Below are 72,089 nucleotides of genomic sequence, written 5' to 3' on the forward strand. Positions count from 1 at the left end.
TGTGTGACCCTGGACAAATCACTTACCTCTGTTTGCCTCAGTTTTCTCATCTGCACAGTGAGCTGGAAGAGAAAATGGCAAACCCTTACAGTATCTTTGCCAAGGAAACTCCAAATGGAGTCACGATGAGTGGGTCACAAGTGAAAAAATGACTGAATAACATGAAGAAATATGCAAGGCTCTATTCTAAATGGCCCTGGCTATGTCCATTAAGCCCTGAGCTTCACTTTCTTCATCTGCAAAATGGGTATAAGAATAGCATTTACCTCACAGAGATTTTGTGAGTACCAAATGGAAGTATATATGCAACAGTTATTTGCAAACTTTAAAACCCAATATTAGCAATTATTTTTATTTTATTATAAAACAAAAGCAGTAAAGTAGGAAAAGGGCCAGATTTTCCAGTCAGAGGATTCTAGATCTAGTGCTATCATGACTTTAGAGATTATCTAATTCAAGCTCCTTATTTGACAAATGAAGGAAGTGATTTGTACATACACACACACACACACACAGCTAGTGTCAGTCAAGTAGAATTCAAATCCAGACTCAGTTTCTATTTAAGAAACCAATGGAGTGTCTATTTCTTCTCTCTCTCATCATAATAAGCAGCTTTACATAGTTGAAGGAGCATTGGGGCACCATGGATATTGTATTGGATATGGAGCTAGGATATGATCATTACAAAGCATGGCTCAGATGTATGACCCTGGATAAGCCACTTAACCTCAATGGGTCTTAGTTTCCCCTTCTATAAAATGAAGAGGTTTGTACTCCATGACCTTTCTAGCTCTAATCTATGATCCTATTATGTCTCAAGTCCCTTCTAGCTCTACTGTTCTGTGTTCTATGAAAATGCAGTCCCTTTCCCCTAAAGTGATATTCATTTGCAAATATTTAAGTGGTATACAAATGTCAGTTGATTGTATATTAATTGAAAAGGAAAGGAGGAAGAGGCATCTTTCCTCTTTCCTCTCAGCAATACCTAATGCCTGGTCCAAGGCCTCATGAGAAATAGAGTCCAAGCTCTCTGCCAATCAATGCCACACTCTGGGTTCAAATTTTCATGGGAGGTCCTTCTGCCAAGTATTCCTGATCCAGGCAGGGGCACCTCAAGTTTTGTCAAAGCTCCTATTTAGTTCTTATTTTACTTTGGTTTCTAACAACTGTGGCCCTTACTGGGTTTGGAAGGATCTTGTTTGTTTTCTTGACAAAAAGACTTGTGAGCCTTCATTGCCTGGAAACATAATCCAATTGACTTTTTCAAACTGGTCTTTTCTCTCCTTTTTAGAGGAATTCAATTTATCCTGATGACAGTGAGTGCAAGCTATGGCCCATGGTAGCCCTCAACTCCTCCCAACCCAGGTTTATTTATGTCTTGGAGACTTAACAATAATTAATGCTCTCATTTGGATCATGCTTACCCCCAAACAAAGGTTCCTTTGGGAAGCTCTGGATTTTGCTTCCTTCAGAGTATTTGAGGATGTATATGGAATGTGGGTCTGAGTTCTGTAGGAAGAAGACTGGAAATCACATCAAAATGGTCCCTGGAGTTGGAGCTTCTTTGGTGAAGATTATACCTACTTTGGCTTAGAGGTTCACCCTGCTTTCTCTATCCCAAAAGGTTCTTATCCTAAAGTACAAGGACCAAGAAGAGGTTTGTGGATAGATTTCAGGGGGCTCATGGACTTTAAAAAAAACTATTTTGATAGCTATTTTATTTTATTTTATTTGTAGCTATATGTGAGTCTGAAAAGGGGTCCACAGACTTCACTAGATTCCCAAAGGTGTCCATGATATGCAAAGGTTAAAAACCTCTACTCTACACTCATTCATCAGCCCTTGTCTACACAACCTAGTTAGGACACCACAATAGACAACTAGGTTGATATAGAAGAAAGAGTTCAGAACCAGGAGTCAGGAAGATCTGAGTTCAAACCTTGACTTAGACACTTGCTAGTTGTGTAACCTTGGGCAAGTCATTTACCCTGTCAGTCTGTTTCCAACTATAAAATGAGCATGATGTGGGGATGAAATGAAACAATATTTGTAAAGCATTTTGGAAACCTTAAAGTGCTCTATAAATGCTAGTTATCATTATTACTATCATCAATCCTGCCTTAACTCAAGAAGCTTTAGGCTAACATCCAGTGAATGCCTCCACTGCTGCTGCTGCTGCTGCTGCTGCTGCTCTAACTCACACCTGTCTCTCTGTCTTTCTCTGTCTCTGTTTTTCTCTCTCTTACCCTTCCTCTCTCCCATCTTCTCTTCATTCCTCTCTTTTCCCTCTTCTCTCTGACTCTCTCTGCCTTATCTCTCTCCCCCAAATATCTCTTGTCTCTTTTCTCTCTCTGTCTCTCCCTTGCTCTACCTTTCTATATATGTCTTTATCTCCCTCTTGGTCTTTCTTCATCCTTCCTTCCCTCTTTATCTCCGTCTCTCTTCTCTCGTCTTTCTCCCTCTTAAGCTGTTTCTATCCTCCTGCCTCTATTTCTGTATCTCTATCTCTCTCTCTCTCTCTCTCTCTCTCTCTCTCTCTCTCTCTCTCTCTCTCTCTTTTCTCTGCTCCCCCATCTCCCTGTCTATCTGTCTTTCTGACTCCCAGAATCTGAACTCTCCTCCTGTCTATAACTTCACCTTGGGTTCGTGATCCCAAGAGAACAACAAATCCAGGTTGGTTAATCAATTTGTCCAGGGTCCCACAGGTAGTTGGGATCAAAGGTGGGATTTCAACCCAGGCTCTCTGATTCCAGAGCAAGTGGGTTTTCCTCCACTGTACCAAAATGCCTCTTTTAAATCAATATGAAATGTTAAATAGGGGTGGGGGATAAGAGGACACAATATGCTCACTTTTTAGGTTTAGACTTCTCTTCCATCCATGTGGCAAGTGATGTGCTGCCTGAATCACAAGAAACAGAAGTCCTGAATGTCGACTCCCTGATGTTGATCGAAGGGGAAAGCTATCATTTATTAATGGGCATAGAGGGAGGCTGGAAGAAAACAAAGCCATTTGTTTTTCAGTGAATTGACTCAATGCTCACAGTCTCAGAGATCCAGCAGGAACTATCTAAATTCTTGAAACTGTAAACTGATGTGGTTCAAAACAAGCATTTGCCCCCCAAGGCTTATGTGGACCTATTTATTTGCCTCTCTGCAACCCCCATCCTCATTCCTGGATATAGTACTGAGAATCTGGTTAGCCACTGCAGTCAGAGAAGCAATGTAATTCCTCTCTGGCACTTGTATTTTGACCAAAGCTTAAAGCATCCTCAGTTTCACTGGTGTGGATCGTTCTTCCTCCACCACCCCCATAAAGATCACCAACCTCTAAATTTGAAGGATTTGCCATGGTCTGAAAATTCATCACCCTGCAACCACCGAAATAATGAGCCTCTCTGAATTTAGCTGGACCACTCTTTATTCATGCATTCATTTAACAAGCATTTATGAACCACTTAAGATACGACAGTCACAGAAATAGATGCTGGGTATATAAAGATAAAAACAAAATAGCCCCTCTCCTTAAGTAGCCTGAGTTGAATGAGGAGGAAACAATATGGTAAAGGACTCTCAGATAGCAGATTTTTGCAGGTCCCATGCTTTCCAGCTTGGTAATATCTGGTTCTGCCAACATAATCTTTGAGAGCCTCCAAGAACCATTGAGTCATTGGAAGACTTGAGTGGTGTATGTTTTGGGAGGGAAAAAAACCTCTAGAAGCCACAGATCAATTAGAAATAAAATCTCATGTGTATTGGGTGGTTATCATTAGCCAAAAATTGTCATCCAGTGAGCATTTCATTCTCTGAAGCTATAGACACATACTTCAAGGATTCGTGACTTAATAGGTTTCTCCATCTGTCAAGTGATGGGAGTTGAACTATATAATCACTAAAGCTGCTTCCAGACTTCAACCCTACAAAAGTTAGATGAGCTTCATTTGCTAAGAGAATCCCAAACTCTACCTGAGCCTCCTAGAATTAAAAAAAATGACATTAAATGAAAAGTCTTCCATTGAATCCAGATGACAAGAGAGCTCATAGGCTTGGGGAATATATATCCTGAGGAATGGGATAACTGAGAGTCTTCTGGAGGATAAGCAATCTTATGGGGTGAAGTGCCAGCACAGAGGAAAGTAAGAACAAATGGGAAGGAAGGAGATGTCACTTAGAAGAGAGTCTGAGTTCACCAAGGGCCTGGGGCAGGTTATATAGGTGGCACAGGAGATCAGAACACTGGGATCAGAACATAGCCTCTGGAAAAGCCCCACAGCAAAGACATCTATCTAAGTATCATGGCAATATGGATCAAAAATAAGGAGCCAGAAGAATCAGAGTGGAGGCAGAATCACCAATGTCAGCCTTCTCAGTGCAGGAAATTTGCCTGCATCCTCTCAGATGGAAATCATCCCAGGATCCTAGATTCAGAGCTGAAATGACACTAGATGTCATGTTATCCAGGTCCCCTATTTTACAGATGAGGAAACTGAGGCCCATAGAAGCTAAATGACTTATACCAAAATCAGTTAGGAAGCAGCAGAGCCAGTATTCAAAGCTACTTCAGCTTTGGAGGAAGTTTGGTAGAATGGAACAAATACTGACTCAGGAGTTAAAAGACCAGAGTTCAAATCTAAACTTTAAAAGTTCTATGAGTGACCTTGAAAAAGGCACTTTATCCTCATGGGACCTCATCTGTAAAATGAGGTTCTTGAATGAGATGACCTCTGAAGTCTCTCTCCACTCAAGACCTACTATCTTGAGTCCCTCTTGTCACACCAAATCCAGTATTAGTCCCACTGGCCCCTGCCACTTGATCTAAACACATCCCATTCTCATCTCTGTTCTGAAAAGACTATGTTCAACTCAGAGCAGACAATGCAATAACAACATCTGGACAGAACCTCAAAAACAGTCAGTTATCAATATGTTTTGTTTACATGAATCTGTCAGAACTTATAGAAAGCCTCCCAAACTTAAGATTGCAATTTTCATGTGGCTTATTTTGGAATCCCAGAGACACATCTGTCTAGGCAGCCCTTCCTAACTGGTCTGACCTTGGGCAAGTTTCTGCCCCTTTCTCAGGCTTAGTTTCCTCATATGTATAAGTAAAGATTGGACCTGGTAGTTGCCAAGGTCCCTTCCAACTCATATGTCCTCTGATCCTGTGATCTCTGAAGTTTCAGTTGTTGGAAATACACTAGAAGAAACAGGCTGCAAAGGGACTGCTTTATCAGAGGGAACAAGCAGGCTGCAAATTGCTATTTTGGGTTACCTGGACACAAGGTATAATGTGATTCCTATTTGAGGCTGAGTAGAATATTGATATAAAATCTGTGACCTTGCCTGCCTTCTTATTCTGGAGTAGGAAAACCCTAGGGAGAGAGAAAGAAAAGCATCTGCAGCATACATACCATTTCAAGGAAGCAATAAGCATCTTGAGCCTGTACTGCCTTTCCCTGAATACCAACAGGAGTATGTAATATTGTGTTCAGTTTTGCAAGTGGGGTGGTTTAAAATTCAAAACAATCAGGAAGCAGACATCACCAACCATATCTCCAAGAGATGCCCAGAGAACTTAAAGCCCTACACAGTGTGACTCCCACCTCCCACACCATCTTGTTTCATATTGCAATTTGATCTGGACCAACTGTTCTACTAGCTGATGCCCATATACTCTATGTCTTTGCATAGGGGTGGCATCCATCATTGAATTGGGGGGGGGTATCTATCCCAAGCATGTGAGGACCTCCCCTGGCAGAATGGGTGGATGAGAAAAATTCCAATTCCAATGGCCATGAAGGCAGCTGAAATAGGTGTTCTGGAGCACTTAGACCTTGGTCAGACATTGAAGACACCAAGGTCATCCACTGCATCCTGGGTCATCACCAGTCATATTGACTTTTGTCTCACTGCTGAACATGGATAACACTGGAAGAGAGTGAGGCTAACTTTGTTCAACTCTAATTCAACTCAATCCAATTCATGTGCAAGTCAAGACATTACCCTGGTAATGGCATTGATGCCCTTCAAAAATGAAGAATGGATAATAAGGCCAACAATGACACCCTCCATTCCTGGAATTCATTCCCTCTTCATCTCAGCCTCTTAGAGAATCTATCTCAAGAGATGGCTTAAACACCACCAGCCACAGAGGATCATTCAGTTGTTAGTGTTCTCTTTCTCTTGAAATTCCTTTCTATTTTGTGTTTATTTTTAACTTATTTATCTATTTATTTGTTGAATAAATAGACTAGCCCATCTGACTCGTGGGCTAGAAATGTTTCATTTTTGTCTTTGTATTCTCTGGGCTTATGCATAATGGCTGTCAATCAATCAATTAATAAGCATTTATTAAGTACCTACTCTGTGCCAGGCATTATGTTAAGTGCTGAGAATACAAAAAAAAAGAGGCAAAAGACAGTCCCTGCCTTCACACATAGTAGGGACTTAGTAAATATTACATGCTTGATTGATTTAAAGAGCATTACTAGTCAATGTCACTATAAATATCTGTCATCATCCCTGATGGAATGGAATGTGACCAGTGTGATGCTGAAATCCACAAAGCACTGGACTAGGAGTTAGAATCCTGCCTCAGACACTTGCTTAAGCTGTGTGACCTTGGAGAAGTCGTTTATTTCTCTGGATCTCGGATTTTCCATTTCTATAATAAAAGTCTTGAACTAGATGATCACAATGTTCTATCCCAGACCTAATTCTGTGATTCTATGATCCTTAAAAGGAAGATCAGTTCTTATTGTCATCTATGCCCCCCACCACGTATTTGAGAATAATGATTTAGTAAATATTCACTAAATTATATATGTTGGCTGATCAATTTAAATTGTGTTATACTCTCACCTCAACATTCTCTGTGATGAGGTATAGGAACTCAGTATGATCCCTCACTATGTATCGCTTGGCAAGTCACTCAACTAGACCTCAGTTTCCTTACCTGTAAAATAATTATACTTGTAGTCCCTATCTCCCAAAGCTGTTCAGAAGTGGGTACTTTGGAAATGTTCAAATGCTACAGAAATCACTATTACAGGATCACTATTATCAGCCAAAGATCTTCAGGAAATAAAGTTAACTAGCAAACCCCACTCTTCCTTACCTCTAAGGCATTGCCACTGACCTTGGAGGACACATTTGAGATAATGACAATGGAATCATTATGATCTTAGTTCTAGAGCTGGAATGGAACTCAGAAGCCCCCTAATCCAACCTACTCATATTTACAGATAAAGAAACTGAGACCCAAAGGAGCTAAACAACTTGTCCAAGGTTGCACAATTGGTCAATGAGAGAGAAGGAATTTTAATCCATTTTGGAGCAGATTCTAAGGGACATCACTTATAAGGCCCCATAAGAAATATAGCTTTGACACTTTCATAATTGTTTTAGTTGATTCTAAAAACAGCTCGAACACCAGAAGCCATCAAGGAAAGGTGATAGACAGATGACTTCATTTTCCCTAAGGATGTAGGTAGAAGAGCTAAGAAGAGATAAAACATTTTGCATAATAATTCTCTTCTTTGACATCAGAAGGCATTTTATCCAACTTCCCAACTTCTTTTCATTGGTAGGGAAAGGGAAAGGGAAGGAGAGGTTATAAGCATTTATATAGTTTCTACTATGTGCCAAGCACTTTATAAATATGAAGATTGTTCAATCTCCCTTGTGAGGTAAATGCTATTATTATCCCCATTTTATATTTGAGCAAACTGAATCATACAAATTAAGAGGCTTTCTCAATGTCACAGAGCTAATCAATGTCTAAGGCTCAATTTGAACTCAGATCTTCATGACTCCAGGCCCAGAATTCTATCCTCTGTTAACTGTAGCTGCCTCCTAGCTAGTGGGTACTGATGGGTGTGAAACATTACATACAATGTCAGTGTTTCAGAGTATGTTGGATAAAGTTTTCTTAATTATTTTTGTTATAAGCCTGAACTCCCTAGGAAGGAGAAGAGAATGAATGAATGCAATGTTTTAAGAAATGGGAGTGATGTGAGACTTTTTATTTTATTAAATTTTTCTTCTTCCTGAAAAATTCATCAGTTGACCAAGTACTGCTTTGGGACATCAGGAGATATGTCCTGCTATTAGCTGCATCACCCTAAGCAAACCATCCTATCTGTCAGAGCCTCAGCTCCCCTAACTCTAAAATAGAGATGATAATCCTATTGCCTCTGCCCTTTGGAGGTGGTTGTCAGAAGCGAATTTTGTAAAAATTGACACATGCTAGAAATTCCAGTTACTCTTCTCCTTTCTGCAACAGCTAGTCCTATAGGCTCTTGCCTGTTTCTCTCTCCAAAATACAGAGAAGGGACTTTCATACTAAAATGATGGTTTTTCATGCACTGGTTTTCTGGAAACTAAAAATAGGAGAATGATAGAATTCCAAGAGGGCTCCCATAAGAAACGAGATCCCCAAAGGGAGAAGGTACTAGTTGAAACTACAGAACTTTTCTATTTCAGTTGCTCTCTTTTAAAAGGGAGAGTGGGGTATAAAAGGGGGGCGGGAGAGAGAAATGAACATTACTTCTTTTGCAAGCACTAACATCCCCTTGTTCTGTTCTTGTAACTACCTCCCATTGATTTTTCTACAAATAACCTTCATGAGTACAATTAAGGAGGTTGTCAGGCCTTCACGCATCTCTTTCTGTTTAAGTTTTATAGGCTTGCCTAAGAAATGATGCTTCTTCAGGCATGAGTGCAGCTGGACAGCTCCAGATGCTAATGCCTTTGTTTTTGGTTTTTTCTCTTGTTTTCTAAAGAAGTTAATGACAACATTCCAGGAGTTCTTTCATATTTGCAGAATCTTTTCCAAGTGGAGAGGATGGGGCTGCCTGCTTAGAAATAATTGCTCCTCTTTTTCTTCTCCCTTTTCTGTAGTAAACAAAGACCCACAAAAGTCATGTAGTCAGACTCAGGTTTCATGTCAGTATTTCACCTCTAAGAAACATAATGCTCTGATGGAAAAAGGAAATGAGAAAGAGACTTTGTTTCTTTCCTTGTATCTCTTCAGAGAACAGCTGTTCAGACAAACTAAGCCCATCCAAATAGGCGACTGCATGAGAAAGTTACTGTTTAAGAAGTCAGTCCTGAAGTCAGGCAATATCTCTAGCTTAATTGTGATTCTGAGATAAGGTGTGTAAAGTGATTTGCAAACCTTCAAGAACTACATAAATGCTAGATATTAGTAGTAGTACCAGCAACAAAATAATTCTGCATCATTACAAAGTCAAAAAGGTATGGTGGGTCTCTCTTGCCTTAAGAATTAATGGTTCTGTTTAATTGCAGCAGCAACATTGCCTTCAAGTTTTCATTACAACTCCAAGGTATTTTAGCTTCACTAAGGGTTGTATAATTCCTTGGTTTAGTCTTTAAAGTCCTCCACATCTGGCTTCAGCCTATCTTTCTAGACTGACTATACATTACTTCTCCCTTACACACTCTACATCCCAGCCTACTTATATTTTGCCAATAGAAAAGTAAGGTGGGGATTTTTTCAATAGACATTATTTCATCTTTTGACTTTGTATTTCTACCTCTGGGTCAGAGTAGACACTTCATAAGTGCTTAGTGACTCTCATTTATGATAGTCTATCCCCATGCCATCGCAAAAGTTGTGCCCTATGCCTGAAATGTATTCCCTCTTTGCCTCAGTTCATCTAGTGATTTTCTGCACCCATTATTAGACTATAAGCCCTAATTGGCTTGTCCAACAAGCTAAAACAATGACAGTGAGGAAAGTAGGCTCAATTTTGAGTCAGAAGACCTGAGTTTGTATCCCAGCCCTATTCCTTACAATCTGTGGGACACTGGGACACTAGTGGAGTGGTGGACTTGTAATGAGGAAAACCTGAGATTGACTCTTCCCTCAATCACTTCTTGGATGTGTGACTGATGATGAATGTGTCACTTAACTACTCTCTGCCTCAGTTTCCCTTATTTTCGAGAGTCACAAAGGCATTCCAGGTCAATGGAACCAACCTGTCACCATGGCTAAGCTATCTAACCCATCAACTCTTCCCAACTACATCCTTTCCTCTCCCTTTCTGTTTGCTCTTTTTATGTTTATTCACTACTCTAAGAATGTTCCTTTCCATATCCCCACTCCATTTTATTTATTAGCCCCCCCAAAAAAAAAACCTTGAGATATCTGAAAAATTTAAGAGCCAAAGATGCTCCTTTATCAAGGAAAAAAAGAATACTTTCTGAGTGAAATTGGGCTTAATTACAAACCAGTGCCATTACCCTCTAAAGTCCTTGAAAGTAACCAGAAGGACCATTCAAATCTGTACAAAAGGTCCCTCCTCCCTCTTAAGACTTCTCTAATTAAGCCTGCTTTATTTCAAGTACTCAAATTGAAGGTAAATTTTAAAAGCATCTTTTTAAACGTTACTACTTTTCTGTTTTGTTTAATTACAGCAGCAACATTTTCTACAAGTTTTCATTGCAATGCTACAATGTTTCTGTGACAGTATGGGTTAAATCAGATCTTGTGAACTAGCCTGGAGACTTAAATATCATTTTTAGATTTTTCTCTGAAAAAGAAGCCCTGGATTTCAAACAATGAATTTGTAAAGACCTCCCTAAGGCTTTGCCTGATCCTGTCAATGACTGGAAACATTTCTCACCCCCCACTGTCATCAAATCACTTTGTAGCCACTTTGTTTCCCATATTATCTTTACCTCTACATGTTCAAGTATTGGTGAAAAACAGTGAAAAGGGCATAAAACATGGTTCAAATGCTGGTTCTGCCACATTTTTCCCAAAAAGTAATCGAAAAAATGAAAGTGTTTGGACTAAATGGAATTTGAGTTCCCTTATAACTCTAAATCAAAAGTCCTCTATTATTTTCCCTAATAGAATCGAAGCTCCTACTATGCAGAAATTATTTTGCACCATGCCTAACATAGTGACTAATACATACTGTAAGTGCTTAATAAATGCTTTATGAGCAATAGATTTTTACTAATAAATTTTCATAATGCTGTCCCTTTTGGGGCTGAGACCAGCCCATATTCCATCACTCAAATATCCCATATGTACCCATCCCACCAAACTTTTAATTATGTCCTAATGATAATAGTTGACACATGTAGGACTTCATCCAATATTCAAAGTGCTCCCATTGGAACCTCACAAAATCTTGTGTTATGTACGTCCTAGCTGTGTGATTCTGGGAAAGTCACTTAACCCTCTTTACCTGGCCCTTGGCTTTCTATTTTAGAGTTGTTACTAAGACAGAAAGTAAGGGTTAAAAAAAAACCAAACATGTCATTAACTCTGGAATTGTTAGATTAGAGGATTGGAGAGTGACTTGTCACGAGTGTAAGATTTAAATTAATATGCAATAACTCCAAGTATTATATTTTATAAGTTTATTAATAATTATTTGAGGTAGAAAGAAAATAAACTAAAAGAAATAGAAGTTCAAACCTGATTAACTAACAAAAATAAACCCATGTGAGTAAATTCTCCTGCCTGCCCAAAGCCCGCTTCCACAGCTGCAATCCAGGGGAGAGAGTGAGAGGTGGGGCTACATAAAACTTATATCCTCCCTACATTGGCATGTAATGTGAAAAGGAACATGGAATTCTAGGAGAGAGAGAGTCCTGGGGAGCAGATTCTAATTACACATGAATAATATAGGTGGTAAAAGAGGTAGATTTGAATCTAGGTCTTCCTGACTCCAGGCCTAGCATTCAATCTGTTCAAAACAGTATCCTCTTCTTCTCCATTTGAAGCCCTAATTTTTTCCCTAAAGGCCCACAAGACTTTTTGAAGCCCTTAATAAAGCACCCTTGAAAAGCCTGTAAACTCTTTGTCTGCCTCTGAATCTAAGCTCTGGAAGGATATCCATAAATCCTCCTCCTATCAGAAATGCACAATTAAAAATGAGACAGTATGTAGCCTTTTAAAGGCATGCTATTTTAAGACATTTGCAGGAGCTAGAGTACCATTTTGACACATAATACCTAAACTATCTGAAAAATAATTTTTGGTGTAGTTCTATGTTAATTAGCCACTGCACCAAAGTCAAATGATTCTTCATGGCTCTATTGAGAAGAAAATTACATTCCTGAGAATCACCTACCAGCCATCGAGCCTGATGATAATGCCCCACACATCAGAAGTGACAGCCCTATTTTCCTTCTACTATTGTGGAGAGGTAAAAGGGCTTTTCAAAAACATTGCATTTACCAAGTGAATAGCATACACTTGAGCAAAGCTGTCTTCAGTCTTGGCCATTTTCCTTAACAAAAACATAGCCTTTAGCTGCCCCTGGCTCATGCAGATAACGGCTCCTGAGCAGGTACTGCTTTTGATCTCCAGGATATAGTCATCTTCAGGCAACATGGATTTCCTGACTGTCACCACTTATTTATTAGGTGACCCTTCCTTGGTCCTTGGGAGTCCCCTGGGCTGTCAGGGCACTTTGGAAGTCAACTACTGTCACAAAAGGCTCTGCCAGAATAGCAGCCTTTGGGGGATCAGCTGACAGGGCCATGGCTCAGGCCAGGACATGAAACAAGAAATGTGGACTTACGGCTTCTGGCTGGAGCTGTGGCATGAGCCCTAGAACTGGCATCAGGAGATATCTGGGTCTGGATGCTGCCTCTGATGCTCACCAGCTGTCTGACCCTGAATGGATAAGTTACTTAGTCTCTCTGAACATTACTCTCCTCAGTCGTAAAATGAGGACACCCAAACATATCCCAGGGCTGCATAAGAACACCAGGAAAATATGTGGTACCATGGAAAATATATTGGATTTGAAATCAGATATTTGCTCTGATTACCCTTACCTGTATGGCTTTGCTTATTGTTGCTCAGTTGTTTCAGTCATGTCTGTCTCTTCATAACCCCATTTGGGGTTTTCTTGGCTGGGACACTAGAGTGGTTTGTCATTTCCTTCTTCAGCTCATTTTACAGAAGAATTGAGGCAGACTCGCCCAGGGACTCATAGCTAGTAAGTGTTTTGAGGCAGGAATTGAGTTCAAGTCTTCCTAGCTCCAGCCCTGTTACTCTATCCACTGAACTACTAGCTGCCTATGATTCAAGATATGTCACTAGCTTCTCTAGGCTCCAACTTCTTCATCTATAAAAGGAGAGAGAGTGAGCTCTATTATCTCTGAAATCTCTTCCAACTCTAAATCTATGAGCCCATGGAATCACTGTCTTAACTTCAATATCCTCACATGCAAAGTGAGGAGGCTGGTTGATTTCTAAGGTTCTTTCCACCTCTACATCTGTATTCCTAGCAGAGATTTGACTTTGAGGAGCCATTGCTAGGATCATAGGCACTGGATACAGTGCCATTCCCTATTCTTTACCCAAGCATGAAGTTCAAAGGATCCTAGGGATCCTACATGTAATTGAGGTAATTAACCTACCCTTTCTCACACTCATTGGCTCATTAAATCCCCAATCCTAGCAACTCAGGGAAGGTGAAGAATGGCTTCTGCCTTGAGTTATGGCTCATACCTAGGACCTCCCCCCCAAAATAGAGGTAAGATATATAGGAGGACTGGTGGTCAGAGAGGGATACTTTTGTTTGGAAAGTTATAGTAATTATTAGTGAAACCATAAGGAAATAGATCAACACACCCTTACAGGGAGCCATGACAGAGTTGATTTCAAAAATGGCTCAAGAACTAGAAAGGGAAAGACAGAGGTGTGTATGTGGCATAAGACAAAGGCATGGCCCCAAAGCAAAGTGAAGCATGCATGCCATGTCTGGAGCCAGTAGTGAAGATGTAGCAGACAAATGAGATAATCAATCACCATTCTATTCAGTAGAGGCTCTGAGGCAGGAGTTCCAGGAGTGAAAGGGTTAAGTCCTGTAAAAATTAATCTCAATAATTAAAATACTATATTTTAAGAGATTTATTAATGATCATTAGAAGTAAGGAATAAAAAGGTAACAAAATAAAACCAAGTGCCCATGGCTAATCTATGTGTTCAAAAAATGCACTCCACCACAGTCACAACCCAGGAAGCCAAGAGGCTAAGACCACCAACCGCACTGAATATATCCTTGTCTACAGGAAGTACATAAGGACAGGAAGTCAGTGGGCTCCTGGGAAATGTAGTTTTTAGGGTAACAGATTTCCAATTACATAGTCCTCAGAGCTTGGAGGATGATTCAAAGACTAAGTAGAAATAAGAATATGCCATCTTTTCCCCTGACCTATTAGTAGCTCATCTTGTCAATCTAAGGCATGAGCATTGTACTCACTGCCCACCATACTAGGGTTAATGAGACATGATCTAGTAGAGAAAGAATGGAGTCTTTGATCAAAAGATGAAATCTCTCTGAGTGGCTTTGGATACCATAAAACATGGTATTATAAGACCTCAGAGTCTATCTAGTCCTACCTGGGGCCTGGGCAAGCATCCCATTTTGAGCATCCTTGTCAAGGAAGCCTCTAGCTTTTTCCTCAATGGGAGAATGCACTAGTTCCCAAGATAGCCCTATCTACTCTTCAATGACTTTCTTAGAACATTTCCTAATTTCAAACCTCAACCACGCTCTCTGTGATTTCAACCCATTTTTTTCCCTAGCTCCGAGTTCTGAGGCCAAGTCAAACACATCAAATCTTGTTTTTCCATGATGGTCCTTCAAATATCATAATCTCTCCACCAAGTCTTCTCTCTTGGGAGTCTCCAGTTTCTTCAATTCATATGGCATGAACTCGAGTCTACTCACCTTCCTGCTCTCCCTCTGAATGTTCTCTTGCTCATTCATGTGCTTTCTAAAATGTGGTGGTACCCCAAAATAAAAAGGAGTTGCCAAATTTTATTGCTGTAAACTTTCTCATATGCAATGAAGAGATAGTCCAAGTATATTAGGGGACTAGTCAATGAGAGCTCAAACCTGGTAGTGTGAACAGAGGACTCACCTGGATGTCAGGGGAGCCTGCTTCCAGACACATAAAGGGAGGACTCTGGATTATTCACAAGCATTCTAAGACAATTTCCTGTTCACTTACTGTTACATCCTTTAATAATAGAAGAGTTATCTATAGCCATGGGAAAATGGATTCCTTGTAGTACTGAATTTTAAGCATCATCTGTCATGTAAAGCCCTACTACTGGACAATTTACCCCAGGGATAGGAAACTGAGTTCAGACATGAATAAACAGATGACATTTTAAGGCCAACTTTTCTAGATAAATCATCATGGCTCAGAACTCTCCAATCAGTCTAGTTCTTGACCATGAAATTCTTCTAGGGAAACACAGATGTCACATGAGTTCCTGACTTCCCCTTCAGCAGTGTAGCTATCAGGACCACAACAACAATGCCAGAAAAGTCAGGGAGGGGGTAAGAGGGATCCCAGACTAAAGCTGTTGCTACAGATTTCTGAGAGTCTTCCCTGCCTACAATGTTCTGATAGGACAACCACACTGAAACTCTCACAGGTCAAGCTAATTTGACCAAGATACCCTAGCAACTGAGGCAGTAAAATCTGGCTTAAATCATTTACTGGATGTGAATTAAGTCCCCCATACTCATCAGTTAATCAATAAGCATCGATTAAGGAAATTACCATGTGCTAAGTGCTGGAAAGAAAGACAGAAATTAGACAGTTCCTGTCCTCAAGAAAATTTCAGTCTCTCTGAGAGGAAAACATACACACAAGGAAAACATAGTGAATACACTTGAATGAGTTTGGGAGGAAGGCACTGGCAGTTGAGGGAATCAGGAAAGGCTTCATGTAGAAGGTGGTATTTGAAGAGAATCCTGAAGGAAACCAGCCATTAGGGCTTAGAATTAGGAAGATTCATCTTTATGAGTTAAATCTGGCATCAGAAACTAGCTTTGTGACCCTGGACAAGTCACTTCATACTGCTTGCCTCAATTTCCTCATCTATAAAATGAGCTAAAGAAGGAAACAGCAAACCACTCTGGTATCTTTGCTAAGAAATCCCCAAATGTGGTCATGATGAGTCAGACATGACTAAAAAATGACTGAAAAACAATGAGAGAAAATGAGGGGTATCAGGGCAGAACTTTAAGGGCTGCCCACAGTTAATGAGTATCCTATGGGTGATGAGCCCTCAAAAGAGACAGAGAAGGCTGGTTCATCTTGAATACATGACCCTAGGGGCACACCTCTATCCCCATCGACTTCTTCACACATTCCAGCATAATGATGGAAAATATTCATAGGAATTTACAAATAGGCATTGTAATGGCTTGGCCACCCATTTTCCCAAGGTAATCTCTGCAAGGTCCTCCCATATAATTTGGCAAGAGAAGAACTAGACTTGAGAAAATTACTCACAGTCTCCCATTTCTTCTCAGAGAAGCTGACTTAAGCCCCTCCAGGCGCCAAAGCTGAAGTACCACTGCAGATAAAGCACATCAAACACAAACTGTAGGTCTATTCAGACTTACTGGAAAAGTCTGAATTTTAAATTCATCCACTCAAAGAAGACAAAGTCCTTTAATATCTGGGTATTTACAGAGGGCAGTTGTGTTTCTCTACAGAGAAACACCCTCAAGATGACAGGAGAGTGTCAGGAAGTGAAGGAAAGGAGATGATTTTCATATAAACCTCAACAACACAATATCAGATTTAAAAAAATAAATCTGCCTGGAGTACTACAGGTCACTGAGGATTGTGTGTAAACGAGCCAAGAGGAACTAGGTCTAATTAACAGGGAGAGCATGGGCAACAAGACTCTGAAAAAGTCGAAGGACCCTTAAGGCAACAATCAATGACCAGTGGTGGCAGCAAGAGTCCTCCTGAGGGTCAGGTTGAGAAGAAAAATTGTTCTTTGATTGACAGCAGCTCTCCCTTGTGGCCTGTCTGGATGAATGAAAGGAACCAGAAGGGCCAGGAAAGGGGCAGAGAAAATGATTAGGAAAAACCCATTCATCTCAGGGGTTAGGACTTGCATAGACATTTCTACAAATAAATGGTTATACAAACACCTGAAAATCTAGGCTCAAGAATCCCCAGGCTGCTTAATTTCAGAATCATAGACCAGTTTCTAGGACTTGCCCACCAGGGTCACAGCAGCCCTAATTCCAAATGTTTCCTCCCCCAAGGACTCTTTTGGCAGCTGACTAAGACCCTCTAACTCTTGTCCCCCTTTCTCATCACTCTCTCTCTCTCTGTCTTTCTCTCTGCCTTTGTCTCCAACTATCCATCTATCTATCTATCCATCTCTTTATCTATCTATCTATCTATCATTTATCTCTCTGTCTGTCTGTCTGTCTGTCTGTCTTTACACTTAAACTTGAATTAATCACCTCTCAGAGACCTTTGGCTAGAATGTTTTACCACCTCTGTGAGGAGATAAGCTATTAGGCCGGATCATGACAATGAAGAGTAAATGGCCCTAGGATCAGTTCTACTGTCCCTAATTTTGTTAATCTTAGGCAACTCACCTTACCTCCATGGGGCCTCAGTTTCCTTGGCAGCAAAAATCATGCAGGTGGACAAGAGTCAGAATGCTTTAATTAAAAGTATGTTGGACTTGAAGTCACAGAGACTAGGTTTGGGCACTGGCTTTGCAACTTATTATCTGTGTGACCTTGAGAAAGTCATTTCCCCTTTGTGAGCCCCACATTCCTCCTATGCTAAAAGACAGGGTCAGACCAGATGATCTCTGAGGCCCTTTCCAGTTCCAAACTCTCCAGTTCTATATTAGCAGACTGGGAAGTGGTCACAGAATTCCTGAAATATCTCTTCCTAGCTTCTTCCCTTCCATTCTTTGAGTGCCTGGGTTAGGGACTTGAGAGCTACAGATATACCAAGCTCCAAAACCATGTCAAAGGCATCTTTTCTCTCTTGGGCCAAAGCAAACATAGAGGCTTAACAATGGTTTGATCATGATGACATCTAATGACATTAATGACTTCCATTTCTATACCACTTGAGGTAGGAAGTAGAAGTATTACTCTGCCCATGAGTTGGCTGAGAGAGAGATGAAAAGATCAAACTAGCAGCCTCAGCTGCTATCTGATCTTACTTCTGGGGGCCCTTTTCTCATTGGTAAGATTTTCCATTGTGGAAAAGGCCTCAGACCAACCATCCTTGACTCTCCAAACTTGGGCACTACATCCCTGCCTTCTACCTCATCCTACTCCCATTTTTATCCCAGTTTTTATTTTATCACCTTGGCCCCATTCCAATGTAAGCTTCTTGAGGGCAGGGAGTGTCTCTCTTTTTGCTTGTTCCTCTATTCCCAGTACTTAGCACAGTACTAGGCACAGAGTAAAGGTTTAATAAATGCAGGCCATTGACTAAGACAATGGGCAAGTCACTTAACTTATTGAGCCTCAGTTTCCTTATTTGTAAAAATGGAGGTCATTCTTATAGTACTTAATTCATATGATGACTGGATGAATGATGCATATAACATAACTCTTTACAAACTTTAAAGTACTACATAAATTTCACTCATCACTTTTATAATCCTTGCTTGGCAAAATGAGAAGGCTAAAGTTAGGTGGGTTTCTCCCTCCCAGTGACATGGCCTAGGAATTTCCAGCCAAGCTTTGATAAGCCACAATTGAAAAGTTTTCCAAGTGAGACAGAAAAACACTGACCAAATGGAACTGAAGTCCTTGTCCTCTTAGCTATTTTAGAGCCAGTGATCTTCTTCCTTAAGCCATGGTTTTCCATATGTGGTGAGTCGGGATTTTAGTGAGCCGCTACATAGTTCAGTGGATAGAGCTTCACCTTCTTGAATTCAAATTTGACCTCAGACACTTCGTAGCTGGGTGACCCTGGGCAAGTTACTTAACCATATTTGCCTCAGTTTCTTCATCTATAAAATGAACTGGAGAAGAAAATGGCAAACCATTCCAGTACCTTTGCTAAGAAAACCCCAAAAGGGGTCACAAAGAGTCAGACACAATGAAACAACAGAGTTCTCCATCTGTCTCCTTTTCTTGTGCTTGTCAAGCTAGAGAAATTGCCACTACTGCAAAGGCTTATACGGAGAAGAAACCTCCTTCCCAAGGGAAATCTTGGTAGCTTGGAACAGAACAATGGTGGGAAAACACCTGATTAACTTGCTATAACCAAACCAATTTTGCATTAATATTTTCCACTTCTTAATAAATGTTGGAGGGGATGTGGCAAAGTTGGGACATTAATGCATTGCTGGTGGAGTTGTGAATTAATCCAACTGTTCTGAAGGGCAATTTGGAACTATGCCCAAAGGGCGATAAAAGACTGTCTGCCCTTTGATCCAGCTATAGTACTGCTGGGTTTGTACCCCAAAGAGATAATAAGGAAAAAGACTTGTACAAGAATATTCATAGCTGTGCTCTTTGTGGTAGCAAAAAATTGGAAAACGAGGGGATGCCCTTCCATTGGGGAATGGCTGAACAAATTGTGGTATATGTTGGTGATGGAATACTATTGTGCTCAAAGGAATAATAAACTGGAGGGATTCCATGTGAACTTGCAGGACCTCCAGGAATTGATGCAGAATGAAAGGAGCAGAACCAGGAGAACATTGTACACAGAGACTGATACACTGTGGTTCAATCGAATGTAATGGACTTCTTTATTAGTGACAATTCAATGATCCAGGGCAATTTTGAGGGACTTGTGAGAAAGAATGCTATCCACATTCAAAGAAAGAACTCTAGGAGTAGAAACACAGAAGAAAGACAACTGTTTGATCACATGGGTTGATGGGGATATGGTTAGGGATGAAGACTCTAAATGATCACCCTGGTGCAAATATCAATAATATGGAAATAGGTCTTGATCAACGATAAATGTAAAACCCAGTGGAATTGAGCATCAGCTACCAGGGGGAGGGGTGAAGAGAAGGGGAGGGAAAGAACATGAATCATGTAACCATGGAAAATATTCTTAATTAATTAATTAGAATTTTTCAATTCAAAAAAAATAAAATAAACTGCCTATTCATGGTAATATATATATATATATATATATACATATATATTCCCACTTACCAGACTATTCTAAAATCCATAATTGGCCAAAAGCCTCAGAGCATACCTCCTTCTCTTAGCTAATTTCGTATCCCCCTCTCATTTGCGTTAATGCCCAAAGACTATAACCTTCATCTTGCTATGCTCGGCCATTTGGAAGAGATCTTTAATGGCACTAAGACTCCTCATCTGTATTTGATTGTTCCTCCCCTTACAACTTCAAGTAATACAAAACAATGTTTTGGCTACATCAGAAATGTAGAATTACTGAATCAGTTCTTTGACAATTCATTCAGTACTTGAAATCAACAAGACATTGTGAGAGTTTCTGCCAATCCAAAGACAAAAAATCTGTATTGTTTTGTTGATTGTCTAAACTTAAGAAAGTGATGAAGAAAATGTGAGTAATACAGATTAAACTGAAAAATATGTTTGAGTCCTTTCATTTTCTGAGTACACATTTCAGAAGAGGCCACTAGTAACTAAAGAAGTGTTTCCAGTTTTTCCAATGTGAGCCACTTTCAACAAGAAAAAAGAAATGTGTTAAGGGCAGCTATATAACACAATGGAAAGAGCACTAGGCCTGGAGTAGAAAAGACCTGGGTTCGAATATGACCTTAGCCACTTCCTAGCTATGTGACCTTGGGCAAGTCACATTTAACTCCAATTGTCCAGCCCTTAATGTTTTTTTTTTCCCCCTTAAAATCAATATTGATACTAAGATGGAAGGAAGGAAGGAAGGAAGAAAGAAAAGAAGGAAGGAAGGAAGAAAGGAAGGAAGGAAGGAAGGAAGGAAGGAAGGAAGGAAGGAAGGAAGGAAGGAAGGAAGGAAGGAAGGAAGGAAGGAAGGAAGGAAGGAAGGAAGGAAGGAAGAAGGAAGGAAGGAAGGAAGGAAGGAAGGAAGGAAGGGAGAAAGAAAAAGAAAACTAATTCACCTTTCATCACAGTACTAAAATATTAGAATTCATTGAATGCCTACTATATGCTCAATCCTGTTCTAGATTTGTTCTGGGTACCACCTGAGACTTAATCAGCAATTTGATTTTTTATACAAGGCAACACAATTTTTAACAATTGTTTTCTGACATTTTGCAGTCCATGCTCTCACTCTCCCTTCCAACTGCCTCTTCCCAAGATGGAAGGTAATATAATATAGATTGTACATGTCTTATCATACAATACATATTTCTGTGTTTTTCATGTTGTAAAAGAAGATGAATATCACTCACAATTGGGAAATAATTCACGGGGAAAATAAAGATGAGCTTTAATCTGCATTCAGACTCCATCAGTTCCTTCTATAGCAGGGAATATCCTTTTCTATCATGAGTCCCTTGCAGTTGTCCAGGATCCTCATACTGCTGATAATAGTTTAGTCATTCACAAATGATCATGATATTTTATTGCTGTCACTATATACAGTGTGGTCCTGGTTTTGCTCACTTCTCTTTACATCACTTCATATAAGTCTTTTCAGGGTTTTTTGTCTGTTATTTCTTGTAGCCCAGTAGTATTCCATTACAATCATACACCACAATTTGTTCAGCCATTTCCCAACTGACAGGCATCCTCCAGTTTCCAGTTCTTTCCTACCACAAACAGAGATGCTATAAGTGCAAGTAGGTCCTTTTCCTCTATCTCTGAGCCTCTTGGGATACAGACTTAGTAATAGTATTGCTGAGTCAAAGGGTAAATTTTTGTAACTTGGTTAAAAGGTAAAGAAGGTTAATTCAACTGAGGTGTGGCACAGGGCAAGGGAGGAACAAGGCCTACCCAGAATTTTAGGGGCCATCTACTTCAATCTTTGAAGGGAGCTAAGTGGCTCAGGGTACAAAGCACTGAGCCAAGATTCAAAAAGACCTGAGTTCAAATCCAACCTCAAACACTCACTAGCTGTGTGATGTTGGACAAGTCACTTAATCTCTATTTGCCTTAATTCATTGGAAAAGGAAATGGCACACCACTCTAGTATCTTTGTCAAGAAATCCCCATTGGTATCAGTAATAGTCAGACACAGCTGAACTACTACTATATCCTTTGCATTTTACAAATGGGGATACCAAGACCTAGAGGAATTGAGAGACAAATGGTCACTTGAGTATTAGAATCAGAAATTGAATTCAAGTCATCTAACTCCTGTGATTTGTTCCCCTGCATGGTACTTTCAGTTAGAATAGGTCTCTGAAGTCACCTAATACAAAACATCCCCGAATTATTTTTCAGATGTGGAAACTGAGGCCCAAAAGGCAAAATGATTTGCTCAATGTCAAACAGCTAAATGTAATGGAATAACCAGGACTAGAAGTCATGTCTTATAAGATCCTAGGATTTCAAGCTGGCAGAAATCTTCAGGATATTCTAATTTAGGCTTTTCAATTTGCTTAGTGGGAAAAAAAACTGAAGGAAAGTGATTTGCATAGTAAAATTATTACTTGAACCCAGGTCTTCCAACTCCAAATCCAGTCATCCTGCCACTATAATCAAATTGATCAAGTACCTTCCCAGTGCCCATTAGATGCATGGGACTGCACTACCCAAAAAAGACAATGACCTCTGTCTTTATGTAGCTTCCATTCTCCTGGGGGATAGAATATGCATATCAGTGAGTCTAGAGCAAAGTAAATCAAGGAAGAAGAAGGATTCTCCTAAAGCAGAGGGATGATGCTAAAATGCCTTCTTCCCCCACAATAAGTTCTGTAACAAAGGATCCTATCATATGCATTATGCCTGGACAGCATCTCTTTCTATGTAGATCTTTTCCTGATTTTCCACCTGATGCATTATTCGAGGAAATGATAATCTTATCCACATTTTACAGAAGAGTAAACTGAAGCTGAGAAGGGTTAAATGACTTATCTGAGATCACCCAGTTAGTTCATATCTGAGGCAGAATTCAAGTCTTCCTGACTCCAAGTTGAACATTCTCTCCACTATACCACTGCCCTACCTATATTGTCTTTTTTCCCATTAATACAGAAGTACCAATGATATAGTTCTATGGACTCAAAAGAGCTTCCTTCAGAGGGCTTGAATTCTAAATGAGAGCAATCCACTTCTATCTAAGTTTCAACTGAATCATCTTTTTCATGAGAGATTATATGGTATAATGGAAAGATAATGAATTTTGAAGTTAGATGTCCTGGGTTCAAATCTGATCTCTTTTTCTTACTACCTACATGACCTTGGGCAAGTTTCTTAACATTTCTGCACCTTACTTCCTTCATCTATTAAAGAACAGTTTGAGTCAGACATGCAGGGTGGTACATTCCTATAATATCAGCTACCCAGAAGACTGAGGCTAAAGGATCTTTTGAGCTCAGGAGTTTTGAGCTGCAATGGGCTAAGCCAATGAATGTCTCCATTAATGTCAGGATTAATATGGTGAATCTCGGGGGGGGGGGGGGGGCGGGCGGGGGCTGTTACTAGGTTGTCTGGAGGGTGAACCATTGTAGATCAGAAAAGGAGCAGGTAAAATCCTCCCATGCCAATCAGGCCTATTTCATGTCTAACGTAAGAAAAAGAGGAGAAGGAATAAGAATAGGAGAAGGAAAGGTAGAAGAGAAGGAGAAGGAATATAAGATCAAGAACAAGAACAAGATTAAGAACAAGAACAAGAAGTTCCCTAGAAATAAACTAACCAAATAGTGTGAATTCTCCTATAAATGCAAATTCTTTTTTTTTTAAATCCTACAGGTATTGCTTGAAAAACAAAATCAAAAAGGCCCCACACAAAGAGTCTTATAAAAAAAAAAGAATTCCAAGCTCAACACATTGTGACACATGAATATGATGGAATATAATTAGGCTATGAGGAATAATGAATATGACAGATTCAGGGAAACCTGGGAAGATTGATATGAACTACTACAAAGTGAAATGAGTAGTCAGGAAAACAAGTTGCTCGATCACCATAATGTAGGTATTGAAATGTTCATATTGGTTGATAATTGTAAGGCTCATAATAAAAAGGAAAACTTTTTTTAAAAATTTATATATCCCCTATACTCAGAGGATGATACACACCCAGAGAAGAGATAACTCTCTGCCTCTATGTGAGTCAGCTCAAAAAGGAATTTCTAGAACTGAATTTCTTTAGGCTGCAAGGTGATATCTGACTTAATCTCTTTAGCCATTACCCAGAATGTCTCTGAAGTACCATTAACAATATTTTGATAGTCCACTTAGTGCAGAAAAACTTTTATAGTTCTATTTATTATTACATAGCTGTGGAAACATTGAGTCCCAGAGCTGAGAGGGTCCTAAAAAGTAGAACCACAGAATATCAGATGAAAAATTCATTAGAATGTTAGCTCCTTGAAGATGGGAATTGTTTTATCTTTTGACTTTTAACCCCATAAACTAGCACAGTGTGTGAAATATAGTAGAACCTTAATAAATAATAGTTGAGTGATTGCCCTCAGCAGCTATTTAATTCAATCTGTCCCCCAAAACAATCCCTTCTACAATACATCCAACAAATGATCATTCAACCTTTGCTTGAAGACCTCTAGGAAAAAGAATGTCTCTTACCTCTTCCATATGGCAGTCCATATGGAGAACTGTTTTTGACTCACCAAAATCTTATCTTTCTTCAGTCTAAATATGTGCAGTTCCTTTTACTACTTTTCATATGATGTGGTTTCTAGTCTCTTTATCAGTTTAGTTGACCTCCTCTGAATCACAGAATCAGAAGGAAAGGCATGTTCAACCTAGCTCATCCAGCCTCTAACCAAGAATCCTCTCCACAAAACTTCCATCAGTTATTAGTAGTTGAAAATCTCAAATGGGATGCTACCTCCCATGGCAGCCCTTTGCACTTTGGGACAAGTTTATACTCTCACTGTTAAGTCTTTCCTAATATTCAATCTGAACTCGTTTTTTGGCAACTTCCCCCCATCTCTCCTCTTTCTACCCTCTGAGGTCAAGCAGACCAAGTCTAATCTCTCTTCCCCATAGCAGCCCCTTCAGACACTTAAAATAATCATCATAATTTTCCCCATACAAATACATCCACTAAATCTTCTCTTCTCCACATAAGCACCTCCACTTTGTTAATCCAGCCCTTATATCACATAGACTGAAAGTCTTTGCCCTCCTTTGTACACTCTCCAGTTTCTGAATGTCTTTCTTCACTGTGATGCCCAGAACTGAACACCATACTGCAGAAAAGGTATGACCAGGGCAGAGGACAGTGGAATGAATGCTCACATCCTTGTTCCCAGAACCTATACCTCTCTTTGAAACTAACTACTACATGGGAGACATCTGGCAAATCACCTAGCTTGTCTAAGCCTCAGTTTCCTCATCTATAAAAAGTTGAACTAGTTATCCTCTGAAATTTTTTCTATGATCTATGATCATATGATCATAATGAAACCCAGATTTGTTTTGTGCCTTTTGTTTCTGCCACAGCAAACTTTTGATTCCTATTGAGACTGTAGACCCAGACCTTTTGCAACAAATCAGTGTCTACCTATGGCATCCTGTCTAATCATAATATACAAATGAGGAAACTGAGGGAGTGTGACTTATCCAAAGTAACCCAGAGGGTAGAATTAAAACCTGGGCCTTCTGATTCAAAATTCAAGGTTCTTCAGTATGCAGGTCAATTGACAACCCATGGAATAGAATTCCCATAAGCCCAATATAGATTCACTTAACCTATAAAGCCAAGAATTAACCAATAATTTGGCCAAGGCTTCATGAACTGATTTATACAATAGTTATTTATTAAGTACTTGTTATATGGAAGGTTATTTCAAGGGAAGAGAACTATGAGAGGAACCAGCAAGGGGCTCATATTGAAAGTATTGCTTGACCTGACCCTAAAAGGTGAGCCACTTCTTTCAGAAACTGCCTTTAGGATAACGTGCATTAAAGCAATCAGCTAAGTCAGCAGACTGTTCCTTAGTGCTAAAAATACATTTTTCAATCTCTTCCTTCCTCCTTGGAACTAAGAGCCAAAGGAAACCCAGAAGCAGAGACAAGGAACAGCTGTCCTTTGCAGAAAACTCTGAAACCGGATTCTCCTCAAGCCTTTCCGTGAGATACAGGATGCTCTAACAGCAACAATTGGAATAATTAAGAACCGAAATGAAAGTAAAATTATATGGCTTCTGATTTTTCTGACTCCTTTACTCTCTGTTGCTTACTTTCATTTCCATTTTGCATTTTGACCGACAAATTTTGAAGAATCTTTTATGATTAATAAAGGCTACTAGAGGATTGGAGAGGAAATAAACATAGTTCCAATTCAAATGGATAGATCTGTATGGGTACAGAGATACATAGGGAAGCCCCCAGGAATCCTGATCAAATTACCACAGATGCTTCTTGAAGTATGGAGGCTCACCCAGATTTGAGTCACTCTATATTCCCTATACATGGCATTTCATCTACCATTTGAAAGCCTTTGCACATTTGTCCCCCATGCCTCTGTTGCTTTCCCTCTTCATGGCTGCTAAGAGGCATCCATAGCTCCCTTCAAGGCTTACTTCCTACTTGAGGATATTCCTAGTCACCCCAGTTATGTGTCCTCTCCTCATGCAAATTATCTTGTATTTACTTATCTAGATTTCACTGTAGCCACTACCACAATCCCCAACAGAGTGTAAGCTTTTTTAAGGCAAGGACTGCTTTACGTTCTATCTTCACATTTCTAGCACCTTAACATTCATTTGCTGGATTTTATGGAATGGAATTCAATTTCATTAAAATTGTTACAAGGTTCCACAGAACAGATCTAGTCTTTTCCCTTCTTAAACCTCGCTAAGATTCTCCTACCTCAAAACTAAACCTGACTGAGTCAGCACCACAAGGACAGGGGGAATCATTTTAAGTTAATGACTGCGCTGTCCATTACTCTAGTGCTGATGCAAATCAACTCACAGTTGATTTGCCTCACAGTACTGCAGGCTAGGGTGAAGACTGTGCTCATTGCACAATTCTGCCTGAATATAAACTTGCCTATATTTTCCTCCTATATTCATCCTCCCACTGCTATTGATTCCCCACGATTATGTCTAATGTTGTTTTTATTGTTGCTGTTCACTTGTTTAAGTCATATTCCAACTTTTTGTGATTCCCCTTTTGGGGTTTTCTTTGCAAAAAGGCTGGAATGGTTTGCCATTTCCTTCTCCAACTCATTTTATGAGTGAGGAAACTGAGGCAAATGGAGGTTAGTGACTTGCCCAAGGTCACCCAGCTACTAAGTGTCTGAGGCCAGATTTGAACTCCTGAAAATGTGTCTTCCTGATTACAAGTCCAGCACTCTATTCACTGTTTCCCTTTTGCTATACTCAAAGAAATCCCTAAGGGGCAGCTAGGTTGCTCAGTGGATTGATAGCCAGTCCTAGAGAAGGGAGGTCCTGGGTTGAAATCTGACCTCAGACATTTCCTAGCTGTGTGAGCTTGGGCAAATCATTTAACCCCCATTATCTAGCCCTTACTGCTCTTCTGCCCTGGAACCAATACATAGTATTGATTCTAATATGGAATGTAAGGGTTTTTTTAAAAGATTATATGAAAGAAATCTCATACTTTATCATCTTTTTTGACGAGTTATGGCATCAGCTTTGGTGAAATATTTCATGTCTTGACTCATGCAAGAATATCAGGTGAAAAATCTTCCCAATGAAGAACCAAATAAAGCTCCTGATCTATTCCACCATCTTATCTTAATTTCTCATACAGAATAGTTTGAATTATAGTTTCATGGAATTGAGAGTTCAAAGGAACCTTGGAGATCATCTACTCCAAACCCACCTTTTTACACAGGAGCAACTGGGGCAAAGGGAAGTTATATTACTTATGGCCCAGCTCATTTAATCAGTTAACAGTCATGCCAAGACTCAAACCCAAATCTTCTTACACTAAGCTCTGAATAATTTCCATTACAACTGGAAAGGGTGGCCTCTCAAACTCCATGAAAGAGACTTAGATTTAGAATTAAAATACCTTGGACAAACCACTTCAACTGTCTTGGTCCCCATATCCTCACTTGAAAAAGATGGAAATTGGATGATATAATAAGGCCCAACATTTACAAATTTTACAAAGGGCTTTATAGATATTTTCTCAGTTGATCTTCACAAATTCATGTTACGGTAGGTATTAGAGGCAGCTGGTGGTACAGTTGATAAAGAGCCAGGCCTACAGATAGGAGGTCCTGGGTTCAAATATGGCCTCAGATATTTCCTTGCTGTGTAACCCTGGGCAAGTCATAACCTCATTTGCCTAGTTCTTACCACTCTTCTGTCTTGGAATTGATTCTAAGTAGGAAGATGATGGTTGGTTTTTTGTTTTGCTTTGTTTTCTAGTCTCTAGTTAGGACCCAAACACAGATCCTTCCTTAACTTTGCTATTCTGCCTTTTATCAATGACTATAGTCATTTCTATCTGACAGTGCATTTGATTTATTTATATGCAATTCAATGCCTCCTGATGCAGAAAAGAGAGCTTTCAAAACTACAGAGAAATCTTGTCTAACATTCAAGTTTCTGACATTTTAGAAGAACTCAGTTAACAAGCAATTGAGCTATCCCCAGATCCCATGATTGTCCCTGTTCTCCACCACTGGGAGTCTCAGAATGCAGGCTTCAAGCAGAGTGACTCAGTAAGACAACTTTCAGGAGAGAAAAAAGATGACTCTCAAAGTTTGTGGTAATTAAGACCTGGAATTCCTATAATATTTACCAGAAGATCTTATATCACTCAGCATCACTACAGCAAAGAAGTTCCTTCATCCTTCCCCACAAGCATTCAGTAACACTTAAATGAATTATTTTACTATTCAAGGCTGCCTCAGGTGTTCAATTCCTCTTACTTCATCCTGCAATATTTCAGGGAACTATGATGTCACTAGTTCCTATTTTCTCCCTACTAGTAACAATCACAACTCATTTACCCCTTTGTGGTTTGCTATGAAAGTAAGCAAATCCCATTCTCATTCCTACTAACCCACCTGATATGTCTTATGCCATAAAACTGGAACTTCAACCTTTTGTAAGTATTTGTGTTTGGAGTTTAACAGATAGTATAGCAACACAAAAAGCTGAACTCAAAACCAGAACTTCTTGGGTACAAGTCCTGCTTCTGACACACACCTGCTGTGTGACCCTGGTTCAGTCACTTACTCTTTAAGAATCCCAGGCAATTCACTAACACTACACAGAATTTCCAAAAATCTTTTTTGAGGATAGCATATATGTTACAGAGAAAGTGACAACCTGCATTGATTGAGGCATTTTTCTGAGTGATCTGGGAATTCCCTACACCGGTGAGATCATAGAGGCAGTAGATAGAAGTTTATATACTTAAATATTTTGGTAGAGTAGTGGTCTCATCAACTTGCAAGTAAGAAATGAGTGAGGAAGTTGAGGCTATATGGCATGAAGAAGAAAATAATTAGAGTTGGAACATGAATAATAATCTTCAAGGACTTGAAGGGCTGTCATAAGAAAAAAGTATCAGATCTGTCATGCTTGGTTCCAAGCACCAAACCAAAACAATGTGTGGATGTTGTAAAAAAAAGGGGGGAGGGGGTTGGATTAATCTACTTACTAGCTGAATGACCCTGGTCACTTTGTCCTTATTTGCCTCAGTTACTCATCTATGAAATGAGGACACACTGGAGAAGGAATTGGCAAAACATTCTACTTAACTTTGTCAAGAAATACAATGTCCACAGGTTGGACACCATTGAACAACTGAATAACAAAAGGATTAATATAAGGGAAATTCTGCTAAGAGACCTGTCCACAAGTAGAATTTTCCACCTCCAGAAATGATGTGCTCCCTCTGCTTCAGGGGAAGACTGAGAGATTACTTCTGAGGGATGTTGTAAAGAGAATTTACATGGACAAGTAATCTCTGGGTAGCTACTATTATCTACTTACTCTCCCCATCCTTCCATTGGCCTTGAGGTCATCTGAAGTTATTCTTTTACCTGAGAGGTAAAAGAATATGAACTCACACCTAACCAATCTGTCTTTGATTATGACTGCAGTGGTTGACAGAATAGAATCATTTCCAAACAACAGATTTCACTGAGCATTAAGACCACCTCTATACTTTATATTTTACTAGGCAAAAAAAAAAATACATCTCTTATTTGTAAATGAGATTTCTACAGAATCCTTGTCTATCAAACCACTACATGGAGAGGACTCCCACCAAGAGCCATATTAAAAACCATCAACATTTTAAAAGTTATATCACAAAGAGAATGTGCCACTGTGTTTTATGTAGGTGACAGAATTTATGTATGACAACCTACCTCTTATAGCATTTCCATTTTTCTAGATTTTGATTGTCTGTAATGATAGATAAGGAGAGAAATAAATTATTGCTTTCAAATAAAATCAAAATGAAACTGTTTTGAGAGTGGCCATGAATTACAAATATCTGATAAGTTGCTGACAAATTTCAACAAAATCTCAAAAATCCAACTTTCTTTCTTGATGTATATCCCTTCATCAAAATTAAGACCCCAAAATATTCTCCATTCACCAAAACCCACATTATCTTGACCTTGATTTGGACTAACATTCATTTTCCTAAATGATTTTTCTTGTTCTAGACCATGCAGAATTCATATCTTCTCATAAGGGATCATTTATCAAGGAGACCAAGCAAGTTAGCCCCCCACTCCTGAGAGATTTATATCATTAAAGAAAAAAGCAAATGAAGATACATAAGCCCAAGTGAACATGCCCATCCCAGAAATCTTCTCTGGATTCATGGAGGAAACCAGGAGGCTCGAAGCTAGTGGAGGAATAAATTCCTAGATACCAGAGAGGGAGAAGGAGCCAGATAGCCATGACTCACCATCCATTTAGCTACAATGAACTTCATCTGCTTCAAGCTGCTCTACAAAGTGCAAGAGAGTAGCTTAAATTCATCACCTGATTTATCATGGAAATTTATTTCTTCCCTGGAAATATTTTTGGAGAAGGTTTTCTTGGGTATTTTCTTCCCCAAGGCAAGAGACAAGGATCACAAGACTTCTAGAGATCATTTCTCAATTTTCAAGTGTTTTTTGAGTGCCTCCTAGATATCTAGGAATCTGAGCTAGGTGTCATGGGAGAAGAAAAATCAACAATAGGTATTAACCTGATATTTGGTTACTAGAGGGGAGTTTTAGGATCTGCCTTCCTATTCTCTCCATCATAGGGCAATAGACCTAGAAGGGACCCTAACGATCATCTAGCCCAATACCTTCAATTTACATTTGAAGAAACTAAGGCGCAGAGAGGATAAGTGCCCTGTCCATGCTCAAATAAGTACTAAAGTGTCAGGAGAGAGATCTAAACTCTGGTCTTCTGACTCTGGACTCATTCCGCTGCACTTCTAGCTTCTTCAGGTTTTCTTTCCCTTGAAGTTCCCAGGTTAGATGCACATAGACATTGACTTGGTCTGAGAGGACCTAAGCTAAAATAGCAGCAATGAGAAAAAAGGAGGAAGAATGAGTCTGAGATATATTTTTAAAAACCTTCCCTTCTGTCTTAAAATTAACACTGAGTATCCATTCCAAGGTAAAAGAGCCAGTAAGGTCTAGGCAGTTGGGATTAAGTGACTTGCCGAAGGTCACACAACTGGAAAGATTTGAACCCAGGACCTCCTGTCTTCAGATCTGGCTCTCTGTCCACTGAACCACCTAGCTGCCCCTTGAACCATATTTTAAAGGGGCAAAACAAAGGACTTGGTACATGGGATATGGAGAATAAAAAAGAAGAAATAAAGAAAGCTCCAAAATTTCTCAGCTGGGACCCTAGGGGAAATGGTAGCACCAGTCAAAGAAATGGGCGATCTAGAGAGAAAATGGGTTGAGGAAGAACATTTGTTCTATTTAACTGTTGAAATTCAAATTAATGAAAATTTAATGTCATCAATAGCAGAATTATATTGGCTTTAGAGTCAGAGGACCTGGCTTTAAATCCTGATTCTACCATTGTTCACTGTGTGAATTTGAACAAATGGCTTAACCTTTCTGGAATTGATTGTTTCATTTGTAAAATGAGGAGAGGAGGTTAGACTAAATAATGTCTAGAGTAGCTGCCAGCTCTAAATCTATAACCTGGGAAATTAAAAGACAGGCAGGGAAAATACAGGACTGGTCTGGGAATCAGAAAGTCTGAATTCAAATTCTGGCAGATACTTACTAGCTAGGTTAAGCTGGGCAAGTCACTTAACCACTAGCTGTCTCAGTTTTCTTATCCGTAAAATGGAAGCATCTACCATGGTTCTTGTGAAGACCAAATGAGATAACATCTATTGTGATTATGATGATGGTGCTGATAATAGCATTTATATAGCATTTTAAGGCTTGAAAAAAAAAGCTTAACAAATATCATCTCATTTAACATTTGTAATGACCCTGGGTGCTATAGTTATCCCCATTTTAAAGATGAGAATATTGAGATAGAGGTTAAGTGAATTGCCCAGGGTTTTTCAGCTAACAAGTTCCTAAGACAATATTCTAAAACTTTTTGTAAACTTTACAGGGTCATATAAGTGCTAGCTATTATCTTTAATAGTTACTGGAACTGAAAAACATTCACAAATAATAATTTAGCTCTGATTCAACAAATGTTTGTTAATATTTAATATGAGCAAGAAATTATTCTATATGATAAGAAGAGAAAGAAAATAAAAATTGACCCTGCCTTCAAGGAGTTTATATTCTTCTTCAGAGTTATATTAATTATTTTTTTAAACCCTGGCCTTCTGTCTTGGGATGGATGCTAAGTCTCTGTTCCAAGACAAGAGAGCAGTAAGGATTAGGCAGGTGAAATGACTTGCCCAGGGTCACACAGCTAGGAAATGTCTGAGGCCAGATTTTAAACCAGGATCTGCTATCTCTAGGCCTGGCTGCCCTGAATCCTATTAATTCAATTCAACACTTTTATTAAGCACTTACTGTATGTAAAGCACTTTACCAGAGGCACTCAAAGAGATGAAGAAAAGGCTAAACCCTTCCTGAAGTTTAACAGATTATGGTGGGACACCAAGAAAGTGAGGGATGCAATTGTTGCCTTTTTTCTCTTTTGATACAACTTCTTTATCAGTTGGTATTTTTTAAATGGTTGTGCAGTAATGTTAGGAGCTGAATCCAGACTATGAAGGGATTGCTATGTATGGTGAGGTACTCTTCTCTGTGGACATCATTGTATTGATACCATCAAGCTCCAAGATATTCCAAGGCTCCTGGAAGACATCTATAATCACCCAAAGGAGTTAGGGGGCTGACAATCCACTCGGGAAAGACCAAATGACTTAAGAATGGCTTAACAGACATTTTAGGGAGCTTTTCCAGTAGTACGTACTTCTGAAATAAACCATGCACAAGGGACTACAATCTGGTCCAAAGTGGGATGGAAGAGGGTGTCCTGGATTGCTATTAGGAAATGGGATATTACTTTTACTAATCCCAGACTTCTCATAACAATAAAGACCCATCTTATAAAGACAAGCATTCTGCTTCAGAAGCCTATTAATTCTATTCATCAGCTTTATTAAGTGCTTAATCACGTTAAGGGCTTAATAAAGTTCAGAGCACTAAGCTTGAGGCATTAGGGAAGATACAGTAAGGCCAAGTTGCTGTAAAGCCAACATGGCTTACCAATATCGCTGGGCATTCATGAAGAACTGGAAAATCAGTGCTTCCGAGGGGCTAAAGGTGAGTGTAGACATCTCCCAGAGGACAATGGGAAGACCAAAGCTGGGTGGGAGCAGACTGCAACATAAAACCAAGATGGAATTCCAAAGAAGAACACAAAGAAAGGATGTCATTCAGAATTGTGGGATAGAAAGAGAAAATGAGCTGGTCATTCCCTGGTCATGTGGTGTGAATGAGGCATGATACGAGGGAATCAGAGTGTTCCACTTGTACCCTGAAGATGTCAGAAGAAAGAAAGAAGATCTCCACACATCAGGCTAACATGAATGAGAGTCCTATAGCCTGAGTAGCTGTGGATGGTCCATGATCTACATGGTCAGAAAGAACTCAAGACTGGAAATTATAGATTTCTTGGAGTTTGCAGAAATATAATGATCATTTTCTGTGATTATAATCTGGATGTCTATTTGAGATGGAGCCATGTGGCAGATGAAGTGCTGGATCACTCTCAAAGAATGTACATCCTTTGCCTGATGTCAGAGAGGGTAATTGTGTCATGCCAGGATTCAAACCCAGATTCTTGGGTTTCATATCCAGGACTCTTTGACAGGAAGGGAAAATGAGCTCCCAAAAGATCAGCCAATGTCAGGATTCAGACCTGAGTTCAAATCCTTCTTATTTAATGCTCCTTTCACTGCACCATACTGTTCTCAAGCTATTTGTCAGTTCTTTGAGGACAGGGACTGTCTTGAATCATATAATTTTTAAGCCAGAAGGGGTTTAGAGATCATTTAGTCAAATAGACTTCCCACATATTTATAATACCATACTATAAAGGAAGAAGAGACATTAGACACCATCCAGCCCAACCTCCACATTTTAGAGAGGAGGAAATAGAATTCATGGGAGTTTAAGAAACTTAGCTAAGGTCACTCAGTAAATGGCAGCATCAGAATTTAAACCATGGAATCCTAATTCCAAAATGAATGCTTATTCCACTATGTTATTTTCCCAAGGAAGAAACTTTGGCATAGAGAAGTTCAGTGCCTTGGCCAGGGTCAGATGGGCAGCAAATTTCAGAGCCAGGATTCAAACTCAAATTATCTGGTTCCAAATTACAGGATCAAAGGAACAAAGGTTTAGAGGACTCTCAGGGGTCACTCATTTTACAGATAAGGAAACTGAGGCAGAGAGTATTTAAATGACTTTCCCACAGGACACATGGTTAAAAAGCAACAAAGCTGGAATTCTAACCCAGATCCTCTTTCCGCTATACTCACTTCACCATTGTAACCCCAGTGCCCTGAACTGTCACCTGCCCAATGCAAGTACTTAATCAAAGCTTGCTGGATTGAACTGGTTTGCTTTGCATTTTTTAGAAGACTTTGACAACCACTAGAGACGATCCAGAGATGGGACAGTATCATTCAGAGAAGGAGGCATCTCTGGTACAGTCTCTGAATAGAGGCAAGGAGGGAAGCATCTCAAAAACACTCGAAGGAGATGCTAGAACACGGAGTTCAGTTATTTTTCGGTTAGATCTGACTCTTCATGACCCCATTTGGGGTTTTCTGAATTGAGGCAAACAGGGTTAAGTGACTTTTCCAGGGTCACACAGCTAATATGTATCTGAGGCCATTTTTTAACTAAGGAAGAATTCAGGCCCAGCACTCTATCTACTATGCAACCTTGAACACGGTGAGTGAATGCCAAAAGGAGAGACACAGGGGAGTTCAAGACCGATAAAATAGAAAACAATTTTGTGAAAGAAACTACTTGGCCTTAGTTGGGGCTGACCCCTCACCTCCATGAGGCTTGCCAGAAATTCCATACACCTTGAATCCTGCAAGGGACGAAATCTTCCAAAAACCCTGACCTAGGCAAGACTTCATGATATAAAACAACCCTGCGGCATCCCAGTGACTGAATAACCCAAAGAATTATCACCAGGAAGGGGGGTGGGGGGCTGATCGTACAAATTCTAATTTTTAGGGGATGGAAAACAAAACTGTCTTTCTTTCTCATCTGATTTACGGCTGTTGCGTGAGTTAAAATAATTCCATGCAGAGCTGAGTGAATGAATCATACACGTTTCGGAGGCTATTTGTCCTAATGAATATGACCATAAAGCCCTGCCAAACAAAGTAACCTTCAAGAACCTTGAGATATTTGCTTTGGGAGCAAATAGATTCCATATCTCTATTAGAGAAACAACATGGGAGAGTGGAGTCAGGGCCTGGATTCAACTTCTGCCATTGGGACCTATATGACCTTGGGCAAGTCATTAACCTCCCTAGGCCTCAGTTTCCCCATATGAAAGTGAGGGGTTTGGACTTGATAATCTCTGAAGACCCTTGCAACTATACCTCTAGAATCCTATGTTCCTTGGGGCCATCTCAACCCAATACAGTTATAGAATTGAGGCAGTCACTTATACCTCTCAGAAATTCAAAAATTGGTCACTGGTAATAACAACTAAAACAACTATCATTAAGAGCACTGGATAGGAGCAGCTGGGTGGCTCAGTATATTGAGAGTTAGGCCTAGAGATAGGAGGTCCTAGGTTCAAATCTGGCCTCAGACACTTCCTAGTTGAGTGACCCTGGGCAAGTCTTTTAACCCCCATTGCCTAGCCCTTACCACTCTTCTGCCTTGGAACCAATACAAAATATTCATTCTAAAAAGGAAGAAAAGGGTTTTTAAAAAGAAATAGCACTGGAAATTAAATGCAAGGACATAGGTTCAAATCTCCATTCTGCCACTTTCTACTTATATAACTTTTTGAAAGTCACTTAATTGATTTAGGTCTCAGTTTTCTCATCTGTAAAATGGGGGCATTAGGCTAGATCAGCAGTCTCGGGTGCTTTTTTGCCTTCACTCTTTTTTTTTTAAACCCTTATCTTCCATCTTGGAATCAATACTGGGTATTGGTGCCAAGGAAGAAGAGCAGTAAGGGCTAGGCAATGGGGGTCAAGTGACTTGTCCAGGGTCACATAGCTGGGAAGTGTCTGAGGCCAGATTTGAATTGCCTTTTCACTCTTAAAAATTATGGAGTAAAAACACCGAGGAAAGGCAACTTGACTTGACTACAGGGGTTGAGGGCATATGATTGAGGAGAGACTCTAAATGAACACCCTAATGCAAATACCAACAACATGGAAATGGGTTCGGATCAAGGACACATGTGATACCCAGTGGAACAGTGGAATGCCATGTTGGCTATGGGAGGGGTGGCGGGGGTGGGGGAAGAAAATGATCTTTTTTTCCAATGAATAATGTTTGAAAATGACCAAATAAAATAATGTTTAAAAGGGAAAAAAAATTATGGAGGATTCAAAAAGGCTTTTGTTTATGTGGGTAATATCTATCAATGCTTCCCATATTGGACATTAATATGGATCATTTAAAATAGTTACATATTTATTTGTTGATAAATAACAACGATAAACTCAAATATTAACATATATGACACTTTAGTGAAAATAACTATCCCAATCCCAAATAAAAATGAGTGGTACTGTTTTCCTTTTTTTTTTATTAAACCCTCACCTTCCATCTTGGAATCAATACTGTATTGGTTCCAAGGCAGAAGAGTGGTAAGGGCTAGGCAATGGGGGTCAAGTGACTTGCCCACGGTCACACAGCTAGGAAGTGTCTGAGATTTGAACCCAGGACCTTCCATCTCTGGGCCTAACTCTCAATCCACTGAGCCATCCAGTTGCTCCCCTGCTTTATTTTTTTTTAATGAATCTCTTTAACAAACATCTGATTTAATAGAAAAGAGCTGGATTCTTATGTCTGTTTCTGAATTCGAGAGTTGGGATATGTTGTTTTGAGTGAATCAGACAACGAAAATCAAGGCTTGCCACAGACAGGTGGCTGAAAGGGGAAGAGTATCTTAGTATTATTAAGTAAACTGTTTTGACTTCTTAGAACCCCTCAAAGGTTCTCAGGGACCTCGGGGACTCCTTAGTCTACGGGAAACTGAGAATTCTGGGCCAGAGGACTTCTAAGGTCCCTTTGAGCTCTAAAGCTGTGATCTCATGAGCTAGTTCATATGTTCAGTTTGCAAAGTACCTCATCATTGATTCCCACAACAATACCATGAACTACTACTCTAATCCTCCTTTTATAAACAGATCAAGAAACAGGAGAGAAAGACTCATTGAAGTGACAAAGATCACACAGCTGGTAAATGCCATACACAAAATTGGAACCCAGGTGTTCCTGACTCCAAGCCATCTCTCCATCAACCATAAAGCAATAACGATATCAAGTCCCATCCCCTTGCCTCAAACTGGGCAACCGTCCCATCAGATCTCCCCACCCTCCAAAACAAAAAGGACACCCCCGTCCCCATTCGGATTCTACTGTGTTCGTCTTCTTGGAAGTGGGGTGAGAGGGAAGGGGAACGACGAAGAGTTAATTTCTGCCGTGTTTTCCTGCGTCTGGGCTTGCCATTATCACTCCTAAGTGATGGTTTCAGATCCAATAAAACATGAGTTGAAATCCAGCCTGAAGCTGACCCTGTCCATTCCTCTCCATTTCATCTGATTTCAAGGCGAATAAGAAACGATAGGTGTTAAGCAGACGAGGCAGTTTATTAATGGGCTCTTGGAGGGAAACACATCGGTTTCTTCAATGCGGGAAGTCAGCAATAAACTTCTCAGGGCTATTCCTGTCTTATTCTCCCATTTTATTTTTTATCCATGTCAGCCTCTTATCTTAGCCAAACAGAAGCAATCAGACCCAACTGGGCTGAATTACAGCACGTAAAATGCTTAATATTCTTTGTCAGGCAGCTGCAAAGGACCTGGGGGCTTGGAGAGAAGAAGCTCATCCTTTGCTATTGGCATATTAATCACCAAGACAGTGGTAAAAATTTCCAAGGGATTGGATTGGGCCCGAGGAGTTATTTCAGAACAGCCCCTTGTTCCAGATTAACTCCAAAGGGGCTTCAAATCAACAGAGCCAAGAATGATACGTACCCCTCTATTGTCTGCCACATGTGATTTCCCCTAGTTTCTCAGTGGTGTGCGATAGGGTTGGGGGTCCTCCATTGGCGAGGTAGGGAGGAGAACGGCTGGTTGAAATCACCTCCTCTGAAATGAATCTCAGCCCCCATCATAGTTGAAACAAGCATTGGGGACTCTTACTTTGATGCCTTTTCTTCCAGACAAAGAAAGAGATGTGGCCTCCATGCATGGCAATCAGCTAAATTATAATAATGGGCTATACCCCCTGGATCCATCCATGATGCTCTCAGGAGCATCTCATTTCCCTGCATCCTTCTCCATAGACAAAGTCCACTGAATAGTCATTACAATGCAAAGCAGCTGATAATTATAAGGTATCAAGGTATATAAACAACTAACAAATAATATGAAACTACTAATCATTCCCCAATAGATCAGTGGCCAAAGGATATGGACAAATTGTTCTCAAAAAAAAAAAAAAGAATGGCAAAGGATTCCGAAACACATAAAAGAATGCTTTGAATCACTAGTAATGAGAACAAGGGAGATCCATAACAATCCAGAGGTTTCAACTCATAACCTGAAAATTGGCAGAGATGACATAAAATGGCAATAGTCATTGTTGGGGGGTGGAAAGTGACAGGCATGCTAATGCATTGTTGGTGGAGTTGTGTGTGGAGTTTTTTCTTTAATTTTAATAATTTGTTATACTACTAAGAAAAGTATAAAGTGAGAGGTTAGTGTGTGTTATAAATCATTTCAGAAATTAGAATAAGAGTCATGCTGCAGCAGATGCAATTTTTAATACCTTTGAATACTTGGAAGCATTGAAGAGTGAAAACAAAGTAATAATACTGGATGTCAATTTAGGGTGAATAAAGTTAAGTATGCAACCCATGTAATGGTGTGGCCATTTGGGATTTTCCCCCCTACATTTGAAAGTGTAAGATACTTTTAAAACATTTTAAAAGTTTGTTGAATTCACAGTGTGTAGATAAAACATGGAATGGAAATGGTAGGGAAAAATAAAGGCTGTATAATTCCAAGAAAGTTAAATTTTTGGAAAGCAATTTGGAATTATATAAAGTAAACAAAATGTCCCCCCAAACTGTAAAGCAGAGGCTAGCCTCCTGGAGGCAGAATGGAGTAAGAGACAGAGTGCCTGGTGGAGAGTGTCCACATCCTCTCTCTTCTCTAGGTTCCTGTGACACTGTTCTCTCCTAGTTCTCTTTCTATCTGCCCATCCACACCTTCTTAGTCTCCTTTGCTCGTTTTTCATCCATGGTCACATAACATCGATTTCACTCCCAGGGTCTGTCCTGAACCCTCTTTTCTTCTCCTTTTATTCCAACTCACATGGCAAAAATATAGACTCCCATGGGTTGATTGATCAGTTCTACACAGATGGCACCCAGAGCTGCCTGTCAAGCCCTGGTGTCTCTTCTGAGTTATAGTCACACAGCATCACCTGCCTTTTGAACAGTAAAACAAGATGCCCTATAAGCAAGCATCTCAAACTCAGCGTGCCCAAAAGGGAACTTGTTATCCCTCCCATCAACTGTTCCCCTCCTCCAAACTCCCCTCTTACTGTCAGGGGCACCATCATTCTCCCAGTCACTCAGGCTTAGGACCTCGATATCATTCTTGTTTCAAACATTTATTAAGTGCCTGCTAAGTGTCCGGCACTGGGTTAAACACTGGGATCTGACCCCTTGACTGCTCACTTTCATCTTGCTCCATATATCCAAGTGGTGGCCAAGTTCTGCCATCTCAACCTTGACAGCATCCCTAATGGAGGACCATTCACACCATCACCGTCTTAGTGTAGGTCCTCCGCAGTTCTTACTGGGCCAATTGCAATTACCTTCTCATTGGTTCCCTCCATTCAAGGCTCTCCCCACTACAATCTATCCTCCACTCAGCTGCCAAATGGATTTTTTAAGCAAAGTTCAATGAGCTTTCTTAGACTTGGGATCACATACAATTTCCCATCTGGCAAAGGCGTGGAAGCCAAGGGAGAAGATGATCCAAGGAGATGAAGTGGTCAATAGGCTCTAAAGTGGCAGGGAGAAGAGAGATCATAACAATGTGGCGACAAAAGCACTAAGCGAGGGGGCAGAAGATTCCCATTGCAATCCTGACTGCCACTCATTTGCTGTGTTATTCAACAAGCATTTCTTGATTGCTTAGTATATGCCTAAATTGTGGCCAGAAGTACAAACAAGAAAAGCGAAAATAGCTGTGCCCTCAAGGAGCTTACATTCTAATAAAAGACGAGAATGTGTTTAAAAAATAGCAAATACCCCTTAGATAAGGAGTTGAGTAGTATAGTAGTAGTCTCTCGGTAACCGAGGATGACGATTGTCTTTGTGCGTTTTCATCTATGGTGTATAGACCAGTGTGCACAAAGACACTTGTGTGTGAAGGAGATTTAAGTGGAAAAGTCGATGCACAGAGACAGTCCCACTCTCTCGGCATTGGAAGCCTGGGTCCAGTGGCACGAAAAGTCTTTACACCTGGAGACTTCCTCAGCTGCATTGGATGGCCATGTTGTCCTTTGTGCTCCATCACGCCCTAAGCACTCCACAGTGCCTTGCTGCGTCGCCATCTCAGCTGTTGAACCTTCTTGTTGGTTTCTTCTGTCTGTTCAGCCAAAGCAGTCTTCACATGTTGGGTGAGCAAAGCCCTAGTTCACCAGGGGTCAATGACCCGATGGCTACCCTCACAAGGTTTAGCCGGCCTGTCGAAGCCGTTGCCCAGGGTGTGGCCGCTGCCGCATGCTAGCAGCTACTGGGAGCCACAAGTGAGAGCTGGGTGTAAGGTGAGGGTCAGAGGCTGGAGAGCTGCCCTAGAAGGGAACGACAAGCCCTCCATACCAGAGATACTACTACTCCCTGAGCACCCCATACACCCCAAGGAGTTGAGTAGGAACCTCAAAAGTGAAGGCATTCCCAGTAGTGGGGTGGGTCCTGTGCAGATGGCGGCATTTGCCTTCGAAAAAAGGCAGGAATTCTAAGAAACAGGAGTGAGAGCACTTTAGGCAAGGGGGCATGAACTAAAATTAGAAATCGATAGAAGGGCTTCTTTGTAAGGCAGCGGGAACCACCTTTACTGGAGAATGCCACATGTTAGCTTTTCTTCTGGACCTTGCAGAAGAAATTCCTATTAGACCTGATTCTGGCTGTGAGGCTTCTTTTAGATTGAACATTCACAGATTTCGCCTTCCCAATGTGTAATTGGAAATCTTGTGCCTTTGAACTACATTTCCCAAGAGCCCACTGACTTCCTATCCTGATGTGATGACATAGACAGGAGATAAATAGGTTGGTCTTCCGTGGCTAGCTCTCTTGCCTTCCTGGGTCAGGACATGGTGGAGCGGGCTGTTTGAATAGGTAGATTAGCCATGGGCATGTGGTTTTATTTTGTTACCTTTTTATTTTGTTACTTCTACTGATTATTAATAAGTCTTCTAAAATATAATATTTGGAATTATTGCATATTAATTTTAATTTTTACACCAGGAATCCTAATCTAAGTTAGATATTTTTAACCCTTACCTTTTGTCCTAAGATCAATTCTAAGACAGAAGAGGAGTCGCAAGGGCTAGGCACTCGGTGTAAAGTGACTCACCTAGAGTGACACATCTAAGAAGTGTCTAAAGCCAAATTCAAACCCAGGTCCTTCCAACTCCATTCTAACTACCCTCTAAGTTTGATTTTTTTTTTTAAATCTTTACCTTGCATTTTAGAATCCACACTGGGTACTGATTCTTAAGCAGAAGAGCAGGAAGGCCTAGTCAATGGGGGATGAGTGACTTGCTCAGAGTCACATAGCTAGGAAGTATATGAGACCAGATTTGAACCCAGTGCCTCCCGTCTCTATCCACTGAGCCATTTAACTGCCTCCTGCATTTTTTTAATGGGCATCATCATCACAAATAGGAGGAAATCCTTTGTGACCCAGTGCCCTAAAGTTTAGAATCTTAGCAAATCACATAGCAGGAAGAAGGAGGCAGAAATGTTGGTTAGTCAGTGTAAAAACCCTCTGGCCCAGAAATTCTCTCCACTGATGCAGATTAGTCACTTCTCTGTTCCTTGTAGTTTGTTTTGTTTTTGTTTTTTTTTAACTTACCTTCCATCTTATATCAATACTGTGTATCGATTCCAAGGAAGAAGAGTGAGTGGTAAGGGCTAGGCAAATGGGGGTTAAGTGACTTGCCCAGGGTCACACAGCTAGGAAGTGTCTGAGACCAGATTTGAAGCCAGGATCTCCTGTCTTTAGGCCTGGCTCTCCATCCACTGAGCCCCTTCTTATAGTCTTAAAGAGTTGCCTTAGAGAGGTTACACAGCTAGCATGTGTCCGAGGTGAGACTTGACCCCAAAGCGCTCTACCCACTACTCCATTGTGCCTCTGACAGCAATAAGAACTCCTATTTGTGTAAGCCATCATCCTCCTGCTTTGGAGCCTGCAGGGTACCTTACTCACATTATCTCCTTGGATTATCACAAGAGCCCAGAGAGATGGGCAGTCTGGGTATTTTAATCTACGTCCAGAATAGGAGACACAGAGGGTCGAGAACTGGACCTTGCCAACGGCCTCTTGTGGGTTTTATAGTCATCATTTCACTGGATTCTCAAGCAACTGTGTTTTAGTAAATAAAGTTTTGCCCCCATTTTACCTATGAAGAAACTGAGGCTCAAAGACTGGTCCCAAAACAGCCCATGTCAGAGATTAGACATGAATCTTGAACTGCAGGGCCCTCGCCACTCTCCCGTACAGTCCTATAAACGGAAGGGCCTGGAGATGCTGAATAGAAGGATGCCCATGCCTTCGAACTTCCCTCTCTCCCATTTCTGTCCACAGCGTTCCCTGATGCAGCACTTCCCCTCCCTTCCAGCTTTGGAAGCAGCCATCGGCCTTGCCCAGCTCAGGGCTGGCGAGGTTGCCCCACGCCTGAGCCACCTGGGATTACCAGAAGAGCCCCATTGACCCCTCTCGGGTCCTGCTGCTCTTGTCCTTGGCCTGATGGGGCTGCCTGCTGCCAGCCAGGTTCCTGGGCTTCTTCTCCATCTGGCTCTTTGGCTCCTCTCTCAGACTCCTGCCTCAGGAGCTCTGGCTCCCGCCTGTTGGCTCGGTCCCCTCCGACAGCCGCTCTTTTCCTGGTTACAGGATTCCTTCCAGGGAAAGCTGCCCACCTGAGTCAAGGAAGCCTCCTCAGTTAGGAATCATTAGCCGTGGCCTGAAACAAGGAATAACAGGGAGGAGGCAGTGGCTAGCAAGAGGGCAGGGGATGGAGGGACTCCCGCCTCTGTAGGAGACACAAGGAAGGAACAGAATCAGCTGACTTCCAGGAATTGAGCCCAAGAGAGGAGCTCAAAACAGACAGCCTTCAGCTTTGCTCTTCATTGACGCTCCGTCTCCCACCTTGCCTCAAGCCTCCTCCTCTCTAGCTTATTGAATCTTCAGTTTCTTTCAGAAGAAAATTCAAAGAGGTGGCCAGATGGTTCAGTGGTTTCAAAGTCAGGTCTGGAGATGTGAGTTCAAATCAGGCAGGGGTTCAAATGTGGCCTTAGATACGTTCTAGCTGTGTGATGCTGGGCAAGTCACTTAACCTCCATTACCTAGCCCTCACTACTCTTCTGCCTTAGGACCAGTGCATGAGTATGGATTCTTTTTTTTAACCCTTACCTTCCATCTTAGAATCAATATTGTGTATTGGTTCCAAGGCAGAAGAGTAGTTAGAGTGAGGCAATGGGGGTTAAGTGACTTGCCCAGGGTCACACAGCTAGCATAGTATCAATTCCAAGATGGAAGGTCAGGGTTTTTAGAAAAATGAATTTTTTTTCAGTCGGTTCCAATGCCACCTACTATGTAGGTTTTTCTTTTCCTCCCGCTCCTAGAACTTGCTCTCCAAAATTGGTAGACCCGACAAATATTTACGTGTGTATGTCATCTCTCTCAAGAGACTGTAAGCTCATTAAAGAATGCAATGTTTTTGTCATTACCCCAGCACCTAGTGTGAGGCATGGCCCATAAGGGAGATTTAATAAATGCTTGTTGGTTAATGCTGTTAATCTTGGGATCCTAAGGAATTCCTTCTGTTCTTCTGAAAGCGTAGACCTCCCAGAACTCTTCTGCTCAAGAAGCTTCAGTGGCTCCCTTTTGCCCCTCAAATGAAATACAAATTTCTCTGTCTGGTCTTGCCCATTCTAACAAATCGATCAGTGATGCTTCAATCAAGAAAATCTACAAACTCAGCTGTCCTGGGATACTTGTTCTGGTAGCTAAATACATCGATCACCAACACCTGCTCCAGGCTAAATGGATCCCACACAGGATCAAAAGGAACACACTCAACCCTCCAAATCCAAAGTCACTCTCCCATCAAATGCAATAACCTTTTCCAGTTTTGTCTGAAGGAAGATTTGAGCTCAGGTCTTCCTGACTCCAAGAATATTTACAGAAAAGTACGTTTAAAGAAGAAGGTTCAAACAGTGGCCAAGAGAGGTTCCTAGTGAGCTCAAAGGGACAAGCTTTATTTCTTGTTATCACTTTTATATCACTGGGTTTGCCCTTCCTTTTGCCCTTTCCCCCAAAAACTTTCTTCTGATAATTCAATTCAATTTAATTCACCAAGTATTTCTTTTTTTTTTAACCCTTGCCTTCTATCTTGGAGTCAATACTGTGTTCCAAAGCAGAAGAGCAGTAAAGTCTAGGCAATGGGGGTGAAGTGACTTGCCCAGGGTCACACAGCTGGGAAGTGTCAGAGGCCAGATTTGAACCTGGGACCTCCCATCTCTAGACCAGGCTCTCAATCCACTGAGCTTCCCAGCTGCCCCCTCCCCAAGTATTTCTTAAGGCCTCCTGTGTGCCAGGTACTGTGGATAAAACCACAAAAACAAACCAGCCCCCATCCTCAAGGAGTTTGTTTGCCTTCTCATACACAGACAAGGAAACGTAAATGGGTACAAAGTACATAGCGATAGAGCCAGAGATTTTAGTGGTCCCGGCGTGTGAGCAGACTCCCTCTACCAATGTAGGCTGGGAGCTCTTCTGCTCCTTAAGAGTCTCAGATTGGGACACTGAGAGGTTCAATGGCCTCCCCAGCATCTTCGAGTCAGTGTGTGTCAGAGGCAGGACTGGAACTCAGGTCTTGGCTCCAAAGTTGCCTCACTGTTCCCTAGGTCAAGCTTTTTCGCACAGAGCACAATTTGGGGCAAGGGAAGGACTAAGAAAAGCAGCTATTAGGGAAGTCTGAAACTGGCCGTGCCTGACAGCCCATGGAGCACTGCACCTCCCATCCCTGGCATGTCTCCCAGGGGAAGAAGAAAGCATTTCAGCATCTCTCCTGGATCTGGGGCAATAGTGGTTTTTAAATTAATTTTTTTTCAATTAACATTCATTTTTTTCCTCCCACTTGTTCCCTCTCTAAAAAAAAAGAAAAAGAAAAAGAAACCCTTGCAACAATCGTGCAGAGTCAAGCAAAACAGATTCTACATTGGCCAGAAATGTCTGGTTTCCTCTGCATAGTCAGTCTCTGGACTCTCTTATCTGCTACCTTGTGTCTTAGAATCAATACCATGTATTGCTTTCAAGGCAGAAGAGCATTAAGAGCTGGGCAGTGGGGGTTAAATGACTTGCCCAAGGTCACATAGCTAGGAAGTGTCTGAGGTCAGAACATTTGAACCCAGGACCTCCGGTCGCTGAGCCTGGCTCTCGATCCACTGAGCCACAAGCTGTCCCCAATAAGTGATCATTGATTCTCTGGATTACAGTTGGTTGTTGTATTGATCAGTCCTTACATCTTTCAGAGTGTTTGTCTTTACGATGTTATTATAGAAATTGTTTTCTGGGTTCTGGCTCCACCCTGCATCAGTTAGTCCAGTCTTCACATAGAATATTTAAGGAAGGGAATAAGTATGTGCTAAGTACCTACTATGTGCCAGGCACTGTGCTTTACAAATATTCTCATTTCCTCCTCACATTAACCCTGGAGCACAGGTGCTACTCTAATCCTATTTTAAGGTTGAGGAAACTGAGGTAGGCAGAAGTTAAATGAATGGCCCAAGCTCACACTAGTCAGTCCAGAGGAAGATTTGAACCCAGGTCTTTCTGATTCCCAGAATATATGCAGAGAATTTATAGGAAAGTATCTTTAAAGGAGAAGGCTCTAACAGTTGGCCAGGCTCTCAGTGAGCTCAAAGGGACGGGTTACCCACTAAGGATGCCTTCTCGGGTATCCATAGTAGAGCCACTTCCAGTAAAATACAATTAAAAAAGCACTAAATTTGGAGCCTGAAGAACTAGGTTCAAATTCTGCCACTGCTGTATACTGCAAGTCACTTCCCTTCTCTTTTCTCTTCTGTTTCTTCTTCTATTGAATGAGGGGATTGGACCTCAAATCATGACTCCTGTGGCCTGATCTGCTACAAGACTATTTCCCACACTCCCATCCTAGGGCTCAGTTTCTTCTTCTGTAGAATGAAGGAAGAGCCAGATGAGTACTTCTGATTTAATAAAGCTATTAAGCTACAACCAGCCTCATAATTTTTAATTCTTACAAGGGTCACACAGCTAGTAAGCATCTGAGGACTCCAGGTTCAGCACTCTATCTACTGCACCACCCAGCTCTTCTAGATATTCTTATGATCCTCATTTGTAAAATGAGAAGCCTAAGGCAAATGGAGGTCAAGTGACTTGCCCAAGGTCTCATTGTGTAATCTCGAATAAACCCTTTACTTCTCTGCTTCCTTTTCCTCCTGTGTGATATAAGCATGATAGATTTCATTATCTATAAGGTCTCTTCCAACTCCTTATCCTATGATTTAAATAGAGGCCAGTAAAAGAAAAACACAGTTGTAAGCAGTTTGTCAAGTCCTGCCCTGTGGGCCAATCTCCATTCAAACTATTGACAGAAGGAGCCCAGAAGCTCTTTGCCTTGAAGAATGAGCCAGTATTGAGTGTCTGTAATTACGTCTCCTACATTGGTGGTAGGAAAAAAGTCCCCAGATGTGTGTTCTCCCTGACAAGGAGTGAAAGTCACAATAAATGGCCCCTGCCAATTATTGTCACTAGCACCTCCAAAAGGCGCTTGAAAATGAAAGCCCTGAGCCTTTTACACCTCGGGTCCACTGGGATCCTAGCTGGCATGCAAGTGGAACAAAGGAACGAGCCAAAGGAAGAGCAAACGTGGGTCTCTTCAGACACTGCTGTAGAGGGAAAGGAAGGGAAGCAAAATATGTAAATAGATCATGCAGGTGTACATTCAGGTGTGTGTGTGTGTGTGTGTGTGTGTGTGCAGAAGGACCCTCCTTCATTGTTCATTTCCGAAAGTTTTTAGCCAATATTGTCCTCCTAAAGGGAATGGTAACAACAGCTCCCAGATAACAGCCTCAAGCTCTGGGCACGAAAGGAATTGTTAGCTCTGGTGTCTAGAAATACCGGCCAGAAGCCCTTCTGCCCTCATCTGAGGAGCCAGCATCTTTGATCAACAAAGCCTTTTGCTTCAACAAAATCAAGGAGGTTGTCCTGGCATCCAAAGCCAGCCGCTCTGCCAAGCAGTTTAGCTGTGGTGTTCTACACACAGTGGCAACCAACAAAGGCCCAGGTGTCCATCAGGCAAGCAGCCTGGAATCCACAGGAAAGGCGAGAACCACAGGGCACCAGCTAACAGAGGGCAGGAGCCTTTCCAGGGGAGTTTTCAGAGAATGTTGGGCTCTGTCTCACTGATGATGGAGACTTGAGAGTCCCCAGATGTTTTCCATTCCTAAGTCACTTTCAGCCATCTACATCAATAGGGAGCTCTTTTGGTCTTCTAAGTATATGGAGTTCAGTCTCAGCAGGTCCTGCAAAGGACAGGACCCAAAATCTAAAGGAAATTTCAAGGGTCCAACTCTCAAATCTCAACATAGGAGCTCAATTAGTTGCTGGCCAGGTGAGTGTAAGAGTACAACAACAAGGGAGAGCATTCAAAAAATGAGTTCAACTGAATGGAGGGGAAAAAATGTCATAAATTCATTCACAACAAGGTGTTTAATATGGCCATCTCACCCAAACTGCACACCCTTAAGTAGACTTTTTTTTTAAACCCTTTCCTTACCTTCCATCTTGGAATCAATACTGTGTATTGGCTCTAAGGCAGAAAAGTGGTAAAGACTAGGCAATGGGGGTTAAGTGACTTACCCAGGGTCACACAGCTGGGAAATGTCCAAGGCCAGATTTGAACTTAAGACCTCCCATCTTGGCTCTCAATCCCCTGAGCCACCCAGCTGCCCCCCCCTTAAGTAGGCTTTAAAGCTAGACAAGAACTTATAAGCCACTTAGTTCTATAATCTCACTTTACAGATGAGGAAACTGAGGCCCAGAAGAAGAAATGATTGGTCAAAGATCACACAGGTAATAAATAGAAAGAAAGGATTCCAATCCAGGTGTTCTGACTCTAGTTCCTTTACTTTTCCTGCAATGCATACCATATTATCTCTGCAGCAGATATTGACCTTGGGGCAAGTTTACCCCAAAGGATAAATTATTGTCTAATTTAGGTATTACAGCACCTAGGTTAAGTTCATATTTGGGCCTAAGACCATCTTCCTGACATTCCTCCTATCACATAGACAAACACCTAGAAATATATAGCCAAATACCTGACAATAGCAACCTTCACTCGGTATTGCTGTAGACAAGAAGTCTGGACGATGGAAATGTGAGAGCAGAATAAGGCAGACATAATGAGGGCCCTACCACTTCCCACCCTGAAGATGGGATCGTCCAGCAAATACAAGTTAGGGTTTAATAAATAAATAAATATACAAATGAATGAATAGATAGATAGATAGATAGATAGATAGATAGACAGACAGACAGACAGACAGACAGACAGACAGACAGACAGACAGATAGATAGATAGATAGATAGATAGATAGATAAACAGAGAGATAGATAGATAGATAGATAGATAGATAGATAGATAGATAGATAGATAGATAGATAGACAGACAGGCAGACAGACAGACAGACAGACAGACAGACAGACAGACAGACAGACAGATAGATAGATAGATAGATAGATAGATAGATAGATAGATAGATAGATAGATAAACAAACAGACAAGTAGATAGATAGATAGATAGATAGATAGATAGATAGATAGATAGATAGATAGATAGATAGACAGACAGACGGATGGATGGACGGACAGATAGATAGACGGACGGACAGATAGATAGATAGATAGATAGATAGATAGATAGATAGATAGATAGATAGATAGATAGATAGACGGACCGACGGACAGATGGAGCGACGGACAGACCGACGGACGGACCGGCGGACGGACGGACAGACAGACAGATAGATAGATAGATAGATAGATAGATAGATAGATAGATAGATAGATAGATAGAAAGAAAGAAAGAAAGAAAGAAAGAAAGAAAGAAAGAAAGAAAGAAAGAAAGAAAGAAAGAAAGAAAGAAAGAAAGAAAGAAAAGAAGCAGGATTTCTTCATTCTTGTTTATATGACTCATTTTCCCCCTGCTGGTTTTCTTGAAGGACAAAGAATGAGGAAGTCAGGTAAAACCCCCACACAGCAGAACAGCATGACTCCAGGGAGCTCGTATTCCTTGGCCCATTTCCCTTGGCACCTCTGTTTGCCTTCTCCTGTGCTGTGGGTATGTCTGTAAGAAAGCCTGGGGTTCTCGATTGTGCTGGCAAGCTCTCAGGGGTCCTGGCTCCAGCTTCACTTGCCGACAATTAGATAGTCATGTTGTAAAGTAACAGAAGGTAGGCGTGAGCACTCAACACACCTTTCTTGGATTATTGATTGCCCATGTTAATATGGTTGGGGAAAAGAAAAATGCAGTGGAGAGAAAGCCAGACCATCAGGGGAAAATCAGATTCTCGTTCCTCCTCTTTGTTGAGAACAAACCCCGAATGTCAGCGGTCCCATAAAATGTGGCAGCCTCTCTATCGAAGAATTGCTTATCTCAGAGTCAATCGTATTGTTGTTTGGTCATTTTTCAGTCGTGTCTGGCCCTTCATAACCCCATCTGGGATTTTCACGTGTGAGTGTGAAGCCCCTGCTCCCCTTTCATGACTATAATAGTATTCGCCTTCATGATTATGTTCAGAACATGATCATTAGTTTTGAGTCAAATATAGTTTGCTTTATAAAAATGATAAGGATCAGTTAAGAAAATTACAGTTTAGACAAGTATCAAATCTGATTCACATCTTGACCTTAAGCCTATACCCAGGAGTTTCCACTACCTACCACACCCCTCTCATGCGCATTACGAGATGCACACAGGAGGTGAAGTTAACCAAACTGCTGATGCCTAATATTACAGCAAAAAACACCAAGACCCTGACTGAGTATTGCAAAGGCCTTGGAAAGGTCAGCTATAATAATGGACAGAAGTTAGCACCCATAGGGATTTTTTATACTTAACCAACACTTGACAATCATTAAGAAAAGCCCGTGTGAAAGATTTTGTACCCCTTTGATTTTAATTCTCATTGGTTTTTTCTATCACTACATCATCAGATAGATCTCTTGGCATAAAAAAGGCTATCACCTAATGCTCAGAGTCTCTGCTCCTGATCTTGACCAGGGGTCCGGCTTTATTGGGAGTTTGGGCCATCTCTCAATAAGCCTCGTTAGCTTGGAGTTTTTGCATTGGTGTGATAAATTTTCTCCACACTTGGCAAAGATACTAGAGTGGTTTGCCATTTCCTTCTCCAGCTCATTTTACGGATGAGGAAACCAAGGCAAATATGGTGAAGTGACTCACACGGTGTCACACAGCTAGTAAGTATCTGAGGCCAGATTTGAACTCTGTAAGACTGAGTTTTCCTGACTCCAATCTGGCAGGGTATTCACTGTACCACCTCGCTGATAATATTATCTAGTAATATTAGGTAATATTTAAAGATGAAGCACCATCTCAAACCTGCTGCACACTAAACACCAGAGCATCTTTCCAACTGATTATCAACTGAAACCTTCCCCATCTTTGTCTCCTCCAATAGAATGTGAGTTCTTTGATATAAGAAGCACCCCCCCTGGACCCCCTTCTTCACCAATGCTTAGCCCATAAGAGGTGAGCACTTAGTAACTTCATTGCTTCATCGTTATATAGTTTTAAGTTTGCAGAATGCTTTACACTGACATCCCTTGATTCTCACAGCAATTGAGTCAAGATAAATAGAATTTCCCCATTTTACATATGAGGAAACTGAGTATTCTGAGAAATTAAATGATGGCCTAGGGCAATGTTGGTTGAACCTATGGCACATATGCTTCCTTTCCCCATGCATATCAATCTCTGCCTAGCAGCCCAATGGGAGCACTTCCTCTCTCCCCTGTCTGGGGTAAGGGGGTGGCTCACATGCAGCATGAGGGCATAGTATGGGCATTCCATCTCTAAAAGGTCTACCATCACTGGTCACATAGGTGACAAATTCTAGGATCAGGATTTGAACCCAAGCCTTCCTGACTCCAAATGCAGAACTCTTTCTATTAGGCTTTCCTCCTTTAACTTTTCAGTGCCTTAGTTTCCCTCCTTGTAAAATGAAGGAGTACATCTAAATGAGCTCCATCTCTGGTCTTCTGACTCCAGAGCCAGTGTTCTCAGCTCTAGACTCTGCTATCACCCTCATTAGTTATCTGTAAGTCAAATTTCCTCTAGTACTGTATTCTAATAGAATGTAAACTCCTTTAATCTGAGATATATTCACTTTTTTTCTTTGTATTTCCAGTATCTAAGAGTACCTGGCACATAGTAGGTACTTAATAAATGATTACTGACTGAATCATTAAGTTCCGTGGAGGGAAGTGGCACAGTAGAAAGGCTCCTAGCTTTAAAGTCAGAGTGTCTGGGTTCAAGTATCACCACCAGCACTTACTAGTTGTATGACCTTGGACAAGTCCCTTGAGCCTCAGCTTCCCTCTCTGTAAAAGGGACTGGACTAGATAAGTTCCATTCTGTGTTCTTCTGAGAACTTTCTGTGTTCTCTTCCAGTCGTAGATCTCTAAGTCTCTGAGTCTATCCCACAAAATCAGATCTCATCATAAGCACAGAGATCCTAGCCCAGTCCTCGCTTTTTTTTTTTAACTGGTCTTTAAAAAAAAAAAACACTAATAAGGCCAAGGACAGACACTAAAACTTGGCCAAAACTCCCTCAGTGTCAAATGTGTGAGACACAGCCTGATAATTCTATTTTTACAGTCTCCTCCCCAAAGGAGAAGGTTATTCCAGCTCAAGTCCTGAAGATTTAAATATCAATATTAAAAAAATCATTGAGGATGAGAAACTATTTTGTCTTTCTTACCAGAGGACAGAGGTGCTGACTCATTTCCATTCTATTAACACAAGGCTTCATAAAATGCACTGCACTGAAGGGGAGGGAAGGGGAAGGATTTCAACTAAGCTTTGAAAAACTCACCCTTCCTGCTAGATGTCTCCCAACTAAATCAGTTCCACTCCCTGCAAGCTGTGAGCTCCCACCAAGTAAGCCTGACTTTCCCATCAGCCAAAGGAACCAGAATTATGCTTGTGACACTGGAGTCTCTTCATAATCCCACAGGAGAGAAAATGGGGTTCAGAGATGAAGAGCCCTCCGTGACTCATCATGCTGAGGAGGAGAGATGCGCTGCCACTCCAATGAGCCAGGGCCAGTCCGCTGGCCTTGATGGAGGTGAAGGGAGGCTGAGGCACGAACACTGAAATAAAGGGCTTTCTGGGATGGGGCTGGCAGCCTCTTGTTGCTTCCCCTGCCAACTGGGAACGGAGTGGCAGAGGTAAGCAGAACCGTGGAAGCCTCCAGCAAGCTGCCAGGTGTGCAGCCCTGCTCTCAGCCTCATGGCCCCTGCAACTGGGGAGAAGAAAAGGCAGAGCTGGGATATGGGAAAGGGAAGATGCACCACTCTGGAATCAGGAGTGGACCCAGGAAGAGGGCAACTGGGCTCTCTCCAGGCCTCTCCACACACTCATCCAAGGGAAGAGGGTAACACAGGGAGGATTAATAGCCTGATTCTTCCAAGCTTTAGGCATCTTCCTTGAGAATGGCAAAGTATCTTCAGTGGGGAATTAACTCTTTCTAGTTACAAGAGATTTCTGGGATCATGTAAACTGGCCAGGGCAGCTGAGTGGCTCAGTGGATGGAAATTCAGGCCTAGAGATGGTATGCTGGCCTCCTCAGCCACTTCTTAGCCGTGTGACCCTGGGCAAGTCACTTAATCCCTTGACTTGGAACTGATACTAAGACAACAGATAATAGTTTGGGGTTTTTTTCAAATGTTTACAGTAAAAATTAAGTGGCCTCCTTGCTGTTCTGGGTACTTAACACTCCCTTTCCTGCCTCTGCAACTTTGCGCTGACTGTGCCCCATGCCAGAAATGCTCTCCCTCCTCATTTCTGCCTCCTAGAATCCCTAGTTAGTTTCAAAGTCCAGCTCAAGTACTGCCTGCCTCCTATAAGAAGCCTATTGCCAATATTGCTAATTATTATATTTGATATTTGATATATATTATCTACTATAACTAATAATTACTAAATATTACTAATAATTACTCATAAGAATTGCCCTACCCAGCTATTAGTGTTTCCCATGCCCTAAAATTATGTTGTATTTACTTTTAGATAGACAGACAGACAGACAGACAGACAGATAGATAAAGGCTTACCTTCCATCTTAAAATCAATAGTGTGTATTATTTTCATGACAGAAGAGTGGTAAGAGCTAGGCAATGGAAGGTTAAGTGACTTTCCCAGGGTCACACAACTAGGAAGTGTCTGAGGTCAGATTTGATGTTGTACTATGAAATTCTGAAGGCAATGTGATGCAGTATTTAGAAAGCTGGCTTCAGAATTAGGAAGATTTGGGTTCAAATCCCTCCTGGTTGAAATCAGATTGGTTGGGTGATGCTGAGCAAGTCCCTTAACTTCTCATTGCCCCCAAAGAATTCCCTAGGATACAGAGGAGGTGAGGGGGGGGGGGAGAGAGAGAGAGAGAGAGAGAGAGAGAGAGAGAGAGAGAGAGAGAGAGAGAGAGAGAGAGAGAGAGAGAGAGAGAGAGAGAGAGAGAGAGAGAGAGAGAGAGAGAGAGAGAGAGAGAGAGCAGCTGGGTAGCTCAGTGGATTGAGAACCAGGCCTAGAGAGGGGAGGTCCTGGGTTCAAATCTGATCTCAGACACTTCTCAGCTGGGTGACCTGGGCAAGTCACTTAACCCCCATTGCCCAACCCTTACCACTCTTCTGCCTTGGAGCCAACACACAGTATTGATTCCAAGAAGGAAAGGGTTGAGAGAGAGAGAGAGAGAGAACCTTTGCCCTCATTTTTATACACTTAACAGAAGCAGAGATTAGATCTGGAAGGGACTCCAACCCTTTCACCTTACTGCTGAGGAATACAGAGGATCAGGGAGATTAAGTGATTTGTACAAAGACTGACAGGTAGTAAATGTCAGGAGTGATAGTTAAACCAAGTCCTCTGACTACAGAGTCAATATTTTTAACATTGTATCATATAATGTAATTCCACACACACACCCCCATGCTTTAAAAAATGTAAGTTTCCTGAGGGTAGGAGCTCTTTGTCTTTGTATCCTCACAGGACCCGACACATAGCAGACACAGAATACTTGTATCTTGTCAGATTGAACTGAAATGAGTCAAACTTGCTCTCGTCTTGCTAAGGCATGGAGAGAGAAGGCATTACTGTGTCCATTTTATAATAGTTTCCACTGAGACTTCTTCAGGTTAGGCCAGGAAGACTAGAATTTCAGCTTTCCCAATCTGTAGTCCTTTGATCTATTCAGCCTCCAGGGAAGAAATGGCCTATTTTCAGGACATAAAGATTTGCCAACTCAGCAAGCCCTGTGGGAAAGCAGCACTCACTTATCCATTAAAAGGTTAGACCTCGCAAGATACATGGAAACTTAGACTGAGTCTAGCTCAAGCATCCAACCAGAAAATGTGTTTTATTAGGACCAAGTAGGTGGTTGAATTAAACCAGGAGATAAATGTAGTGATGATAACAGACTCAATTAAAACAAAAAAATTGGAAGATGCCCTGGGAACTTATAACTAACTGCAAGATAAACTAAATATCACAGAGCAAAGACATGTTACTTAATCAGTAGAGTGGTAAGAGCATTGGCCTTCAAGTCAAGAAGCCTGATTGGGAGTTCAGGCAATCCTAGATGTGTCCTCTGGGCTAGTCACTTGATCTCCCTAAGTCTGTTTCCTCATTATCTATGAAATTATGTTAATAGGAAGGCAGCTGGGTATCTCAGGCAATTGAAAGCCAAGCCTAGAAACTGGAGGTCCTGGGTTCAAATATGACCTCAGATACTTTGTAGCTTTGTGACCTTGAGCAAGTCACTTATTCCCCATTGCCTAGCCCTTACCACGCTTCTTCCTTGAAACCCATACACAGTATTGATTCTAAGATGAAAGGTAAGGGTTAAAAAACTTTAGGCTTCGGGTTAACTATGTATCTCTTTGAGCCTGTTTCCTCATTATCTATGAACTTGTGATAATGGCATTAAAACTATGTATCTCTCTAAGTCTGTTTCTTCATTATCTATAAAATTGTGATGAGGACATGAGCAGTGTGTGCCTCCACCCTCCACACAGTATTATTGTGAAGGAGCCACTTTGTAACCTTAAAGCACCACATCATGTGAGACTCCTAATAGGTGAGGATAATGGTGAAATTGCAAAACTTCTCAACTCCTAATCATTTGTCAATTATGTCGAAACTGGAAACTGTAACAATTAAAATTAGTTTCTCTTTCAAAAGTATTATATTTTATGAGGTTTATTAAAGATTAAGAAATAAAGAAAATACAAAATAAGAAAGCACATGCCTAGGCACAACCACTTACTCTACATCGTGCCCGCTACATAGAGAGCTACGTGTCCTTAGAAGTGGAAGTAGATTAGGTTCAAATCTGGCCTCAGCCACTTCCTAGCTGTGTGACCCTGGGCAAGTCACTTGACCCCCATTGCCTAGCCCTTACCACGCTTCTGCCTTGGAGCCAATACACAGTATTGGCTCCAAGACAGAAGGTAAGGGTTTAAAAAAAAAAAGAAGTGGAAGTAGAGAGAGAGAGAGAGCTGCGTGTACAGTCAGTTTAAATACCCCTTTTTGCTCTCGCACTTAGGTGAGGACTCAGGGAGATTTCAGGGAATTCTGGGAACTACCAAGGACTCCTGGGGATTGAAGTCTGGGGTTCAAATCTCCATTTTTACAAAGTGACAGGACAAAAATACTTTAAAGAGGTTGTAAACCCAAGCAGGAAGGAGACACTAAGAGCCTACTTTGTGGTCCCCATCAAATTCACAGTTTGGAAGGACTACAAGCTCAGTATGAGTCAACAATGTAAGATGGCAAAAAGAGAAGAAGAAAAGATAATGCCATCCTAAGCATCATTAAGAGACATACAGAGGCTGAAGTGTTTAGAAGCTGGCTCAAACTGACTCACAAGACAGTTGGGAGAGTTGCAGTGTGAGCAAATAAATGCTGATCTTGGAAATAAGCAAATACTCCAATTCAGGGCTTGATTTATTCTTTTGTCAATTGTCTAGACTTAAGGAAGGGATGGAGAAAATGTTACCAATACAGATTAAGAATAGGAAATCTATACGTTTTCTTTCCAGGAACTAAATTAAATGTTGACCAGCATGCCTCTTCCAGAATGTCCTGGAGTGTCACACCTTAGTCACACCTCATCTGGAACATTTCTGAGAACCACCTTTTAGGAAAGATATTGACAAGCCAAGGCTTGGCTAAGCGAATGAGAGGATTTAGACCACACCATTCCTGGGGAAAGCCTAAGGAAGAGATGAACTGCAGGTCTGTGAAGTGCGATCCTATAAAAGGTAAAGTAAGTTTTTTCTATTGTAGCCCAAAGGGTAGAGCTGCATTACAAGGAAGCAGATTTAGGTTATAGGTAAGGAAAATGTAAATAGCAATTAGAGGTTTAAGAAGTCAATCAGGTATTTCTTAAGTAACTACTACATGTCAAGCACTGTACAACCCTAGGTACCATGGATAGAAATATTAAAAGCATCCCAATTCATAATGGATTACATTCTTTCAGGGAGACAGCATAATAAATATAGACAAATGGATATAATATATATAGATAGTATGTACATATAGAATATATCATTTTATGCACATATTATGCAAATGTATAGTATAGTGGATAGAAAAACAATCTCAAAAACAGGAAAATCTGAGTTCAAGCCCCATTGCTACCCCATACTGGTCATGTGACTCTGGATAAGTCCCTTATCTTTTCAGTCCTCTAGGTAACTGTAAGTTGCAGAGAGGGTGACAATCTACATTGGCAGAGGAAGTATCTTCACCTGAACATTCCCTTTATTAATGAAATCACAGATCCAATGCTTATGCCAGTCCTTTTGCAAAATAAACACAAAGTAACTGTGGAGGAAGAAACAGGAGCTATAAGAAGGAGAAACTAACAGAGAAATGAAAATTAGGCTAGAGAAAGGAAAATTAAAGCAACTCTGATATTCTACTTCATGGCCATGCAATTAGTAAAGCTGATGAAAAAGGAAAATGAAAAGTATTAGAGAAACTTCAGGAAAATAGACTCACTAATATACTATTGGTGGAGCTGTGAAGTATTCCATCCTTTCCATTTTTTAATGCAATTTGGAATCATGTCCCGAAAGCTACTAAACTTTGTCTACCTTTTGTCCATACTCCCAAAGAGACCAAAGAAAGAAGCAAAGAACTCACATGTACAAAAATATATGTGGTAGCACTTTTTGTAGGGGCAAAGAATTGAAAGCTAAGATAGAGTGCCCATAAATTAAGGACAAACTGAATAAATGATAACAAATGAATGTGATGTATTATTGTTATGCTTAAGAAATTATAAAAAAGGGTTGGCTTCCTAGCTGTGTGACCTTGGGCAAGTCACTTGACCCCCATTGCCTAGCCCTTACCACTCTTCTGCCTTGGAGCCAATACACAGTATTGACTCCAAGACGGAAGGTAAGGGTTTAAAAAAAAAAAAAGGGTTGGATTCAGAAAATCAGAAAGTTTTCCATGAACTGATGCAGGGAAAACAAGTAGAACCAGGACAACTTAAACAAAGCAACATTGTAAATACGAGCATCTTGTCAAGATTTAAGCACCGATCAATGCACTCATCATCCCTGATTCCAGAGGTCTCATGAGGAAATGTGTTCCCACTCCTGACAGAGAGATGATAGGCTCAGAATATAGAATATGGCATTTATTGGTATATGTATGTATGGGTCGTGCCCTCCTAGGGCAGCTCTCCAGCCTCTGACCCTCACCTGACACCCAGCTCTCACTTGTGACTCCTAGTAGCTGCTAGCATGCGGCAGCAGCCACACCCTGGGCAACGGCTTCGACAGGCCGGCTAAACCTTGTGAGGGTAGCCATAGGGTCATCGTGGACCCCTGGTGAACTAGGGCTTTGCTCACCCAGCATGTGAAGACTGCTTCAGCTGAACAGACGGAAGAAACCAACAAGAAGGTTCAACAGCTGAGATGGCGATGCAGCAAGGCACTGTGGAGTTCTTAGGGCGTGTTGGAGCACAAAGGACAGCACGGCCATCCAATACAGCTGAGGAAGTCTCCAGGTGTAACGACTTTTCGTGCCACTGGACCCAGGCTTCCAATGCCGAGAGAGTGGGACTGTCTCTGTGCATCGACTTTTCCACTTAAATCTTCATGCACAGGTGTCTTTGTGCACAAAAACACACAAAGACAATCGTCATCCTCGGTTACCGAGAGACTACTACTACTACTATGTGTGGGTATGTTTGGACATGATCAATATGGAAATTTGTTTTCCTTGACTATGCATATTTGTTATATGAACTTTGTTCTTTTTTACTTGAGAAAAGGGAAAGGGAAAAGGTGGGTTTTTTGTTATTTAAAAATAAGCTTTTATTTTCATTAAATAAGTTTTTAAACTCATAAAATTGAATATTTCAGCAGCTTAATTTATATCACTCCATAACACTTTAATTCCAAAGAAATGTCATTGCGTTCGAGCTAAAGTTGAAATTCAATCAACCAATAAGTGTGTAAGAGCTCTCGATGGGAGAGTACCCATGAGGATGTATGAAAGATTAATGCTTCATATTCTCAAGATCTATGCTCTAGCTGAGGAGCTGAAATGGACATTTAAAAAACATAGAGATAAAGGCAATATATCATTTGAGACCATCATCTGAGTGGTCCAGGAAAATGAGTGCTAGAGATATTCAAAGAATTTCTATGGCAAGAATGGTTAAAGAACACTTCTAAGAACTCAGCCCTGAAGAATGAGGAAGCTTCATATAATTGAAGAAGACTGGAGCAGGCTCTCCAGATGAGAGGGCATTTGGGGAAGAGCAGAAAAAACATTGTGGCCAAAGGGAAAATAACACAAGAATTATAAAGGAGAGGGGGCAGCTGGGTAGCTCAGTGGATTGAGAACCAGGCCTAGAGAGGGGAGGTCCTGGGTTCAAATCTGATCTCAGACACTTCCTAGCTGGGTGACCCTGGGCAAGTCACTTGACCCCCATTGCCCAGCCCTTACCACTCTTCTGCCTTGGAGCCAATACATAGCATTGACTCCAAGACAGAAGGTAAGGGTTTTTAAAAAAATAAATTAATTAAATTTAATTAAAAAAAAGAATTATAAAGGAGAGTGAGAATGAATCAACATGAGAAAGATGTAGCACCTAGGTCTCTACTTTAACTGTTGCAGAGAATCCCCAATGAGGAAATCTCCCTTTTTTTCATTCAAGTCAGCACCTTCTCTTCCAAGAATAGTCTTACTTCCTGTCTGGGCAGAATTTGAACTAAGGACTTCCTGGTCCCAAATTTAGCTTTCTATTCACTACACCATGGCACAGCCTTGGGTTTTTTTACATCTTCCATTTCAGTCAACTTGGCCAAAGACAATCACTTGATTAGTAAAATCAAAGGTTGGCTTCCTAATCCTGCCAGTAAACCAGGCAGATGGGGACATTCCATAACAACAAAGTTGAAAAGTTTCAAAGGCAGAAAAGTTTCCCCCTTTTTTAACTTGGTTGTACCCATAGTGAAGTGGGAGTCCTGGTTCTAGGGCAGATAAATAGCTGGCCACTGAAATGTTTAACCAACCAAGCCATTGAGATAAGGAATAATGGTTTATCTATCTTTCCAAGGCTGACCTCATTTCCTGCATTTCACTCGGCTGATTGCTAGAAATCAGACAGTGATGTGCTTTTATGGGTTTTGTGATAAGACTCTTTCTGGGAGCTTGCTACAATCTGCATTTGACTTCCTAATAGCAGTGGGTTGTTAGCTAGAAAGAGGGGCATAAGTCACTACAGTTGTTTCCTTCTTTCCCCAACTTTTCTGATCAGTTTCCCCTTGGAGGTTCTTTTGTAAGTGCCTGAACTGTTCTGCCAAAAAGTTTGCTAGAAGCTGAAATCGAATGGCCACAATTCAACTGAATAACCATTTGTTAAGTACCTACTATGTACCAAGCTCTGTGTTGGCAATGGGGATTCAAAAGTAAAACATGAAAAAGCTGCCCCCAAAGGAGAAGGAGGGATCCAATAAGCACGTAGATCAACAAATCCAAATTACACAAAATAACTCAAGGCAGTTTCAAGAAGCCGAGAACCCTGATAACGGGGAGGAGACACGATATATAAGGTGGCTCCTGAGCAGAGCTTGGAAGAGAGCGAGGGATTTGCCAGGGCAGAGATGAGGAATGAGAGTATTCCAGATATGACAGATATCTGGTATAAAGGCATGGAGATGGGAGATGAGAGGAGGAATTTCATGTAGAAGATCCATCGGAGGTCGACCTGAATAGAATGGTGAGTGTCTGAACAGAAGGAACTAAATAACACTTTACAGAATCGAGAAGGCTTTCCATTTCCAGGCAGAGAATTTTGTATTTTAGCCTTAGGGAAGAAGGAATCACTGAAGATTTTTAAGTAACTGAGTAACATCAGTGTTTTAAGAATAACAATTTGGCAGCGATGTAGTAGATGTATTAAACAAGGGAGAGGCTGGAAGCAAAGACCAATTAGGAAACTGTTAACAGTGGATGAGATAATGAACTGGGAAAGTAGTTGAGGGAGTAGAGGAAAGGAATCAGTCAGTCAATAAAAGTGCCTACTATGTGTCAAGCATTTTATCAAAGGAACATGGAAGATGGAAGAAATCTTACTCTTTCCCTCCTCTCATTCTCTAGATGACACCAAAACAAATTAAGGGATTTGCCCAGTATCACATGGTTACTAAGTGTCATGTGAGAGGATTTGAACCCAAGTCTTTCTGACTCCAAGTCCAACACTATCCACTCCACCACATTGCCTTGAATTCTTCCATTGACAGGAAAGGATTCCCATAGGACTAATATCATGGTGGATATGTTGCAAAGGCTTCAGTATCCCATGAACTTCTGGATATTTCCTTAATAATTATCAAAATCTGGGGCATCTAGGTGGTTCAGTGGATAGAGAGCCAGGCCCAGAGACAGGAAGTGCTGGGTTCATATCTGACCTCAGACACTTCCTAGCTGGGTGACCCTGGGCAAGTCACTTAACCCCCATCACCTAGCCCTTACACTCCTCTGCCTTAGAACCAATACCCAGTATTGATTGCAAGATGGAAGGGAAGGGTTTAAATAATAATAATAATAAAATAAATATCAAAATCAAGGCCTAAAATGGAATTAATTCCCAACAACTCATGTGAGAAAGAATTAGAGCCAGTGGTATCCCCTGCCAAGCAGTATACTTACTAATCCCCATTTCCAATTGATCGAGTTCAGAGCCATATGATTTTGATTTCAATCTCTGAATCCTTGCCAATGTAGATGAATCCCAGGGTGGCTCCTTGGTCACAGTAGTTTTTTAAAAGCAGTTCTATGGTCCCGGGATCTTACTACCATAGATGGCGGCAGGGTGGGGTGGGATGGAGTACACAGCTCTATTAATTAAGGTTTTCTTGACCCCGATTCTAAGTTTGCCTCTTTACAACTTTGTTCATTGTGCCTAGCTTTGCTCTCTGGAATCAGGCAGTAGTAGCACATGGCAGCCCTTCAAATACTTGGAGACGGTTCTCACACCCTTGCCCACAGTCTTCTCTTCTCCAGACAATCATTCCAAATTCCTTCAATTGATTCCCAAGGAGCATGGACTCAATTCCTTCACCATTATGGCTGCCTTCCCCGTATGCTCTCCAGGTCTTCCTGAATACACGCCATGTGTGGCAGTCTTCTTAGGCTTACCACTTAGCTCTCCATTGTCTTTGGCTAATCTATAATTTAATTCTTCACCAATAATAGCTAGCACAACAGTGCTATAGCACTTTAAGACTTGTAAAGAGTTTTACAAACATCTCAGTTTATCCTCACCACAGGAAAAAAAGAGGTCAGTGTTATTACTGTCCCCCTTTTACAGAAGAAGAAACTGAGATAGGTAGAGGCTAAGGGACTTACCCAGGGTCACAAAGCTGTTAAGATTCTAAGGGCAGGTTTTAATTCAGATTTTTTTTCAAACTATTGCCTTTTAAACTCTTACCTTCTGTCTTAGAATCAATTCTATGGGGGAGAGGGGCAGCTGGGTGGCTCAATGAATTGAGAGCCAGGCTCAGAGATGGGAGGTCCTGGGTTCAAATTTGATCTCAGACACTTCCTAGCTGGGTGACCCGGGGCAAGTCACTTGACCCCCATTGCCTAGCCCTTACCACTCTTCTGCCTTAGAACCAATACACAGTATTGATTCCAAGACAGAAGGTAAGGGTTTAAAAAAAAAAAAAAGAATCAATACTGCATATTGGATCCAAGGCAGAAGAGCAGTAAGGGTTAAGCAATGGGGGTTATATGACTTGCTAGTCACATGTATAAGAATAGATTTTAATTCAGATTTTTTTAACCCTTACCTTCTGTCAGTATTCTAAGATAGTAAAGGAGCAAGAGCTAAGCAATCACAGTTAAGTGACTTGCCCAAGGTCACACATCTAGGAAGTATATATGATCAAATTTGAACCCACATCCTACCCCTCTATCCACTGTACTACCTAGTTGTACCTGGATTCAAATGTTCTGATTCCAAAACCAGCAGTCTCTCCATTGTCTCATGAATTGTAAATATCACTGAGTCCCCTGGTATTATGGGTAAAATTAGGGGTTTTGACTGAATATATTATTTTGGTGGTCACCAGGGATTAAAATTCAATCCCAATAAAGTACTCAAGCCAGTTTGGGATTTTTATGGTGGTTTAATTACATTAGAAGGAAGAAATTAAGAAGAAGAGAGAGAGGAAAGGGTATAAGATTTTTCCGGCCTAGCCTAAGCCAAGGGAAGTTCAAAGGCCTCAGCCAAGGGGCCTTCTCAGAAGATTAAATCTAGCTCGACTTCCAGCCACGAGGTCTCCACCAAGATGAGGGGCTTCCTCAGAGGATAGGATTTGAATTGTTTCTATACGGCATGTGTAATATTTAAAAGAGTATATGGCTTAAACTGTAATAATTAAAATAGTGGGAGCCTTAAACTGTGGCAGTTAAAGAGTTAATGCTATAAACTGTAGTGAGTTAAAATGGTGGAAGATATAAATTGTAGTAGATATAAGAGTGGGTGAGTAAACTTGACCGCAGAAAATATGTTTCACTACAGTGTCTTGGTTTTTAAATCAAATATAAGGTGGTCGCCAGGGAAATATTCCCAATTATTCAAATACCCAAGTCAACTGGATTTTATAGAGATTTTAATTTATAATACAATTATACAATGAGGAATTAAAGAAAAGAGAGAAAGAGAGAAAAAGGAAATAAGTATGAAGGGCCTTCAGCCAACATGGCCTAGACCTGAGTCTTAAGAGAGAGAGAGATCAGTCAGTCAGTCTTTTATCACTCACCACAAGGTCTGTCTAAGCAAGGATTCTAGTGACACCAGGCCAGCTCCATCTCAGCTGACTTCATCAGAGAGAGTTCCAGCCAGAGTCCTCCTTAAAGAGCCTTCCAGCCAGAGACTGTTCCAAAGGGCCTCTCTCCAGAGCCTCCAGAGGGACAGAGTCCCCTCAGAGGAGCTCCAGCGAGACCTCCTTAGAGATTGTCCTCCAAGAGCTTCCCTTCTCCAGAGCCTCTCTCAAGAGATTCTTCCCAAGCGATCCTCATCAGAGATCCTCCAAAAGGATTGTCTCCTCAAGAGATTCTGCTTTTTCTTATATACGGGGTTTTCTCCTCTGTCACCTCCCCTAAGTCCTTACATCTACCAATCACTGTAGACGTTTTCCAAAGGACAATCCATTCTAAAAACACTGCTGGGTCGACTTAATCCCTTTAGTAAGTTTGAATCAGAAAAAACACTGCTGGGTCGACTAATCCCTTTAGGAGAAAACCTCTGAGTAAGTTTTCACCTCTTTGCTTCTGGCAAGTTTACAAGTTGCCCGACCTTTATAGGCACCTAGCATCCCATTGTATCAATTCTAAAAACAGGCCTGGCTCAAAGAACTCCTTGCCTTATTATAAGCATGGGTCCAAGTACTCTCATTGTTTAGCCAGGAGTTTTCTCCCCTAAAGCAGTCTAAAGTACGGGTGGAGTAGAGAGTAGAGGTCCTCCCATTTCTGATCCAAGTAGAGTTCTCACTGTCAAAATGGGGACTGTTCCCAGTAGGAAATTGTCCCAATGGAGAATTCCCCAATGTGGAAATTTTTAACATTCACAAGTCTGAGAAATTTCAAGATTCACACATGTCTCCATCCCTTCTCTACTATGATATTATCATTCTTTGCCCAGCTGAATTCTAGGACTCTTAAAGTCCACAGTCCTTACATGCCCAGAGTCCCTGGGCTTTGATTCTTCTCTGTCTGTTTTCTCTAAAGATGGATGAAGCATCGCATCCTTTGTCTAAAGGATGTTTCAGTGTATGCACTGAGACTCTGGAAATGTCAATAAGCTGGTGCTCTGGTCAAGGCTGTGGAGGAGCCTCATTTTCCAGTGTCAGGGGTGACACAAGACCCGTAGTTTATTTATACCGTGGGATCAGAGCATTTCACAGGCCGCCCTGATGGCCTTCCCCTGAACATCAGTGGGTTTCCAGGAAAATTGCTTTTCATTCAATGTTCAACTAGTTCTCAAAAAGAACCGCATCCCCGATTTCTGAGGAGAACTCACTTTAAAAAAAAATGCTTTAAAACAGTCCCAGTGTAACCTAGAAATGATTACATATGTGTAGATTGTCACATTAATTCATCAGCCTGGAGAGTTCCTGGTGCAAAAACCCCTCCACACATGTTGATGGAGAACTCATTTATAACTTAATCTTAGAAATTTGTCTAGCTCACTAAAACATTAAGTGACTTATCCAGGATCATACAGTCAGTATGTTTCAAAGACAGGATTTGGACCCAAGTCCTCCTGACTTCTAGGCAGCACTCTAAGCCATCCCCTCCTAAAGAAAATTATTATGTATGACTAACTGCAAATGGCAACCCCCTAACAATAAGGCTTTGTTGTGTGCACCATTCCATTCATTCATTTGGCTACTCAAGGAGCCCTGAAGGAACCTAACTGTGAACCCAGAAAGATCTTTCTGTCCAACGACACAGAAGGATTCTCCTTCTTTTCATTCTACTCATCATTGGAACCTTCAGGAATGCAATGTCAATAAATAATAGACTCATTTTAAACATTCAGTTAGGATATGAGTCTGAAGATCTGAGTTCAAATATTGCTTTAGATATTATGTGACCCTGTGCAAGTCACTTACCTGCTGCCTGCCTTAGTTTTCTCCTATGATTCAATGGCCTCCAAGTTTCCTTCATAGGATCTACAATCCTAACAGAAGTTTATAAATGGGATTCCTTTCAAGACTCTACCAAAAACTCAGAAATTCACTTGGAGCATAAACTCTGAGTTAACTTATGAGTCAAACTCATGAGTTTGTTTTGTTTTCTACTAATGCCAAGTTAAAGTAGAAATATGGACTTGTTTGTTTGTTTCCTTAAACCCTTAACTTTTGACTTAGAATCAGTGTTGTGTATTAGTTCTAAGGCAGAAGAACAATTAAGGTAGGCAATGGGAAATAGGGGTTAAGTGACTTGCCCAGGGTCACCTAGCTAGGAAGTGTCTGAGGCCAGATTTGAACCCAGGACTTCCCTGCCTCTAGGCTTGGCTCTCAATCCACTGAGCCACCCCAGCTGAGCCCTAGAAATATTTTCTGGAAAAGGATGGAGGGGTGGGTAGGATAGTTAGGATGGTTGTCTCCTGGTATAGAAACAACCTCCACCATTGTAAATTGCAAGCCATCAGTTTCAGTCATCATTCAACAAATGTTCATTAAGCACCTACTATGTGTCAGATACTGGGCTAAGAAAGGTAAAATACAGTCCCTGTTCTCAAGATTATAGGAGATAGAGAATGGGAAGAGATTCCTAGGGACATCTAGTCCAACTAATCCAAAAAAGAAATCTTCTACAACAAACTCAAGAAGTCATGCAGCCTTTGCTTAATCAATTTTAAGTTCTCAGCACTTAAAAAGAAGCCTAGAGCTCAGCACAATGCCCAGATCACAATAGATGCTCAATAAATGTTTGTTGATTGATTGATTATCGATTGAATCCTTTTTCTGAAGTCCTTTAAAGCTTGCAAAGTACTTTCTACATAATAAAGATCCATAAGGATGCAGCTGGGTGCAATGAAAAGAACAAGGCTTCTGTGGTCAGAAGAGCTAGGTTCTAATCCCACTTTTGATGTTTACTATCTGTATGACCCTGGCCAAGATACTTCACCTCCATGGGGAATGAGGAGGTTGGACAAGATGGCTTCTGAAGTCTCCTCCAACTCAAAATCTATGATCTTATGATCCAATTTAACTACTGGTACTCTTATGGCAATAGCTTTGGCCAGCAAACGACAAGCCAACAAGAATTAAACTCCATTCATTCTTTTTTTTTTTTATGATTTGCTCTTCCTTTTTTTTTTTTTAAATATATTTTATTTGATCATTTCCAAGCATTATTCGTTAAAGACATAGATCATTTTCTTTTCCTCCCCCCCACCCCCCATAGCCGACGCGTAAGTCCACTGGGCATTAGATGTTTTCTTGATTTGAACCCATTGCTTTGTTGATAGTATTTGCATTAGAGTGTTCATTTAAAGTCTATCCTCTGTCATGTCCCCTCAACCTCTGTATTCAGGCAGTTGCTTTTTCTCGGTGTTTCCACTCCCATAGTTTATCCTTTGCTTATGAATGGTGTTTTTTTTCTCCTGGATCCCTGAAAGTTGTTCAGGGACATTACACCGCCCCTAATGTAGAAGTCCATTACGTTCGATTATACCACAGTGTATTAGTCTCTGTGTACAATGTTCTCCTGGTTCTGCTCCTCTCGCTCTGCATCACTTCCTGGAGGTTGTTCCAGTCTCCATGGAACTCCTCCACTTTATTATTCCTTTGAGCACAATAGTATTCCATCACCAACATATACCACAGTTTGTTCAGCCATTCCCCAATTGATGGGCATCCCCTCGTTTTCCAGTTTTGGGCCACCACAAAGAGCGCAGCTATGAATATTTTTGTACAAGTCTTTGTGTCCATTATCTCTTTGGGGTACAGACCCAGCAGTGCTATGGCTGGGTCAAAGGGTAGATATTCTTTTGTCGCCCTTTGGGCATAGTTCCAAATTGCCCTCCAGAATGGTTGGATCAGTTCACAACTCCACCAGCAATGAATTAATGTCCCTACTTTGCCACATCCCCTCCAGCATTCATTACTTTCCTTTGCTGTTATGTTAGCCAATCTGCTAGGTGTGAGGTGATACCTCAGAGTTGTTTTGATTTGCATCTCTCTGATTATAAGAGATGTAGAGCACTTCTTCATGTGCTTGTTAATAGTTTTGATTTCTTTATCTGAGAACTGCCTATCCATTTCCCTTGCCCATTTATCAATTGGAGAATGGCTTGATTTTTTGTACAATTGATTTAGCTCATTATAAATATGAGTAATTAAACCTTTGTCAGAGGTTTCTATGAAGATTTTTTCCCAATTTGTTGTTTCCCTTCTGATTTTAGTTATATTGGTTTTGTTTGTACAAAAGCTTTTTAGTTTGATGTAGTCAAAATTATTTATTTTACATTTTGTGATTCTTTCTATATCTTGCTTGGTTTTAAAGCCTTTCCCCTCCCAAAGGTCTGACATGTATACTATTCTGTGTTTACCCAATTTACTTATGGTTTCCTTCTTTATGTTTAAGTCACTCACCCATTTTGAATTTATCTTGGTGTAGGGTGTGAGGTGTTGATCTATTCCTAGTCTCTCCCACACTGTCTTCCAATTTTCCCAGCAGTTTTTATCGAATAGTGGATTTTTGTCCCAAAAGCTGGGATCTTTGGGTTTATCGTATACTGTCTTGCTGAGGTCGTTTTCCCCCAGTCTATTCCACTGATCTTCCTTTCTGTTTCTTAGCCAGTACCAAATTGTTTTGATGACTGCTGCTTTGTAATATAGTTTGAGGTCTGGGACTGCAAGGCCCCCATCATATGTGTTTTTTTTCATTATTTCCCTGGATATCCTTGATCTTTTGTTCTTCCAAATGAACTTTGTTATGGTTTTTTCTAAATCAGTGAAGAAGTATTTTGGTAGTTCAATGGGTATGGCACTAAATAGATAAATAAGTTTGGGTAGGATGGTCATTTTTATTATATTGGCTCGTCCTATCCATGAGCAGTTAATGTTTTTCCAATTGTTCAAGTCTAGTTTTAGTTGTGTGGCGAGTGTTTTGTAGTTGTGTTCATATAGTTCCTGTGTTTGTCTTGGGAGATAGATTCCTAGGTATTTTATTTTGTCTAAGGTGATTTTGAATGGGATTTCTCTTTCTAGTTCTTGCTGCTGAGCTGTGTTGGAGATATATAGAAAAGCTGATGATTTATGTGGGTTTATTTTGTATCCTGCAACTTTGCTAAAGTTGTTGATTATTTCAATTAGCTTTTTGGTTGAATCTCTAGGATTCTTTAAGTAGACCATCATGTCATCCGCAAAGAGTGATAACTTGGTCTCCTCCTTGCCTATTCTGATGCCTTCAATTTCTTTATCTTCTCTAATTGCTACTGCTAGTGTTTCTAGTACAATGTCAAATAGTAGAGGTGATAATGGGCATCCTTGTTTCACTCCTGATCTTATTGGGAATGCATCTAGTTTATCCCCATTGCAGATGATATTAGCTGTTGGTTTTAGATATATACTGTTTATTATTTTTAGGAATGACCCTTCTATTCCTATGCTTTCTAGTGTTTTTAATAGGAATGGGTGTTGTATTTTATCAAAGGCTTTTTCTGCATCTATTGAAATAATCATGTGGTTCTTGCTAGTTTGCTTGTTGATGTGGTCAATTATGTGGATGGTTTTCCTAATGTTGAACCAGCCCTGCATCCCTGGTATGAATCCTACTTGATCATGGTGAATGATCCTTCTGATCACTTGCTGGAGTCTTTTTGCTAGTATCCTATTTAAAATTTTTGCATCTATATTCATTAGGGAGATTCGTCTATAGTTTTCTTTCTCTGTTTTTGACCTGCCTGGTTTTGGAATCAGTACCATGTTTGTGTCGTAAAAGGAGTTTGGTAGAACTCCCTCTTTGCTTATTATGTCAAATAGTTTGTATAGTATTGGGGTTAACTGTTCTCTGAATGTTTGATAGAATTCACAGGTGAATCCATCAGGCCCTGGGGATTTTTTCTTAGGAAGTTCTTTGATGGCTTGATGGATTTCAATTTCTGATATGGGATTATTTAAGAATTCTATTTCCTCTTCTGTTAGTCTAGGCAGTTTGTATTTTTGTATATATTCATCCATTTCTCCTAAATTGGTGTATTTATTGCCATATAATTGGGCAAAGTAATTTCTAATGATTGCCTTAATTTCCTCCTCATTGGAGGTGCTGTCCCCCTTTTCATCTTTAATGCTGTGAATTTGCTTTTCTTCCTTCCTTTTTTTAATTAGATTGACCAGTACTTTGTCTATTTTGTTTGTTTTTTCAAAGTACCAGCTTCTTGTCTTATTTATTAAATCAATAGTTCTATCACTTTCGATTTTATTAATTTCTCCCTTAATTTTTAGGATTTCTAATTTGGTTTTCTGCTGGGGGTTTTTAATTTGATCGCTTTCCAGTTTTTTCAATTGCATTTCCAATTGATTGATCTCTGCTCTCCCTTGTTTGTTAATATGAGCTTTCAGGGATATGAATTTGCCTCTGATTACCGCTTTGGCTGCATCCCAAAAGGTTTGAAAGGATGTTTCGCCATTGTCATTTTCCTTGATGAAATTATTAATTGTTTCTATGATTTCTTCTTTAGCTAAACGGTTTTGGAGTATCATATTGTTTAATTTCCAATTGGTTTTAGATTTGGTTTTCCATGTACCATTACTAATCATTATTTTTATTGCCTTGTGATCTGAGAAGGCTGCATTCATTATTTCTGCTTTTTTGCATTTGTGTGCTATGTTTCTGTGACCTAATGTATGGTCAATTTTTGTGAATGTGCCATGTGGTGCTGAGAAGAAGGTGTATTCCTTTTTATCCCTATTTATTTTTCTCCATATGTCTATTAATTCTAATTTTTCTAAGATTTCATTCACTTCTTTTACCTCTTTCTTATTTATTTTTTGATTTGATTTATCTAAATTTGATAATGGTTGGTTTAAGTCTCCCACTAGTATGGTTTTATTGTCTATTTCTTCCTTCAATTCTCCTAGTTTCTCCATTAGAAATTTGGGTGCTATATTATTTGGTGCATACATGTTGATTAATGATATTTCCTCATTGTCTAGAGTCCCTTTTAACAAAATATAATTACCTTCCCTATCCCTTTTGATCAGGTCTATTTTTGCATTGGCTTTATCAGATATCATGATTACCACTCCTGCCTTCTTTCTATCAGTTGAGGCCCAGAAGGTCTTACTCCATCCTTTAATTCTGACCTTGTGGGTGTCAACCCGCCTCATGTGTGTTTCTTGAAGACAACATATGGTAGGGTTTTGGATTCTAATCCATTCAGCTATTCGTCTACGTTTTATGGGTGAATTCATCCCATTCACGTTCAAAGTTATGATTGTCATTTGTGGACTCCCTGGCATTTTGATTGCCTTCCCTAATTCTAACCTTTTCTTCTTCGGCTCTACCTTTTAGTCCAGTGATTTACTTTGAATCAGTCCCCCTTGTCCCCTCCCTTGATGTTTCCCTTTTTAGTCCCTCCCTTTTTGTTCCCTCCCCCTCCCCCCTCTCTTTCCCTCCCTTTTTGTTCTCCCTCTCCCCCTCCCCCCCCCCCTTGGTTTTCCCTTCTCCTTACCCTTGTTGGGTAAGATAGAATTCAAGATCCCAATGGATCTGGATGTTTTTACCTCTCAGAGTTGATTTCCCTGAGATTGAGGTTTAAGTAAACCCCCCCCCCTCTCTTCCTCTCCTTCTTATAGGAGTTTTCTTCCCCTCCCCTTCCCCTGTGAATCTTTGTGTGAGAACCATTATTCTATTTGGTCTTTCTTTACCCC

At 40.7% G+C, this 72,089-nt stretch overlaps 1 long non-coding RNA gene across 1 annotated transcript; it reads left to right on the top strand.

Moving 5' to 3' along the window:
- Nucleotides 1-23,776: 23,776 nt before the first annotated feature.
- LOC103097541 (uncharacterized) lies at nt 23,777-26,069 on the top strand. The gene is made up of 2 exons (XR_460098.2): nt 23,777-23,864; nt 25,908-26,069. It is a non-coding gene; the product is annotated as an uncharacterized LOC103097541 (long non-coding RNA).
- The last annotated feature ends 46,020 nt before the right edge of the window (nt 26,070-72,089 follow it).

This window comes from Monodelphis domestica, chromosome 1 (genome assembly GCF_027887165.1).
Source record: "Monodelphis domestica isolate mMonDom1 chromosome 1, mMonDom1.pri, whole genome shotgun sequence".
In the NCBI taxonomy this organism is placed as follows: Eukaryota; Metazoa; Chordata; class Mammalia; order Didelphimorphia; family Didelphidae; genus Monodelphis; species Monodelphis domestica.